This window comes from Lutjanus erythropterus, chromosome 17 (assembly GCF_056507025.1).
Source record: "Lutjanus erythropterus isolate fLutEry1 chromosome 17, fLutEry1.hap2, whole genome shotgun sequence".
NCBI classification, from domain to species: Eukaryota; Metazoa; Chordata; class Actinopteri; order Lutjaniformes; family Lutjanidae; genus Lutjanus; species Lutjanus erythropterus.
The window spans coordinates 697,109-757,581 of NC_139333.1; the positions used below are offsets into that span (position 1 = coordinate 697,109).

Below are 60,473 nucleotides of genomic sequence, written 5' to 3' on the forward strand. Positions count from 1 at the left end.
TCACGTCCCATTATATCTTGGTTATGTTTTATGCCTCTTGTTTGGTCTTTTAAGTCTCGTTACATCTTTCACATTCATTCCTTCAGCTATGTGACTTGTTAAAAATGTGTGTTTTATTGGAGCTGTAATTAACCCTTCTTAAGCCACACCCCTTTTTTGCTCTGTGCTCCAATGACAGTTGACCAAGCTTGGTTTCCTGTGGAAGGTTGGTCAACTTCCTCCTTTACTGTCTCCTGTACTTAGATATGCTGTGTGCTCGGTTGAAGACGGTTAAAAGACGCTGATGTCTGCGTCCGCACGGTGCGGCACCGCGGCGCAGCAACCGCACACTCCAGCCACGAGGTCACCGGGTGTTCATGGACAATCTGTGATCGCAACTCTGGCGAAGCTTCAACAGAGACAGCAGAGACGGTGGGATGTGGATGAATTAGGGAGGATGGAAATTTGACACCAACACTGTGAGCCACTGTTAGTAGAGTAGTAGTAGTAGTAGTAGTAAGCAGTGCAGTAACAGTACTGTAGTAGTGTCCCATGATGTCCACACTGCTGACAGAGGGGTCAAAATATGTTGAACACATCCATCAGTCAGTGGACAAACAGACAGACAGGTGTGTGGGCAGATGGACAGACAGACAGGTGAGCGTACCTGGAGGACTGTTCTCGTCCACGGGGACGCTATGGCAGAGGGCCAGCGTCTTCCCTTCCCCCTTCCCCCCTCCGAGCTCCATGGGGCCACAGGGGGTCTTCTGCTCCTTGGTACCCAGGGCAGGGGGGCTCTCCTCTGGGGACGGGCCCAGCGAGGGGCCGCCCTCCACCTCCAGCGCCTGGAGCTTCAGCAGGGAACTCTGCAGGCAGAAGCAGAACATGCCAGACACGCCGATCCAGAGATTAGTCTGGTCCCAGAAGGAAGCCGTATGAAGATTAGTAATCCAGAGGACAGTCCAGCTACTGGGACATGAAGGACAGTGAGCTGAGCCAGATATTAGCCAGATCCCAGCGTCTGAAACACCACATGTGGAGGAGTGGCACAGATCGTATCAGCAGCTGGACTGCTGTTCAGGACTACGGACCAAAAGATAAGGCAATTAACCCCCTATCCATGAATTAGTCGGGTATCATCCAGTGAACTGAAGCAGCTCTTCCAGAGATTAGTCCATTACACTCCACATGCAAGTGAAGGTTCCAGAAATACAAACGTTCCTTGTTCCTCCTGTGGCTTTTTTCTTTATCTGTCCTCACTCCAGCAATTAATCAGTCCAGTTACTGTAGGAATGTTCCCCTCTCCTTCTGTTTTCAGAATGTGGCAGTCCAGGAATTAGCCCGCTCCGGAGTGCCTGAGCTGAGAGGATTTTGAATTTTCATCCTCTCGTTCTGCACGTTCACTGATGATGATGAAGATGATGATGCTGGTGCTGCGCCGGTATCCTCCCTCCCTCCTTCCCTCGCTGGATTACTCATCCTCAGGCTCGTACAGGAGGGAGGGGGAGGGAGGGAGGAGGAGAGGGAGGGAGACATATGAGAAACATGAGGACGCCTCTCTCTCTCTCTTTCTGATCGTGAGGTTTTTCCCGCATCAGTGGGGGATGGGCTTGTTGTTGACATCACTCTGTGTGTGTGTGTGTGTGTGTGTGTGTGTGTGTGTGTGTGTGTGTGTGTTTCAGTCTCATTCATAAAAAAGCGATGAAGAGGAGGAGGAGGAGGTGTAGACCTGCTTCTCCTCGAGCATCCACCAGCAGTTTAACCCCATAACATCCCCTTTAATTTCACCTTAAAGAAGATTTAAAGGGACAGTACACCCCCAGTCTGGAGAAACAGCAGGAGAACAGGTGTGGGAGGCGAAGGGTCAGCAACAGACACCTAAATACATCTACATCACTTTAAGTGTTTGCTATATTTAGAATATTTTCAGCGCAGACTTTTCTGACCTGACACCACCATCATATAAGACAAATATCACTCTACAAACCAACCAAACTCCATTCATAAAATCACTGTTTTTACTTCACAGAACACAGGAGCTGCCTGTTGTAATTTACATAAACATTAACATGCATTAAAAGATAAAACTACAAATTTGTTGACCGATGACCACTAACATTAGCGTTCAGCCGCTTCCTAGCTAACATCAGCATTCGATGTCACATGATATGTCACAAAAGCTGTAAATTAATTCTGAAATATCAATGCACACCTTGGACATATTTATTTAAGCCTGGCAGTAAAACACACTGGATGTAATTAAGCTAATGTAGGCTAATGTTAGCCTTAGCTGCCCTGTTGTCTCTGGTTCAGTCAGTAATGTAATAATTGAATAATGTGTTTAAAATTAGTGGGTTTTTTTATTTAATTCATTAAATAAATGAAAAAATAAATAAATAATTTAGTGATCTATTTGACCGAGCCACTGTTTTTCTGCTGTATATATTAAATGTATGTAAATAAGGATTTATCAAATGAGTTCACATCAACAACAACAACAAACATCATGCTACACCTAATATGTGTTAAAAATGATTTTCTGTGTCTGAAACAAAAGTTAATTTGGAAAATTTTATCTATTTTAATATGTTGCAACTGTTCTCTGATTGTGTTGCAACTGTCCCCAGGGGTGTGGCCTGACCTCTAGTTTTCAAATGAGCATTGCAGACAATTTGTCAAATGCGATCATCTTTAAAAGGTGGTTGATGAGCAGACAGGTGTAAGTTTAAGATGTAAAGATTTGGTTGGCTGAGTCAAAATAGTGTCTGTGTATCTGAGAGAAATGCAGTGTTGCAACCGTCCCTATTCTCCCCTACAACTCTTCTCTCAGTTCTGTCAGCAAAAATACAACAACTTTCCGTAAAAAAATGAAATAAAAAAGATAAAAATGAACTTTTCAAACGTGCTGCAGATAAAATTTAAGATCTTATCAGAACTTACAGGCCAATGTGTCAGTCTGACACAAACTTCACTGAAAACTTGAGTGGAGTTTGGTTTGAATTTCATGCTGCAGAGGAAAAAACACAACACCTGCAGCTGCTGCGGCGGTAAGAACCTGCAGGAGCGTCGACAGTCAGTCACATACAGAAGAAAAAACTTTTCATTATCAGGTTTATTGCTCAGTGAGTGTACAGACAACTGTTTGGCAGCGATCTGATTAAACGCTCGGATATTTGCCTATACTTCTTTGATACGATTAATACACAGATTTTACGATGATTTTTTCAAAATTCGGCATATTAACAATATTTCAACCCCAACATTAAAAAGATAAATAAACAAGTGACTTTTTACAGCTTCTTTCATTGTAGGTGCGTGGCGACCAAAGTCATCGGAAAATATATCATTACTAAAGTTTAATGTAAATTGTATGTAAGCCGAATTTCTCACAATAAGCTCTAGATTTAGAAAAGATTTGTTAGTCTTGTTGACGATGTTTGAAAGTTTTCTGAAAAACAAAACAACCTTAAAATGTCAGGATTTATTTGCTTTAACAGCATTTATTTGTTATTTAAAATCTATATATATTAAATAGAGATATTGTTTTGGAGCTGAATTATTGTCAAAAGGATAAATTTACATGCATACTATCGATATATTTATTTTTTTTAATTTATATTTATTTTTTAAAGAAATATAATTATTAAAAAAAAAAAAGGTCAAGTTTTTAGTCAAAGTAACACTGAAGTGCAGCTGCATCAGATCAGGTTACACAGTGACACCTGGCGGTCAGTCTTCAGAACTACATGTCCATTTGAAAAGAGAGTTTCACTTCCTGGTTGACCCTCGTGAAACGTGTGTGTGACGTTAAGAGTGAATATTACACAGACGGACACACACAGCAGTAGTTAGTCTAATGTTTAGGTGACTGATGTCCTTTTCTGTTTTATTTTTTATTTTTTGTCATGTTTATTTTTGCCGTTTTCCCCCTTAAATAATTAATTAATATATTTTTTATATTTTGAATTCAGTGTTAACTCCTCAACTACCTCACATCTGTTGGTCAGACTTTACTAAAGAACTTTAAACACCAGTATAAGAAATATTTGAGCGGAAACACCACCTGCTCTGCGTGTGTGTGTGTGTGTGTGTGTGTGTGTGCACTCTGTGGGGTGGCTGTGTGAGGAGGGAGGAGCTCCTGACGTAACAGCTATTCTGCATAAAAATCCCACAATCCCTCTCAGTTGGCACCCGGTCGGACAGAACCGGGCTCCAGGACCAGAATCTGGGTCAGAGGATCGGGTCTAAGTGCTTCTGGTTTATTTGTAGCAGCAGCCAGATGCTGGAGAAATCTGAAAGTTGAGTGTGGTGTCTCCGACCTGACACCGTGACTCTGAATGCATCACGGCTGACGGCCTTTAAGTAGAAAGCTGCGCCTTGTTTGTGTTGTGTTACAGTCTGTAACACATCTGATAACGTGGGAATGATACAGAGAAGATTAGCATGGCCCCTGGCGCAAGGATGACACGCACAATCGTGAAGCGTTCTCACTTTTCATTAAAATCATGACTTTCATCATAAAGAACATGATTTTCATGTTCTCACCGTTGATTTCTGTGATATTGGTGTTTTGGTAAAACGGCGCCCCCGCCCGCGCATCCGCGCAGTTCAGGCGGAGAGTGGTACTGCAGTCCGAAAAACAAAACATAAAATTCACAAAATATTATAAATTCAGCGTAAGTTCTGTTAGAAAAACACTGGCTCAGAGCTCTAAAGTGTCCGGAGGTCAAAATTATGATTAAAAAAGTGGAAATTTTGAGTTGAAAAGTCAAAATTATTAGAAAAAAGTAGAAATTATTAGTCAAGAGGTGATAATTATAAGACAAAAAGTAGAAATTATGACCTAATAAGTCATAATTATGAGATAAGAGTCAAAGTACTGACTTTTTATCTCATAATTAGGCCTATGATTGGTGGAAATGTGCTGCCACAGTTTGCACTGTTTAAATTAAATTATCCAGCAGTATAGAAAATAGTTACATTCAGCGTCACTTCAACTCAAGTGCAAATACCTCTAACATGTTAATTAATTGATGACAGGGTTCACTCTGCATTATGAGTACTTTTACTGTCAGTATCTTATGCATACTGTTGCTAATACTTCTGTTCTTTTCAGTGAAATTTATTACCAAAAGGACAAAAGTCAAAACCCAGAGACTCTTCATTTACTAATCGATGAATCGATTTATCACAGTTGGTTATGAAATTATCAGACGACACATATTGTTTTACATATTGTTTCTCTTGACTGCATTAATGAAACTTTAAGATTTAACAACTTCTGCACCCAAACAACCATACCTCTGTTCACCTGAGCTGTCAAACTATGAAATGAGAAGCAAAACTCTGTTTTTTGTTTTATTTATTTTATTTTTTTTATTTTCAACAGATTAAACTGCTTTGGCAAACTTTTAGCATTTTGTTTGTAACAGTCATACCCATAAAGCTTTTAGTGAAACTGAGAGACAGAGCGAGAGTCAGAAAGTTTCCTCAGCTACCATAGCAGCCACTGTCATAATAATAATAATAATAATAATAATAATAATAATAATAACAATAATAATAATCTACAAAAAGCTGAGACATCATAAAGCATTATATTCCCAGTATATACAAATAAATCAGTGACACTCTAACTTTATCACACAAACTCATAACCACAAAATATCACTAAGAATCAATATGAACATGAATATTTCTTCTTCTGGTCCAAACACATCTTTTTTAACATCAGTTTTTGCTCTGATTATTATTTTTATATTTCCACTGTTCGCAGCTCAACATTAAAATCAGCTCGGCGTACAGATAAAATATTGATATCTGCCTGTTAAAGTCTCACTCTTAAAACAGAAGAGAATAGATACCTAAACTGTTGCACTGCTCCTTTAAAAGCCCAGCTGCTGTACTCTGCTGCCCTCTGGTGGTGAAAACTGAGCTGGACAGTATTTTCATGCAGAACTCACATAGAAGTTTACAAAATTATCACCACAGATTCAGGCTGCTAACACGAAGGCTTCGCACCAAAGTGACACAACTATCCGCTGCTTTTACAAAAGGCCACAAAATATAAATATTATCTGAAATAAACAGATGAAACTCTTTGTTTGTGGAAGAAACAGAAACCTCAAAGACTGCACATCTGCTTCAGCTCTACATTTCTAACTAGAGATGATCTTGGAGTGCGGAGGTTTTCTTTCTTGTTCCGTCTGTTTATCGAGGGCAGATATTCAGATTGTCATGAGAACCAATACTTCGGTACCGAGTGACATGACAGTTTATATTTTTTCAATGTACTTGCCCTACTTGGGCTGAACCATTTTGAAAAAAATGTCTATGTGAATGATATTGCAATGGTGATAAGATCATTATCAGATTGTGACAGAATCAGTTTTCACCATTTTCTGACATTTTATGGACCAGACAGCTAATCTTTTTGTGGAAAACCTATTGCCAGATCGATCAATAATTGAAAAATATGTGTGAAAAAATTTCATTTGCTCCTACAATTTCATTGTAAATAACACTAAAAAGCACTGTGACATGCATCACAGTTTTTAGAAAGACTGCTGTGAAATCAGACATGCTAGTCTGCAACAATCCCCAAAAAATCCCACAGAATCCTGGAGGGACTGTTTCTGTTTTTACCGTGATGTCAAACTGCATATCGAGAATTTCTATTTTCATGACATCCATAGCATGTACTTGCTTTAACAACGTGCATCCTGTACTCGTCAACTTTTAACATCATGGAAACCTCCTTTAATCTCACTCCGAGGTTCTCCAGGAAGAGTCCCGATAATCTGGCTGAACGTTCTTTTTGTTTTATCTCTGTTCAGCGTCATTTTCATTTGACACGGAAGCTGTTTTGGAGGCTGTTACGAATAGGGACTCAACCTTCATCATCTTTAACAAAGAAATATGTTGAGCAAGTGTTTGAAAGTTCAAGGTCGTTTAAGTTAGAAACCGTAGGCAGAACACTGACTAGGCTGACATGCACAAAATACTCGTTTGCCCTTATTGTAAAAATTCCACAAATATTCCCATTTACATGCAGCCGTGCATACTTCGATTAACATAATGACGCACGTCCTACAACTTATATATCAAGTTCAAAAGCCTGTTGATACATCTTTCATGATGTTTAAAAGTAGTTGTGTTCTACTCCCAACCAGCTGCTGTACACCTGTCCAAAGACTGCTCCTAAAACACTAAACAATATAGACAAATCCCACGTGTCTTAATCTGAAAACGCTACATTCACAATGTGGCCTTGTTAAAACAGCCAGATGAAATTTACTGTTTACATAACCTGTATCAAATTGCGAATATTCTCATGTTTGGAAAACTGCATGTTAACATATTTTTACTGAGGTCAGTTCAGTAGCTGTCGTGGAGCTTTCAGCATCACGTGATCTTCATCAGCAGAGGGACTTTGCAGCACTTAAAAGACGTCTCATCCGTGTTGGTTGTAAAGTTCAGGCAGACTGTTGGAAACTGTCTCAAGTCAAGTAGAATCTCCATCTATGGAGGAAGACCGTGTGATACGACTGAAAACTCAGAAAAGCTACTAAATGGATCCTTTTGGTGACATAGTGTTTCTGTAACCTGTCACAGCTTCACATTAGAGTTTGAGATCTGTGCCCAAACCCAACAGGGCCCGACAGGTTCGGTTCGAGTCAGGCCTTATTTCTCACATATTTCACAGGCTTACATCGGATTCCATGCATGTATCGTCCCTGACACTGAAAACTCCTCTTGTTTGGTGCACAGAGGGAAGCTTGTTAAGAAAAAGGTCGGGTTGTAATCGGGACCGGGCTGAATATGCTAAAGATGGTCGGGTTCGGGTTGGTTTCCAACAGAATTTTGTTGGGATCAGACCTCGCTGGGCTCAACTTTTCAGGCACGATTAAAGCGCTACTGCAGGTTTCTCATCCTCACTCATCCACATTTTTTGTTTCTTCTCCGGCACGAAAAGACTTTCTTATTCTACATCTTGCGCGCAAAGCTCAGACTGGCTCGACAGTTGTAAATGAGAACAACACCAGAACCAGATATGGGTGGTGATTCGGAGGTCATGGAACCAGTTATTAAAAAGCAAGTTGACCACGAGCCTTGAGACACAAAATGAGACCAATCTTGAAACTTGCTCCACTTTGAAACACCTTCAGCCAAGTTGTACATGTGTCTGTGAGGGTGGAGTGTTTGTGCATATGTGAAAAACATGAAGGAAGTTTTGGAAATATGTACAAAACATCTGTGTTCATGCTATGATCCAAAGAGTCACAACATAAAGAATGACAGAAAGGAAAGTTTAAAAGTAGAAATGTTTGTATCATCCAGCTGCTACACCCAAACGACTTTCTGTCTTTGGATTTTAAAAGTTCCGTAAATGAAATGAGAAGTGAAGGCATCATGGTGACCTCGAGTTTGTCTGTTCAGTCTTGAGTTCGTTCGTCCATCTGTGGTTTGTGGCATCTATTTGTCACTCAGACCACATCTTCATCCCGCAACCATCACTCATCCACCCAAACCCAGGTTCTTCAGGTTGGAAAAGAACCTCCAGAACCTCCTCCAGACCACAAAACACAAACACCAGACTTCACAGGACAGGCAGTAGTATTAGCAGAAGTATGACCTCCTTCTAAGGGGTCAAAGGTCAAGTGTCAGCCAGCGATCAAGGACACTTGACAGGAGTAGAGGCTTCCCAGTGGGTGCAGAATGACATGGTGTCTATGATGTCATTAGGAGGTATCTGAAGGGACGATTCAAAGCCTTTTTAGAAGCAGAAAAAACTATCTGATTCCACTTCATGATTATTTTCAGCCGTGTTTGGTCAGTTATTGCCAGAGCTGGATTAACCTACCAGGGGCCAAAGGGGGCCAAAAATGAGCTGTGGGCCCCAAAGAGACCCCAGGGCTCAAGACTAACAATGTCCCACTGTCCTGTGGATGATAGAAAATGTGTAATTAGTGCTTAGGGTTGTCATGATACCAGAATTTGAAACTTCAACTAATGCTGGTATAAAAGAACAATACTCGACACCTCTTAAAAAAAAGTCCTTTGCATACATTTTTAAATCAACCAGCTAACAGGATGCACACACTGTTTGTACAGGAAAAGTCACTTAGCACTGTTTGGTTTTGCTAATTAAATGTTTGCAGCTTGATAACTCGTCTGGATGACTTGGGGAGACTGATACTGTAAAACGGTTGGTTACATTCATGATAGTTAAAATTGTTGAGTTAGTCTAGAGCCCTGGACTCCATCCATAAATTGCACCATGTTAGTGTAATATCAATGACTTTTTTAAGGTTAAAAACTACATTTTGACAGAGAACCCAAAATTAAGATAGGGCCTCACTTTGATTTGTTTAATGACCCAGCCTCGTCTCTTCCTTGGGGAAGCACTTTGTGATGAGATATGCTCTGACCCCCTTAAGATTTAGCAGCTCCAGCCTCTGGTGGCTTCGCTGATCATCACTAAGTAGCATCCAAGCTATTTTAAGTGTTGCAGCAATATATGGGACTAAAAAGCAAGGCCTATCCTGTGCAAAGGACGGCTGATGGGGGAAGATACCCAAACTTCAGCTGCAGCCAAACAAGGAATCAGGGTTGTTCACTCCCAGGCATTGTAAAAATGTCTTTTCTGCATTGTTGGCACAATTTTCTTAATAGATTAATCATGTTCCAGAGTTCTGGCAGACCTGGGAGGACTTTCTGCCTCCATGACAATAAAGACCATAAATGTGTCACTGTAGGATTGAATTCCTGCTCTTAAACAACTGATAAGCATTTGTCTTGCAGAAATTTCTGGGACATAAACCAAGACCCACACTGAGTGACCGACTGGCAGTGGATGGATATACCCAAAGTTCAACTGCAGCAAGACAAGGAATCAGGGTTGTTCCAGGTTTAAAGACTCCTCGGGATTGTGTTGATTGTGTTCCAGAGTTCTGACAGCTATCTAAAATCTTGAGAAGCTGAGATGACTCTCAGGATGTAAAAGTCAGAATATGTGTGTATGCCTTTGAACCAGGCATTTCATGGACCAACTTCCTGTTCTCGTAGACTTGATAAAAAGTGGCCCTAGTCCTGGAGAAATAGGAAAGCTCTTGAAGTGGACAGGTGATTCGTCTCATCCTTGAATCAACTCATCTTCCAGCTCTGAGGTGTTTTGACAGGTTGCTCCGGTAACATGGAACAGACCGTACCGGTTTGACCAGTGAAAGGCTTCCAGTATTTTTCAATCTGCTGTCTCGTGCATCACTCAGTACTCAAATCATTTGGTGACACAATGTGGCAACAAAAAATTGAGGGTCCAAATCAACCCAGGCAAAGTCACAGTAAGGTGCTCCGTGTACAAACGTCCTCCAAATGACACGTGAATTTCCTCTTTGTTCAGCCTGGTGAGAAGATGTCCTCTTCTCAGATTTGGACCTCACCGTCAGCCGTAGGATGTCAGGCTTTGGTTTTGGATGTGAGCTGGACTAAAAGTCATAATCCCATCCGGAGTTGTCGTCCGGTGGTGGCTCATCTGTGTCTTCAGGGAAATTGTCGAAGTTACTAGTGTCGGTTGGAGAGGAAACCTGGACAGAACAACAGGACATTACAGTGGCTTTATTGGTCAGGGGCCTAAAATTAGTTTGATATCTCTGAGGACAAAATTTTGAAGTTTATGTCAACTCACATCAGGCGTGATGGGCGGAGTCAGAGTTCCTTTCCTCAGACCCTCCCAGTTAAAACCTTCAAACCACCTAAACACAAAGAGAGAAATTAGTTTAATCTTGTATTTAGATACACACTGATCTGAAAACTGCAAGACAGATGAGAACTGATACAGCTGGAAGTTAACGGTTGATTATTACCGACTTAAAGTTATGACAGAGGTAAGTTGCCAACCCTTTTAACACAAACCCTGTTTCCACTGCAGGAACTTTCCCCAGGAACTAAGGTCTTTTGGAGGAATAAGCTTGAACCAGTTACGTACAAGATTCCTGGAACTTATTCTAGCAACCCAGCCTGCATGTCCACCAGTGATGAGTGGAACCATTGTGATCAAGAACAGAGGGTGTTGCAAGATACCCACCATCCTGTAGAATATGACACGCCCACTTTTATTCTCAATGAAAACCTGCCATTGTTTGGTCGTAGCTGGAAACCAAATTGTCTGGTTCCAACCTAATTTATTTTTGACCCAGATTCTCTGAATGGTTCAAAATTAGGTGCATAAACCGGAACAGAACTGGTTCCATGTTGGTGGAAAAGCCCCGTCAGTGTCTACTCTCCAAAAAGTCCCTGCTTGGGCGATAGTATTTTCCAAAAAGTACAGGAACTCTGGTGGTGAGGCTTGCAGTGCTTAACATTTCTGATTGTTTGAGTACTTTTTTTGAGCAATTAATTTTAGCCACCATTTTAAAAATCTGCAGCTGCAAACCAATTTGTTTTTTTGTTCATGGTGCTTCGACACATCAACATGGAGTTACAGAAGAAAGCAAACAATAGATGGACCAATGACCTTCCAGCCCAGGACTTATTGAGCATTTCTGCTGAGAATGAAATCCATTGATGGTGTCATTGTTGTTATATAGTTGTGTGTAAAAAATTATATGTGAAAACAGCTTTAAAAAAAAATCCTAATCTTTTTTGGGTCTTTAGACTGTGGTGGAAACAGACAACAAGACTAAGGAACATTTAGTTAGTTCCTGGTACTTTGAGTGGAAATGCAGCTATACTGTATTGTAATTTTGGTTTTGAAACAACCAGTAAGATGTCAGCTTCCTTTGAACTCTCTTACTTGTGCTTCTGGATGTCTTTGACTCCATTTTTCAGGTTTCCCAGCCTCTCTGAGGGATTATCTCTGTTGACAGGACAGTTGACAGTTGACAGTTATTTCAAGGTCAAAGATTTAGTCTGGAGATGAAAATAAATGCTTCGGACTCTGCAGTTGATCTGAGTTGCTCAGATCGGGTGCCACCTACCTGCAGAGCTTCTTGATGAGGTTGGCGGCATTCTTGGTGATCTTCTTGGGGAACTCGATCATGTCGATGCCTCTCAGGATGATATTGTAGGTTTTCATCGGATCTGGACCTGAAAACGGAGGACTGGAGACACACAGATACACTGAAGAACACTCAACAACAGCAGTTTGACTCTTCTGAACTCCACTGTCCCTTCTCTGTTTGGGTCCTCACCTGCCCGTCAGCAGCTCGTACATCAGGATGCCCAGAGACCAGTAGTCTGCTGAGACGTCATGACCCTTGTTGAGGATGATCTCTGGAGCAACGTACTCTGGCGTTCCACAGAACGTCCACGTTTTCTTACAGACACCAATCTTCTTGGCAAAACCAAAGTCCACCTGCAAAAGACAAAATTGCATCTCCACATTCACTTAATTTTCCTGTTGGATCATGTGAAACTCTCACTGGACCCACACTATCTCAAAAATGTTATGTTATGTTAAGTTTTTGTTCCACTCAGAAGATGGAAGCTACTTAGCCTAGCCTGCTAAAATTAGCACTTATTCCCACTAGATCAGGGTCTGTCAACCTTTTTGTAACTGAGGGCCCACTTCTGATTTCTAAGGACCACCTCTTTAAATAAATGAGAACAAAAGAGTAGTATTAGGTAAAAACTTTTTCAAAACCTGAGAGTCAAAAGTCAAACTAAAAAATCTATGGCTGTACGTTGCCTGTAAATTCATTAAGAAAATCTTATTTGGAACTTCCATGCAAACAAAAACTTCCTCAAAGAAAAACCTCGAGTTAAAAACTTTGGTTAAAGACACAAAACCGTAAAACTGATGTTCTTTCAAAATAGAAGCTTTAAGGTTCTAAATGAGAACAATTACATGACTTTTACATTCTTTCAGGTTAACAGACACAAGAAGAAGAGCCCCAGCAGTGGAAATGGGATTACCAAATTTCTGTCAGTGGGTGCATCATCATATCACCCAACCTACAGCCCACTAGTTGGTACCCATGCACTTAGGGGCCACGGTCCGCTGGTTGAGAATGGCTGCACTCGATGTTAGTTTCCACACACTGGATGTGTAATATGTTGTATTTTTACGAGTAAATACAGACGTACCAGCTTGGCGTATCCCCGGCTGTCCAGTATGAGGTTTTCAGGCTTTAGGTCTCTGTATATGATGCCTTTGGCGTGAAGGTAGGCGAAGGCTTCGACTACACAGGCTGTGTAGAACCTGGTGGTTGAATCTTCAAATGAACCCCTGAAACACAAAGAGTTAAAAAAAAAAAAAACTATTATTACTATTACTATTACATCCATTAAAACAAGTTTCAGAACTGATTCTGAGTGACAAAAAAACAGCTTATAAACAGAAAAAACACTAAAAACAAATGAAGCTGTGTGAATGACGTGGTTACCTGTCTCTCAGTATCGTCCACAGCTCTCCTCCCAGACACGCCTCCATCAGCATGTACAGATATTTACTGTCTTTAAAAGTCCGGTACAACCTGAACACACACAGACACAGACTGTAACAGCTATTTTCTCAATTAATCAATTACTTGTTTGGTCCATAAAATGTCAGAAAATGGTGAGAATTGATCCTGTCACAATCTGGTCAGTTGAAAAATAGGTCCAAATGTGAAAACAGGTGGAGCGCTCCGATATGAAGGCTCCTTGACCCTGACCAAAATATTAAAGTGTTATTAAAAGATAAAGAACCAAAAGAGTCGTTCTTGTGTTGGTTAAAAATGAACAAATCACCTCCTGATGATGATGATGATGCTGACCTGACGATGAAGTCGGAGTGCGCCTCGGTCATGATGTGCTTCTCCGAGCGGATGTGTTCCTGTTGTCTCGTGTCGACAATGTGACGCTTCTTCAGGATCTTCATGGCGAACGTCTTTGCCTCCTCGTTCTTTAGCTGCACCTGAAGACAAAACAAACATCCACTCATTTCTACGTGTTCAGGAAATGTTCTGGTCTGCTGTTCAGACTCAAACCAGCAGCAACACGTGCTGTGTGTGTGTCACAGCCAGATAAAGCCTCATTTTCTGGCTTATTTTCCTCCCTGATGAAATAAACAAGATGTAAAATGTTATTTAAAGAGCTTTAGAGGAGCGGGTACATGGATTTTATTACCTTTGGGTAGAGTCTGGCCAGCTGTTTCCTCCTGCCTCCACTGTTTATGCTAAGCTAAGCTAACCAGCTGTTGGTTGCAGCTTCATATTTATTGTAGGCTGCACACAGAAGAGTCACTCTGAACAGTTTCAGAAACAACAATGTAAAGAAAATGTAAAGTTGTTAAAAACAAAGAGGAGGCTGCTTTTACCTTCATATGATGGAAAACGCCTGAGTCATAAGAGTTAAGTTCAGGGTCAGACCGGCAGTCTGGAGGTCAGAGGTCAGGTTTTTCCTCGGAGCAGAGTTAGACGATGACTAAAGGACTAAAAATACCTCCAGAGGCATGATGGGAGTCCCTGAGCGGGGATTCCTTCCTGTTTTTGGGCAAACCCTCTGCAGGGCTTCCCCTTTGACCTTCAGTACCCTCAAACCCCGCCTCCTGTGGTGGAAAAAACCCAAACCCCCGCCCCAGGGGCTGCAATGCACCACCTGATACATCCCACCCCTCCTTTGCTTTTTCCATCCTCCTCACACCTTGTGTACACTGAGCGGATTAATACGATCTAATAAATCAAATAAAATTCAATCAGCTGCAGCAGAGGCAAAGGAAGCTCTGGTGATTATCATCAGAGAAACTCATTAAGTCTGAGAGAAACTCGTTAAGTCTGAGAGAAACTCGTTAAGACAAAATAAACTCATTAAAGCCCAGAAATTTAATATCTGAGGAGCTCGTTACGGTTGAAAAATGATGACTTTACTGCAGCAGGAGAAACAACTCTGCTTCACCGAGGTTCTACGGGTTATTTTGGTTCCTTACAGAACCACAGAGGATCTCTCTGGATCACATGATGACTGGTTTCCAGTTACCAACACTGATACTTTACTGGAAAGTTACTGCAAACAGCTGAGCACACACACACACACACACACACACACACACACACACACACACCTGTGCAGAATTGGAGACAGTAAATCAGATTCCTGAACCATAAAAATGTGGCAACAACATGAATTTGTTTCAGAACCTCAAACTGGACTCAAAACTGTGTGAAACTGGTCTCAAACTAATCTGAAACTGGTCTCGGCCAAACCTGGAGCTGATCTGAAAACTGAAAAAATGATTCTCATTTGGTCTCAAATGATCAAATTAGCCATTTAAAAAGAAGCAGTAGGAGAGTTTTATTCAGATACAAAAGCCACAGAACAAAATGGAATTATAAAAATATAGAAGTTCCATGTAGTAACTTCAACTGTCCTGAAACTGGTTTGAAACTAACCTGAAACGTCCTGCTCAGATGCCCACAGTCAGTCTCTTCTGTATCACCACATTAAGATACAAATCTTATTTCCTGCACCTTATTTGTTGCTCATCAGTGAATACAGATCAATCTGTTCATCTAATCTTATTTCCTGTAATCTGATATTGGGTAATGTAATCAGATCGTACCAGCTCTACGCGGCCAAAGCCGCCGACTCCCAGCGTGTCGATGATGTTGAAGTCTGTCAGCTTCAGACTGGAGAAGAAAGCGTTCTCTGCCTCGTACCTGGAACGTACAGAACACAGGGATGCCTTCACTGAACACAGGGAAGTTTCAACATTCTCCAGACATTTTGAAAGATGAACCACTTTGCTTAGACCTTCCTCAATTAAAAAAGAAAGAGCTAAATAAAAAGAGCTGACCACCCCGCCTAAGGTCTTACTGTACCTGCAGAATTTGACCACGTGGAAGAACGGGAACTTCTTGGAGGTCTGGATGGAGAAGGAGGTGATGGGGAAGGAGGAGGAGGAGGAGGAGGAGGAGGAGGGAGGAGCAGGGAGGCTGGTGATCCGCTCTCTCTGCTGCCTCGCTGGGATGGGAAGCAACTCTCTCATCTCAAAAACTTATTTAATCCACCAGTATGAGACCAGACCGATTTCTTTTCGGAACCGCGTAGCTTCGTTTACTCAACTTAATCTCACACTTAATAACATACAACAACTTCAGGAATATAATTTTGTTAAGTGGAATTCTCCTAATGCCTTTCCATCAAAACCCAAAGTGCAAACGAACTTATCGACATCACACCCAAACTTGTTTTCGGTCCTCACGAGAAAGTTCGACACAGCATCCGTAAGAGAACCTTCTCAAAGGACGAGCTCCACTTCCTGTTCACATGGTGAGGGCCGGCCCGATGGCGACAGAGGACATACGAGGTTCTTGTCTGGTGCGACCAGCAGCGTGGTGAGGTGGCCAGATCCTCCAGCTCTGTGTGCAGTAAGGTTACGAACAAGGACGGCCCTGAGCTGAGTGGAACGCTGTCAGAATCCAGAACAGACCTCTGAGGACCGCATTTCCAAAACTAAAAAATATCAGAACTTCTTTTGAGTCTTGGACAATCTTCAGCGTTTAATATCTAGACTGCTGAGGAGGTTCACGGGTGTCTCACTTGGAAAACGTCCAACTGAGCACGCTCAGATCAAAATTATGACTGAGGAAAGCCTCTGAGAGGTCCGTCCTTTTTGTCAAAACAGCATCCACGTCCACTGTGGCTGAGTCCTGCAGGGTGTAATGACAACCTGAGAGGACGACCCACATGGCACGACGCTGCCGCTGCTGGTATTTTTAGCACTTGGAAACATTGCTCGGAGGTTCACCAAGTAAACGTAGCTCAGTCATTAAACAGACTGACAGGACGCTGCAGGACAGACTGTCCCGACCTCAAAACCAGAGGACACAAAGAAGGACTCGCAACCTTTACCAGGGTTTTAAGGAGCCCTTCCCTCAGTTTTCCTGTGAACACGATCCATTCTCAAGTCGTCAAGATGTAAAGCCGAGGAACATCTGTGGTGTCATCGTGATCTTTACTGGAACAATCTTGTGTCCCATAAAGGGATGTCAAATTTAAAACAGTGACATTAAGACCGAAGCTCAAATACATCCACATATCATATCCAGTCCAAGATCCAAATCAAACCCTAATAAAAACCAGTGGAAAATGTCGAGGGTCAACCCTGCCTCCTGGAATATTACATTTATATTCTGATCATTCATGTTCCAAAGCTTTAAGTTTATCTCAAGAACAAAAGTAAATTATCTCAACAAGTTGAGTTGAGTTTTCGGAACTTAAGAATTTGAATTGGGCTCAACTTCTACTGTAGTTTGTTGCCTTGAAATTTTGGGTTTTCGCAACTTTTTCATTTTTACAATTTAAGGTGCAAAACAACAAGTGTTTATAAAGATGCCTGTCGGGTTAAATTTTTAAATAAACTTCTCTCCAGTTTTAGTTTTCTTGTTGGCACTCTGTGTGTGTCTGTATATGTGTGTGTGCGGACTGGACTATTTCCTGGAAACTACCTCTGGATTCAGGTTTCTGCAGAAACCGTAGCTGCTGTCAGTCCTTAGGTTGGTCTGGACAAACCAACACATAAACACTCCAAAAATAGTTTGTTAAAGTGAGAAAGAGATTAACTGTCAGAGCTCAGTGCAGGAGTCAAACTCCTGCTGAAGTGTCCTGGAGCAAAACACTGAGGAGGCGTCAGCCACACGTCAACATGGTAAATCTAAATTTAACTGAAAACATGGAAACCAGTCCCTATGAGCTGCACGTGTTTGAAATCATTCCAGTGTAAAAGGACCTGATGGGCAACATCAGAAGTGAGAAGTACAAAATGATTTAAAGAGTTCATGAAGACTTCGACATGTTTTTTGAGCTGTAAAAGAAATGATGTGACTGTAATGAGAGGAAACACGTCAGCGCGAAATAATTAGATTAAAAAAACAGTCGAACAAACAGAGGGCAGCAGAAGGTGTGAAGGACAAACACACTCTCAGATTTTACACACTCCACTGTTTGCTGTACACTGTTACCATAGCAACGCTCCTGATTGACAGCAGGACACCTGGTGTGTGTGTGTGTGTGTGTGTGTGTGGTACACTGGGAGCCCACTTCACTTGTGGGGTTACATTCTTAGAAAGGGTTATAGCTAAAATCATCTGTGAAAAGTTTGACTCAGAACCCCCAATGAGAGGTTCTAAAGCTTGAGCCCTCCCGTAAAGAACCCAGCCTTCTAACAAGATCTAGAACTGACCCAGGGGCTACTGAGAACCTGTTTTTATTCCAGGGGTTTCATCTGGAAACCATAACCGGGTTCAACTCTGAACCCTTTTATATCCTTTTAGGGTTTTATCTGACAACAAAAGAAAAGTAAAAGGTCCTTGAAAATCTCTGTAAGACTAACAGTTCCATTAAGAACCCTTGATGGACCCCATTTTCAAAAAGACCATCATGAAGAACCTTCTTTGAATACTTATTTGAATGCAGAGCTATGTTCAGGTTAGGGAACGCATTATCTCAGTGACAGGTGTGTGTGTGTGTGTGTGTGTGTGTGTGTGTGTGTGTGTGTGCGTGCTGTATTGAATCTACACCATAAAAGGAGATGACTTCATCCTGTCACATGATCAACAGTCATCTGATACAAGACACTACATAAAGTGGAGTGTGCATACGTGTGTGTGTGTGTTTTACTATGTTTGTGGGGTCACCCAGTACCCTACTATATTTGTGGGGACCTAAATGTTGGACCCCACAGGTTTAAAGGGCTGTTTGAGGTTTAAAATTCAGTTTTACTGTCAGGGCTAGAATTATTTTTCAGTAACGTTTAGGGTGAGGTTTTACGGTTAGTGTTGCACTCCTTGAAACAAAGGGGCTTCAACATTTTAGACATCACCTGACATTTGTGTGTGTGTGTGTGTGTGTGTGTGTGTGTGTGTGTGTGTGTGTGACCTGGTTGTGACTCTCACTGCAGCAGCAGCAGGTATTATTAGCTGTTCTTACATAAGCAGCACACAGACTCCAGTTCCTGATGTAAACATTCACACACGGAGAAAAAAAAAACCTGCTGCTGAAAACACTCAGACACCATGACGGAGGATTAAAGGGTAAGTCTGGTGTTTTTCAACATGGACTCTAATGCCCGAGAACAAAGGAACACATAGAGAGGTGAGCAAACTCCTGCACACTGTCTAACTCGCAATATAACATTTATTTGTGACGTTTCGGTACGTGACCTTCTGTCTGATGTCCACCACACAGTGGAAGACTTTGAAAAAAAGCCTCTCACATAGACACACAAAGTTTATAAACATTTCTCCTGCTCCTTCAAATTTTTGTTTGGTGTAGAATTATTCAGAGACAAAAACAAATTTCCACCTAGAACCATCACAAAATAATTACAGCCTGTGAGAAAAGGCTGGAAACGAGTACAAAAACAACACCCTAAAAAGTTGCTGTTTGTAATAAGTCAGGGTTCTTTGCTTCAACATTTGAGATCTGAAACACTAAAGTCAGTAGTGAAGAGAGCGAGAGAGTGAAGGTGATTTCTCCCTGAAAGGATCAAAGAACCTGTAAATGTTCAGATCATGTACGTGTCACATCAGCGATTTACGTGATCAGTAAACCTACTTTGCTTTTGCTTCAGCGTCCTCGTATCCTTTACTTGAAACATCGTCCAGTCCACCAATCAGATGCTTGAATGAGCTGAGGCGGAGGAAAGAGACAGCAGCCAATCAGCACACAGACCGTAAGAACATGTTGTATGCAGCAGAGTGAGCGTGCAGTGAGCGTGCAGTGAGCGTGCAGTGAGCGGCGATGACCAGCAGAGGGCAGCAGACAGCTTTGAATAAACCCTGCAGCACCTTCACTCACTGCACCTGACACACACACACACACACACTAACCTTTAAACAATGTATTCAGTCTTAAAGGCACATTTCACTCAAATCACACAAACATATGTTCACATTCAGATGGTGGCTTTATGTAAAACCTGTGAACCACAACAACATTCAGTTCGATAAAACACAACATTTTCAAATAAACTTCAGGGAGACAAACAGACTGCCAAAAGTACAAATACCACAGTGCAGAAATACTCAGTATTTGACTGTGTTGATGACTTAAAAAGGAGGAGCTCATTTTAAATATTTTATATTCTGTTGTGAAGGTTGTGAATTTACCCTCATTTCTTAATTGATGATCATTTATATTAATAATCTGAAAATAACCAAAGTTATTAAATAAATGTAGTGGAGTAGAAAGTACAATATTTCTCTCTGAGATGTGGCTGAAGTGGAGTTGAAGTAGGAAGTTGCATAAAAAGGAAAAAACTACAGTACAAGTAACTCCAAACTGCACTTAAGTAAATGTATAAAGTTACACTCCACTACTGTAAAAAGTGTAAACAGATATTATATATTATTATTTCAACATACAACTTTTTTCTTTTTACTCTACTTCATTTAAAATGTTGATTATGCATTGCTGTATCAATACTACTAACACCAAAGTCACACACTAACAGCTGGAGGCAGCAGCAGACCAACAACTCCTGTGTTCACTGAGATAAAATCACGGATTTTGTCAGTGGAGTCTGGTTGGTTTGTAGAGAGTGATATGTGGCTTACATAAAAGTGGTTTCCTGTCAGAAAAGTCTGTCTGCATTCATAATTACTGTAATGTGTGTACGTGTATGTGTTGTGTGCATGTGGTTGACTTACTCTCGGTCGATGACCAGGCAGGTGACGGCCTCAGCAGCGATGACGTTGGCTGTTCTGACGTCCTCCCTGTGGACGAGACAGAGCAACACCATGACATACAGAGAAACAATCCATTTATTGTGCTGCATGAGCCTGACAGCACATCATCTGCTGCTTCTAGTCCACGATGAAGGCAGCAGAGCAGCAGGAAGGAAGGAGGAAAACAACGACGTACTTTGAAAATAGAAGTTTCAAAATAAAAGTCGAAACAAAAATGTCTAAACATGAATTCACAAATTCACTGCAGTAAACAAACTGACTCAGAACTTCTACTTTGACACAAGTATCTGTACTTCTACTGCAGTAAAGACTGTATTTTTGCTATGTCTGTATACATTGCAGAATATGTTGTCACTCTGCAGGTGTGAGACACACTCTGGTCCTGACAAACACTGAAATAGAAGACAAACACACACACAGCGTCCATCAAACCTTTAATAAAACACCTCTCTGCTGCTGACCTCATTTCCTGTCAAACCGCTGCTGTTCACTGAGATTTGGTGTTATTAAGAGCTGAGGCACACCAACTGTGACCTTTGACCCTTAATAACTACAGGACACACACACACACACACACACACACACACACACACATGTTCTTTCAGTCCAACAGGTAAATATCTCAACACCAGGACAAAATTTCTTCATGGATTAAACTTTAGTTCAGTTTAATGGTTTTATCATTAGAAGTTAAGTGATTAAGGGTTTCAGTGAACAAGTCTAACAGGAAATATTTAAGTCCAGCATTCAAGTTTAAACGTTTAAGTTTCATGTTTAGAAGTAAAAGGTTTGGGTTTAGAAGTCACAAGTTCAGGTTTGAAGTTAAGGGTTCAGGTCTCGGGGTCACAGGTCACATGATCTCACCCCTGTAGCGCTCTCTCTCCAAACCAGTCTCCCCTGGCGAGCTCTCTGAGGTGTACCGGCTCCTGATTGGCTGAATCTTCCTGGGTGACGTTCACCTGTGATTGACAGTTATCAGCAGATGATCTGGATGAGTCAGCAGATCAATAATGGACGAAGAAGCCAAACAAACGGTTGCGTTACCTTTCCCTTGCTGATGATGAAGAAGGTGTCTCCTCTGGCTCCCTGTCTGATGATGTACTCTCCATCTTCATAATGAGTCTGATTGGAAGATTTACAGTGAGGCTCCACCCCAGAATGTCAAGCTCTGGAGGTTTAGTTTACGTGTTTCCTTTTTGTTTTTTGGACGTTCTTGCCTTTCCTGGTGTGTTCTGGTGTTTTTGTGTCCTGTCTTTGCTCTTTTCCAGGCATTTTTTGATTGCAGATTGTTTTCACCTGACCCTGATTATCCTCCCTGTATATTTAGTCTAGTGTCTTTCCCTCCTTAGATGCCACTTCATACTGTCACATAGTCAAATATTTCATGGCAAAAGTTGGAATACAAAAAGTCTTACAGAAGGGTCAGGCACAGGTCCAAATCAGGTAGTGGTCCAAAGGCAAACAAACCCAAAGGGCGAGCAAATTCCAAAGTCCACAAGTTAAGAAAAAAGTCCAAAACCCACAAAGAAACATGGAGGAAAAACACCAAGACACATGAGCAAAGGCAAGAACTTCAAAGAGGAAACAAGCAAACTAAAACCCAAAACCACGACCCAGAAGAAGACAAATATGCACACTTTGTTTTTTTATTATGTAGTTTGTTCTGATCTTGTTAGGCGTCAGTATGACCCCATAAATTCACAGTGTAGGAGTGTTGTGATTTAAAAAGCTCTGTCTCACCTCCTCCATGACATCAGACAGTTTACTGAGAGTTTCCTCTGGAAGACCCTGGAAGGTGGGAACACTGCAGAGAGAGAGAGAGAGATTCTTTGTTTGTTCCATTCATTACTTTACTCTGTCAATGTTTTAGCAGGTTTACAAACACACATGTTGGGTTCTACTTTCGTTTGACTCACACATGAGTATTTTATTCTGAAAATCTAAATGTTTTAGGGTTTTTTTCCTAAGAGATTTTAAGGGTTGGTCTGGAGATTTAAGTTGACATTGAGGAGGGTTTTGTAGTACTTCATGAGTTGTGGCTGCTATTGAGAAGGTTCTAGAGATCCTTGTTTCGTAGGTTCTGGTGGCTATTGATGAGGCTCTGCAGTACTTTAGAAGGTTTGATGGCTCAGGAGATCTTTTAAGAAGTTTTTGTCGTCTAAAGTTCCTTTGGGAGATTCTTGAGCTCATTTAGTAGGTTGTATTGGTCACTGATAAGGTTCTACAACATTTTCAGAGTTTTGATGGCTGCCAGTAAGGTTCTAAAGGTCCTTTTGAAACTTCTGGGGTCCATTAAGGGGGTTCTAGTGGTTGTCTAGTAGGTTTCAATGGTGATTGATGAGGTTCTAGGGTACTGTAGGAGTTTTGATGGCTTTAGATGAGGTTCTAGGGGTTCTTTTTTGGGATAATTTTTGTAACCAATGAGATTTAAGTTATCTTTGCAGATCTAGTGGCCATTGAGAAGGTTCTACAGTGACCAAAAACGTTTGATGTCCAAAACAGGCCTCAGGGGTCCTGTAAGAGGTTTTTGTCATCGATGAGGTTCTCATGGTCATTGAAAAGGTTCTAGAGTTCCTTTGGGGGGTATGCATGTTGGAGAGGTTTTGGGGGTTCTGTAGGAGGTTCTTGGGATTCTTTTGTAAATGAGAAGATTCAAGGGATCTGTTGGAGGTTTCTAGTGGTAACTGAGGAGGTTCTGCAGTCAGTTAGAAGGTTTGAAGTCCAAAACAGGTCCAAGGGGTTCTTTAAGGGGCATCATTGAGATGGTTCTAGAGGTGCTTCTACAGACTCTAGGAGTCATGTAGTTGGTTTAAGTGGAAGTTCTATAATACTGTCCAGGTTTTGATGAGTGTTGATGTTCTAGAGGTCCTTTAAGAAGTTCTAGAGCTCATCAAGGAGGTTCTATGGGTTGTTCCTTAGGTTCTAGGACACTGTAGGACTTTTGGAGGTTGTTCAAGAGGTTCTGGGGGTTCTCTAGGAGGTTTTTGGCCATTTATAAAGTTCTAGAGGTCCTTTAGGAGGTTCTTGGGATTCTTTTTGTAAGTGATGAGCTTGAAAGGGTCGTGCAGCAGGTTTTCATGGCCACTAAGGAGGTTCTATAGGACGTTTAGAGTTTTGATGGCTGTCGATGTTCTAGAGGTCCTTTAGAAAGTTCTAGGGTTTTCAGACATTAACATAATAACATTTAGATGTTTTGATGCACGCAGTGATGTCATGATTTGAGCCTCTAACAGTTCTGATTGGCTGGTGAACGACATCACCTCTTGAGGAAGTCCATGTACTCGGCGTGTTTGATGAGTCCAGTTCTCATCATGATGGTCTGGAAACACTGACGGTCGATCGCCCACAGCTTCACATGGCTCACAGCTGCAACACACACGTTGTACACACGATTATAAATATATTTAGTTATTATTGTTATTAATGTTATGAGAACATTTTCCCCGTCGGTCCTGTCAGAGCTGCAGATTAATAATCATGAACATGATCTCTGGTCGCAGCTGCTGAAGGACGATAAGAGGATCTGGATGTCATTATTAAATAACACAGCTGTGTGTACATGCATATATGAATACTTTATAGATGATGTGTGTCTATAGACCTACGTGTGTGTGTGTGTGTGTGTGTGTGTGTGTGTGTGTGTGTGTGTGTGTGTGTGTGTGTGTGTGTGAGCACTTGTTGTTTCTCTGTCTCTGATCTGCATGTGAGGCAGAGATCAGATGAAAACATACATCGTGATCCTGCTGTGTGTGTGTGTGTCTGTGTCTGTGTGTGTGTGTGCTTACAGTATGCAGGTGTTGTCATGGCAACCGTACACTTACATCTATATATGTGTATGCGTGTGCGTGCGTGTGCGTGTGTGTGTGTAAAATGTTAAATCAGTGGCCACTGCATCCATCCAGCAGCAGGTCAAACATTCACATGTTCAAACGGTTTAAGAATAAAAGAGCGATTATTTTTTTATGATTGTGTCGTGAACGTGACGACCTGAGTCAGGAGAGCTACGAACAACACCGAGGCTGAAAATAGAACAACGTCCAATCTTCACTCCTTCATACATCACTGACAGGAACAAGAACGATGCAGAACTCACAGAGTAAATACTGATTCAATAACTCATCCGGTTCTCTGTTCCACACTTTTGACACAAAGTTAACAAACTTAAACACATCAGAACTAAACAGATGTTCCAGTTTTTGTTCCACCCAACAGCAAAATGTTTCAGGGTTCAGTCCAGTCATTTCAGGGAACAAGTTCTCAGGAGAACCCCCCCTCTGTGTTCTATATAAAACAAATGGAATATAAGAAGGTTCTCAGTATAACCCAAGTGAGTTCAAGATAAAAATCCTTAGGTTATAAGTGGGTTCTTGATTGAAGCCCTTCAATGTGTTTTTGATAAAAATGCTTAGAATATAACAAGGTTCTCTGTAGAACCCCCTTGTCGAATTCTAGATAAAATCCTTGGGATATAAAAGGGTTCTTGATAGAAACCTTTCAATGTGTTCTAGATAAAACCCTCAGAATATTAAAAAACTCTAGGTGAAACCCCCTTGGTGAGTTCTAGATAAAACAAACAGAATATAAAAAGATTCTCTAGAGAACCCCTTGGTGAGTTCTAGATAAAAATCCTTAGAATATGAAAGGGTTCTCTGTAGAACCCCCTAAATGAGTTGTTGCTACCCTTAAACTACTGAAACAGTGCTAAACAGAACCTCCAGAGAGGGTTCTGGGTGGAACCATTACACCACAGAAGGGTTCTTTGTTGGGATTCTGGGTGAAACCTTTCACAGGTGGTTCTACATATAATCTGTTGAATTCTAGGTAGAACCCTCTGAAATGGTTCCAAGAGGAGAAAAGGCTCTAACAGAGGGTTCTCCTCTGAGGACAAGCCCTAGAACCCTTTATGGTTCTAATGAGGACAACAGAGTAGTGCTGCAGCAGTAGAACTGAGGTGTCTGTTTGGTCATTACTTTTTATTTCTTGTTTCCACTGCTTTATGACCTGCTGTCTGTTGCTACGGAGATGCCAAGTGTCTCTGTAACCACGGAAACAACAGGAGACACTCCACAGCAGCGAATATTACGGACTGAGCAGATCTGAACGTGCTGGTGTGTGTTCCAGGTGAGCGCTCGTCACGGCTGGATGATTATTTTTCATGTAGTGGATCATGACTCACTGAACATCAGCAACACATTTCAAAAAAGTTTTGACTGTCAACGAAAACATAAAACTGCAGGAATGTAAAGATTTCACCATCTACAATCCATAATAACAGGACTTCAACTAACGATTATTTCCACTGTTGATTAATCTCTTGGTCATTTCCTCAATTAATTGATTAATTAATCCCGTCACAATCTTGTCAGTTGAAAAGTAGGTGAAACCTGTGGAGCGCACAGACGTACTGCAATAGATTTGAGTTTTAAAAGCTTTCTAGTTTCTTCTTCAGATAAACTTTGTCTTTTAGTTTTAGAAATCACTTGAATTTTTTAACTACATTTTTTTTGGGTGTTTGTAAAACTCAAAGATTGAAGTTTATCTAAAGAAGAAAAGTAAATTATCTCAACAAAAGATTACTAGATTAGATTAGAGTTTGAGCTCAGCTTTTTGACAGTGTACTTTTTATTTGTTTTATTTTGTGATTTTTAAACTTTCTTTAAAAATTTCGGTCGAGCGAATCTCCTGCGTTACTCAACTGTTATTACTCAGATAAATTCAGAGACCAATGTTCTCTGTGTCCTGCTGTTTAATTGGTGTTTTGTTTTAAAAGTGCAGCCGTTCTCCTTTTAAAATCACATCTAGGCATCTTAAATCTGCATAATGTGGGTAAAAAAAAGTTTGCTTTTATGAGCCCAAACCAAACCTTTAAGGAATTTAACACCATTTAAGAAGCCTCCTAATTATATGTCAGTTTGATCTTGTCAGATCTTGTCAGAGAAACATCACTTAGAGTTTTCTGTTTTTGTATAAACTGATTTGAATTATTCAGACGAAGCTGACATCGACCGCTCTGAGTTACAGTGTAAAAGCAGCGAATGCACATCTCCAACTCCAGCTGGAGCTCGTGTGTTAATGTGAAGATAACGAGCAAAAAGCTTCAGCAAACGGAAACGAATCCCCTCGAACCCAACGCTGTTGCCAAGAGACACTGTTGCCAAAACTTTGCTCATTGGCTGGACCGGATGGTGTTGCCTGGCAACCGCTGCTTAGTGAACACTCTACCAGGAAGCACTGACAAAAAGTTGGAGGTCCACATACACACACAGAGAGACACACAGACACACACACTGCTGTCAGAGTTGTGGCTGATCTTTTATTGGTTCAGACTGCTGCCTCCCACTCTTCTCGTCTCCTCCAGCCATCAGGACACCAAACAGTTAATGTTCAGCGCTGCCGCAGAGTTTTTTTTTCTGGAGGAAATCTCAGCAGAGGAAGAACTTCCAGCTGTTCATTTCGAGCTGCTCTGTGGAACATTTCTGTCTAAAAACACTGATGTCTGTGTGATTAGGAACCTCCCCTTTAACCTTTAAAACCTCTGGAAACCCAAATCCACAACAGTAATTTAGGTTCTTCTGTACAAAAAAATAAACATGTGAAACATATTTTACAGTAGACTAACACCAGTAACAAGCTGTGCATCTGTACTGAAATAGTATGTTTCCATTAGACCCTTATTAGACTTTATTAAAGGATAATTATCACGTAAGACAGACATAACAAGACGAAAACACTGACAAAGACATAACAAGACCAAAAAGACATGAGATGAAAACGCTGTAACAGGATGAAAAACAATGTAAAAGATGTAACAAGACAAAAAAGACGCAACAAGAGGAAAAACTAACAAGATGAAAAAAGACACAACACTCAAAACTCTGTAAAAAGATGTAACAAAATAAAATAACAATAAAATGGAGAATTGGCTCAACAGGAGAAAAGCTGAGGTTCAGTTGTCTTTGCTCAGAAACAGTCAGTAGAAAAGGACTTTACTTTTATACTTTGAGGACATTTCAGAGCCTGAACTTTTTCACTTTTACTGCAGGAAACAGGTTGAATCAGTATTTTCTGAATAAGAGAAGAGTGTGTAGACTTTTCACCTCTGGTTAAAACACACAACAACACAAACAAACTAACAAAACCTGTTAACAGACTTCATACACTTCACTGATAAACCACAGAATAACAGAGAGACATGAGGCTTCATGATCAAAGACAGAGGCTGTGTTCCAAACCGCAGACTTACCTACTACTCATACTAACTCTTTGAGTATGCAGTGTGTCTACACTGGCAGTATGCGATTTTTTGAGTATGCGAGAAGCAGTATGGAGTACGGATAGTATGGGTATGGAAGTATGTAGTAGTAAGTATGCGGTTTTGAACACAGCCAGTTTTTATATCACGTCGACACCTCTGTCCATATTCACACTCTCTGCTGTGATCACTTTTCTTTCATCAGCTGGAGCCTTTATCTCTGTCAGGAGTGAACAACGTTCACGTTCATTAATTGCAAACTGATTTCTTCAGTTCAACGTTCACCAAAAATATGAGCTCGTTCACTGAACGCTGCTCTTTTACTGCGTTAAAGCACAACACTGGCACATCCACCCTCCACAGATAAATTCATGGTCATTTTGCAGCCCCTCGTGTATCTGCCAGGTGTGACAAGTTAAACTATTTATTTTCCTTAAATCCAGTTCATCCAATAATTCATTCAAGATTAGAAGAACATTTTAAAGGAATCATCAGAATATTAATTTAAAACTTTTAAATTATCAACAGGATGTGAAGAAATAACAGTTCAATGTGTTACAGAGAAATTTAGTGAAGGGAGAAAAAAAGCAGTGGGTTCTTACTGAAACAAGAAACTGCTGCTTTTAACTGAAAAATAAAAATCAGCATTAAATTATGAAGCGTTACGAGACCTGACTGAGGACAGGATTGTGAGGACTGGGTGGAGATACGCGTTTCCTCACATGTTGCAAGAAGACCACATGCCTTGATAGGACATGTACACACACACACACACACACACACACACACACACACAGAGCGTACTCACTCCTGACAGTAGCTGTCCTGGTGCAGTTGTAGAGGATGGCCAGTTCTCCGAACACTTTTCCTGGTCCCATCGTGCACAACTTCATCCCCTCTTTGGTCACCTCCACCTTCCCCTCTGGAACACAGACACAAAGACAGAGAGGAGATGCTTTATTTTGAAAGATTTAAACAGAAAATCAAGAAGCACAGTTTAGAGTCACATACATGAAGCACCAGACAGGAAACAGAAAGCTAGTTTTCATTGGCCAAAGCAAACACTAATTTCTTTGAACAGCCAGCAGTGACCATCAGCAGAATGACCACTGAACAAAGTACAGTAAATATTTAAGGATCCAAGCAGCGTCAATCACTGCTGTTATTTTTGTTCTGATTATTCTGTCTTTCTTTCTTATTATGAATTTTTTCCACTATAAGCAAAACAGGAAAACTCCCCAAAATTGGCAAGTCAGATTTAATGTCAGGCTGTAATTTGCACTGTACACACATCATTCAGAATTTTATTTTTTATTTTTTATTTTTTATTTTAAGTTTAGGTATTGGAGTGGGAGGCAGTAAGAGAAGATAGTGAAGATAATGAAGTCATCAATCAATACTTTGGACCCAGACACACCCCCGTGTTATATTGGAAGCAACAACACGCGGCAGAACCGGTCTGACAAAAGCTTCACCTCACCTGACTCACCTGAGACAAACCAGGAAACAGTTTGTTCTTCTTCACTTAAAGTAGACTAACACACAGAAAAACAGCTGATCAGATTCACCTTCAGACCAAACTAACCACTTCCTGTGAGTGAGTTCAGCTACAGGAGAGAAAAGAGTGAAACTACAACACTGCTGCTTCCGACACTCCACACACTGAAGGTGAGTTTAACTGAAAACTGAACTCAAGTCAGTCGAGGAGGGAGGGCAGCCGAGACTCACTGTACTTTCTGAGAGACTGAATCTGTAGAGTTTGTTTTCCTGAAACATGACTAGAAGTTATAAAAGAGTTCATGTTCACATAAAGACAGAGCTGGTCGGCCCTATATACACACTGCACAAGTTGCATAGGGCCCTGTGAGGTACACAACACCTGGTCAAAGTGGGTGGCAACTCTGGGAACAGATACAGGTCTGTAGTTCAAGGTGACTGAACTTTGTGTCTGTTGTGTCTTCAGATTCACTCAGAGACAAAATGTCTTCCAGATCAGAGGAGGATCTCTGCAGTCCAATCTGTCAGGACGTCTTCAGAGATCCTGTCCTTCTGTCCTGCAGCCACAGCTTCTGTACAGACTGTCTGCAGAGCTGCTGGACAGAAACAAACATGAGTGTCCACTTTGTAAGAAAATGTCTTCAAATACAAGACCACCTTTAAACCTAGAACCTGTATTACTTAAACTATTAACAAAACATCATCTGTGCAGCTAACATTAGCATTTGGTCTGTGCAGCTAACATTAGCATTTAGTCTGTGCAGCTAACATTAGCATTTGGTCTGTGCGGCTAACATTAAAACCTGCTTCATATTTAATTAACAGTTCTGATTGGCCCGTCAAGATCCAGGACAGGTGGAAATCTGTCTGACAGGAAGTAGAACCAGACGGGTCTTGACTCACATTATGAAGTGATCACGGGAAATGCAATACATTTGTCAGTTAGCTTAGCTTCACTGCTATCATTCAAAAGTTATCAAGATCACCGCTGAGTCCAGCTGCCTTTGATGTAAGCAGATAACTGACTGTTTAACTCCAAGTTTCACAGTTTCTCTTCTAAAGGCAGCCATGTTGCATGATATTTTACAGTTCAGTCTATCTGAGGGGGGGTGTTCCATTTAGAAAGTGATATCACAGCATACCCTCTGTTTACAGTATATGTAGAAGAGAGAGGTTTGACAGTAGGACAAACACCACATCATGTATTACGTCGAAACGGGGCCCTGCTGTTTCCCAGCAGTGTCCTGTACACCTAATTTTAAATTTTCAGTAAGAGGAAATGCCTGCGTTCTCTGAAGGGTGTGTCAGGAGGACGAATAATCAGATGCTCTTATTTCAGTCTTTATTTCTTGATGTGGTTTGTTGGTAGAACAGAAGTTTTTCAGATGTCTTTCTTTTGTGATTGCAAACTGTTTTAAAGTTGTGGGAAACTAAACAGACTCTTTATCGACTGATTGAACTCTGAGGATTTTTCTTTAACAGACTGGCATCAGATCAGTGCTTCACATTGGCCGATGCACAAAGTTCAGGTATCAGAACGGGAGTAAGAGAAGATAGTGAAGATAAAAAAAAGTACTTTGGACTGAAACACACCTCCGTGTTACATGTGAAGCAACAGCATTCAGTGGATGAGGTCTAACAAAGACCTCGGTCACCTGAAGCACCTGAGTTCACCTTCAGACCAAACTAACCACTTCCTGTGAGTGAGTTCAGCTACAGGAGAGAAAAGAGTGAAACTACAACACTGCTGCTTCAACCTGCCGACACTCCACACACTGAAGGTGAGTTTAACTGAAAACTGAACTCAAGTCAGTCGAGGAGGGAGGGCAGCCGAGACTCACTGTACTTTCTGAGACTGAATCTGTAGAGTTTGTTTTCCTGAAACATGATAAGAAGTTATAAAGGCGTTCATGCTTGCTCAGGTGTTCATGAAGCTCAAGTTCAGGAGGTTCATGTTTGTGAAGTTTCATGTTTTGTGATCAACTTTTTATTGAATTTGACACATGAAGACAGAGTCGGACGGCTAAACAGTTTGCATGGCTCTCTTCTTAGTTATGAGAAGTTTCCGTAGGACAGGAAAGGGTTTTCATTCCTACAAACTGCTTAACCCTAACTAAGTATAATTAACCATAGCCTTACAAAGAAAGACAGAAACGCAATCACAACACAACTTATGAGTTTATAGTGAATAAGCTCATGTGTTGGGTTTTTTGAAGAGATAAATATGTTTGATGAAATATTGTTCCAGTCAACTTCAGAGGCTCAACAGTCGTGGAAATATCAGCCAGGTTTCTGTAGTAAAGTGTCATTATACCAAACTGGAGAACAGTCACAGAGCGTGACGTGACAGACCATAACCACACTAACCACATACTATACTGAACATCAGACCTATGATTGGTCCAGACGTTCTACATGCTGATCAAGATTCAAGGCCTGGTTTTACTGGTTCCTGTTGTACTTGATGCCAAAGTGTAGCTGCTTACTTGTCACACCAGGTTGTCAGCAGCTTTATCTCGACTGCCCAGTAATATAATTTAAAATCAGGTGCTCAGGTACCATTCCAGATGAATTTAGAGGTCAAGGAAAGTAACTGCCCAAAGTATTTCGCTGGTGCAGGCATAAGGTTCACAGAAAAAAGAAAGTTTGACCAAGAACATTCATTTTTATTATGGAATTTCTGCCTCAAAATGACATTTTTAGACTAGACCATCTCTGGATAACAGATAAAATTTCCAGTTTGTGTTTATTGTAATTTGTGTTTGATATGTCACACAATTTAATCATATTTAAACGTCAAGGGTTTTGCTTAGACGTTAAGAGATTTATCCAAATTAATTTTGTAACCAGAAAATAAACTGAACTGTGTAAAGACTTGTAGTATTTCAGGTAAGGACTTTGAAATATTGGTGAAATAGAGGAACGTGTCATCAGTGTAAAGAGATACTTTATGTTGTGTACCTTGTATATTGACAGAGGAAAAGGGGATTTAATCTAATTGCTTAATTAATGTTAATATTAATGGTTCCAGTGACAGTGCAGCAGCACAGACGGTGTCATGAGGCACTTTTTATTTCTGAGAATAGATACAGGTCTGTAGTTGGAGGTCAGCCGTGACTGACTGGACTTTGTGTCTGCTGTGTTTTCAGCTTCACTCAGAGACAAAATGTCTTCCAGATCAGAGGAGGATCTCTGCTGTCCAATCTGTCAGGACATTTTCAGAGACCCTGTGATTCTGTCCTGCAGCCACAGCTTCTGTAAAGACTGTCTGAAGAGCTGGTGGAGACAGAAAAAAACTCGCGAGTGTCCAGTTTGTAAGAGAAAATCCTCAAAAGAGTCACTTCCTAACCGGGCTTTAAAGAACCTGTGTGAGTCCTTCTTACAGCAGAGAGACCAGAGATGTCCAGAGTCTCTCTGCAGTCTGCACTCGGAGAAACTCAAACTCTTCTGTCTGGACCATCAGCAGCCAGTGTGTCTCGTCTGCAGAGATTCAGAAAGACACACCGACCACAGATTCAGACCCATCGATGAAGCTGCACAGGAGCACAAAGAGGAGCTCCAGAAATCTCTGAAGCTCTTGAAGAGGAAGTTGAAGGTTTTTGAACAAGTTAAACTGAAGTTTGATCAAACAGCAGAACATGTGAAGGTCCAGGCCCGACGCTCAGAGACGCAGATTAAGGATCAGTTTAAGAAGCTTCACCAGTTTCTAGAAGAGGAAGAGGAGGCCAGGCTGGCTGCACTGAGGGAGGAAGAGGAGCAGAAGAGTCAGATGATGAAGGAGAAGATGGAGGCTCTGAGCAGAGACATAGCAGCTCTTTCACACACAGTCAGAGACACAGAGGACGAGCTGAGAGCTGAAGACGTCTCATTCCTGCACAAATACAAGGCTGCAGTGGAAAGAGTCCAGCAGCGCCTCCTGCTGGAGGCTCCACAGCTGCACTCAGGAGCTCTGATAGACCAGGCCAAACATCTGGGCAACCTGACCTTCAACATCTGGAACAAGATGAAGGACATGGTCTCCTACACTCCTGTCATTCTGGACCCAAACACTGCAAACCCAGAACTGATCCTGTCTGAAGATCTGACCAGTGTGATACTGGGAGAGGAACAGCAGGTTCCTGATAATCCAGAGAGGTTTAAATATCCCTGGGCTGTTCTGGGCTCTGAGGGCTTTGACTCAGGGACTCACAGCTGGGACGTCGAGGTCGGAGACAGTCCTTACTGGATACTGGGTGTATTCTCTGAGTCCGTCCAGAGGAAGAGAGTCATACGGTCTGGATTCTGGAGAGTAGAGTTGTTTCAAGGTAAATATTCAGCGCAGTCACCATCAGATCCAGACACTGATCTCAGAGTCCAGAAGAAGCTCCAGAGGATCAGAGTGAATCTGGACTTGAACAGAGGAACGCTGTCGTTCTCTGATCCTGATACTAACACACACATACACACCTTCACACACACTTTCACTGACAGGATGTTTCCATACTTTATGACTGTGGATAACCTGCAGATTTTACCAGTGAAGGTGTGTGTGACAGTGGAACAGAGCAGTTAGAGAGAAACAGGACGATTATATTCATGATGTTGATCCTCCTGCTGCGTCTTTATTACAAACATATGAGAATCAGAGTCAGAAACCAGACTCAGAAAGATCTTGACTGTCATTATACTCAGGTTTCCTGGAACTACTGTTTACAATTCGTGCAAATTGCGTCCTGGTCACAGTCTTTGTTGTTGTGTTTCTGAAAATGCGTGTGTCTGCGTTTCAAGGTCCTTGATGTGTGAAAGTGTGTGTTTGGTCTTGGTCACGGTTCTTGGGGTCTGCTGTGTGTCGGGGCAGGGAGGGGTGTGATGGAGGCCACAACTCTGGGAAACAAGCTCCTCCACACACAAGCCTCATCCTCTGCTCTTGTCCCTCGTCCCTCGTTCTGTCCACCCTCTAAACAGAGCAGCCGGTCGGCTCAGTAGGCGTGTCTGGGATGTCGATGATGATCGTCACAGATTTAGGCGTAGTTCTCACTCTGATCACATCCATCTTGTTTATGAGAGACCTGAAGTTGGCGGGAGAAGGCTCAGAAACGCTGATCACATGACCCGGCTCGCTTCCCCGTCTCTGTTTCCTCTCCCTCCAGAGGGTGATTCTGATGCTCTCTGGGATCCATTAGATCTCCAGGGGGGATGAAAGAACCTCAACTCTGTGTGGTGGTTCCCGATCTAAAGTAGCTGGGGTTGATCGTATGTCTTAAAGGCTGCTGTTCTAATTAAAATGTAAAATATATTTTAAAGTATTGTATATGTACTTTTTTTGGTTGTACTTCATTTTAAGGTACAATAATAAAACAAAATAAGACACTTTCTTAAAGATTTTAACTTTAACTTTATTTTAATTTCCAGTCCAGATGATAAACTTTCCAAACAAAGTTAATGTTTGTAAAAAATGTTTACAGTATGTAAAATGTTTTACAATATTTAAAATATGTGTAAATGTTGTATTTGATGTAATGAAGTTGACATGATTCTGTCTGTAAAACTTTTTAAATTCAGTTTCAATCTGCTCTAAATCAGTCAGTCAGAGGAGTCGTTCTATTTAAGGTGGATTTATCATGTTTAAGGTGGACGTCTCATGTCATATTAATGAACAGTTAGCGGATCAATAAATCAATAAACTGTCAGGTGAAACAACATGCGGAGGACAGTTCAGTGGAATTGTGTTGACCTTCAAAATAAAAGGGAAAAAAAGAGATTTGATTGATTGTTTTTGATTTTTCAGAGAACAACTGTCTGATTTCAGCGGGATTGTTTCTAACAGTCACGTTAAATAAAAGTCATCTGTCATCTGTTCAAATCATAAAGCAAAGAAACACATTAACAACAGAACAATAATTCAACCAATCAGCAGCAGAGTAACAATCAGACACACGCTGATCATTAGCATGAGAGGATAAAGTTCAGACCAGGAGACCAATAATATGTCATCACAGATGTTCAGTGGCCATTTTATTAGGTACAGCTGGAAAACGTAATACAGCTGATCTGCTAATAATTAACAAAACATTAGCAGTTGGTTTTTACTGAAACTTTAATGGAATACAGTTACACTTTCTTTTGTATCTGAGTTACATGATGCCATTACAGGTAATCCATTACTGCCTAACCTTCGTCTGTGAGTCATCACATTAAGACCTGCCCCGTATTTAATAAACTGCTGTGATTGGCCCGCCCAGATCCAAAACTGACACACGTGTTTGAGACATACAATAATCATCACAAAGACAGAAGAATAAAAAACGTTTAAAGAAACAATCGGCTGTATTGAAACAAAGATGTTAAAGAGCCTCATTAATTCACATAAATGTCCTGAACAACTGGTGAGAAAATGATTCAGATTCATCAGTTCTCCTGACTAATGACAGCACACAGCTTTTGATATGCAAAATCTCTAAACACACACACACACACACACACACACACACAGGCCACCTGTCGTTCCCCCTGCCTTTAATGTGTGTGTGTGTTTGTGTGTGTTTGTGTGTGTGTTGAGTTTAATCCAACACTCAAATAAAACAGCATCTGAGAGATTTATTTTGTTTCCAATGTGTTGCAGCAGTAGAACAAAATACATTTGTTCCTATTACACACACACACACACACTCACACACACACACACACACACGCACGCACGCACGCACGCACGCACGCACACGCACACGCACACACACACACACACACACACACACACACACACACTCACACACAAACACACACACAGCAGCAGTAGCAGAGGAGACGCTGATGAATCAGATTTTTGAATAAAAGCAGACGTGAATCAGCCTGTAAACTGATCTGTTCACATCACACTGCAGACTGAATTTAGAAACACTTTGTTCTGATCAGCTGACGTGTTTTTGGAAGAAACATGACGCTTTTTTTTTTACTGACATGATGATGAAATATTTCTCCTGAGTCTTTCATCTGTTTTCCCACAACAGTTTGGTATTTTCACACCTGAGCGTCTGAAGCAAACGTCATGTTTTTGTGACGTCATCCTGTCAGTTTTGGTTTCACTTTGCCGTTGACCCGTCCTAAGTCCCGCCCACTTTTGAAACCGTGGTCAGCTTCTTCCTTTGCTGCTTCTTGTTCTTACATGTGTTCAGCTGGAGGATCAGTGAAAGCTACATACAGTCACATCTTCAGTTAAACTAATGTTAGCGCGTGATATTCACAACATCGTAAACTAGACGTTTTCTGAAAGCGACTTGTTGTAATTAAGAGTTCATGAGTTCCATTTTAATGCAGCATAAACTGTTAACTAGCTAGTTAAGAGTTTACATTAGCATTAGCTAACTTCAGATGTGACAGCTGATTTTGTTTTGTCGTCTGCAGCTGGAGGATCAAACATGTTCAGTGTTTACAGCTGATGTTTGTGTGTTGATCAGCTGATTGCGTGTCTGAGATGTCAGATAGCATCTGAACACACTCTGACATTTAAAACTAATATTGATGAAGACAGATTGATATGGACGTCAGGAAACTGGAAATGTCAGAGTGATCCGTGTCACAACACAAACACACACAGACGGGAGCGAGTCAAATATTTTATATTAATGTGGATTTTATGAAAAACTGAGCAGACTCAGGAGAGACTTTCTGAACTTTAATCAAAGGTTAATTTATATCTGAGGAGATTCAGTCGATCTGACACACAGACAGACAGGTGTGACCATTAAAAATGGTCCCACCCACATCTGCCGAGGCTTGGATAAAATATATGAAATATTTAAATGAGCACAAACGAGTGTTGCCTATATCAGTCCAATCAGCTGCATCCAGGGAAAGCACTGTACAAAAACATTTATTCTACTGCATCTCTGTCCACAGTGCTGAATCCAACATAAATCAATTAAAAATAATCTGTAGATTCATTGATAATGAAAGTTATTATTATCTGCAGATTGCAGTGTGTGTTACCGAGGAAGAACGCTAATGACATAACAAAGACAAGCGAAGAGTATTTTCCGTGTGAACCATGTGTCCATCTGTCCGTCCTCAGCTGCGCTTTCATTGGCAGGAAACTGGCAGCAGGATATAAAAGCAGACGTTCGTTCTGATATGATGGAAACATGCAGGTGGAACACGAGAACATGTGAACACACTGAATGAATTACAGCAGTTCTCTCTGTCAGAGGAGGAACCACACGTCAAACTACAGGAAACGTGTTCAGAGACGAGGTGGACGGAGAGCGACGAGAGAGCGTGGGCGTCCGACCACCACAGAGAGAGAGAGAGGAGCTGCTAATGAAACAGAGTGGAGTGTGTGTGTGTGTGTGTGTGTGTGTGTGTGTGTGTGTGTGTGTGTGTGTGTGTGTGTGTGTCGACTGTTTCCACACAAACTCCTCTGTGTTACTCTTCAGTGAAGGACTGCACCTCTCTTCTGTGTGGTTCTGTGTGGTTCTGTGTTGTTCTGTGTTGTTCTGTGTGGTTCTGTGTTGTTCTGTGTGGTTCTGTGTGGTTCTGTGTGGTTCTATATGGTTCTGTGTGGTTCTGTGTGGTTCTGTGTGGTTCTGTGTTGTTCTGTGTGGTTCTATATGGTTCTGTGTGGTTCTGTGTGGTTCTGTGTTGTTCTGTGTTGTTCTGTGTGGTTCTGTGTTGTTCTGTGTGGTTCTGTGTGGTTCTGTGTGGTTCTATATGGTTCTGTGTGGTTCTGTGTGGTTCTGTATGGTTCTGTATGGTTCTGTGTGGTTCTGTGTTGTTCTGTATGGTTCTGTGTGGTTCTGTATGGTTCTGTGTGGTTCTGTGTTGTTCTGTGTGGTTCTGTGTTGTTCTGTGTGGTTCTGTGTGGTTCTGTGTGGTTCTGTATGGTTCTGTGTGGTTCTGTGTGGTTCTGTGTGGTTCTGTGTTGTTCTGTGTGGTTCTGTGTGGTTCTGTGTGGTTCTATATGGTTCTATATGGTTCTGTGTGGTTCTGTATGGTTCTGTGTGGTTCTGTGTGGTTCTGTATGGTTCTGTGTGGTTCTGTGTTGTTCTGTATGGTTCTGTGTGGTTCTGTATGGTTCTGTGTGGTTCTGTGTTGTTCTGTGTGGTTCTGTGTGGTTCTATATGGTTCTGTGTGGTTCTGTATGGTTCTGTGTGGTTCTGTGTGGTTCTGTGTGGTTCTGTGTTGTTCTGTGTGGTTCTGTGTGGTTCTATATGGTTCTGTGTGGTTCTGTGTGGTTCTGTGTTGTTCTGTGTGGTTCTGTGTGGTTCTGTGTTGTTCTGTGTGGTTCTGTGTTGTTCTGTGTTGTTCTGTGTGGTTCTGTGTGGTTCTGTGTGGTTCTGTGTTGTTCTGTATGGTTCTGTGTGGTTCTGTATGGTTCTGTGTGGTTCTGTGTTGTTCTGTGTGGTTCTGTGTGGTTCTGTGTTGTTCTGTGTGGTTCTGTGTGGTTCTGTGTGGTTCTGTATGGTTCTGTGTGGTTCTGTGTTGTTCTGTGTGGTTCTGTGTGGTTCTGTGTGCAGTGTTGGACAGGAACCTGCTCGTGTTTTTGGTGAACTAGATGTTTGTTTGTAGGTTTGGAGAGAAAGAGAATAAAAATGACGTTATGAAAGAACACTGATGGGAACCTCTGTTCATTTATGTTGCAGCAACATTAAACTTAAAACTTTACATTGTAGCGACGTTACTACAAAAGTACAGTTAAAATGTTATGTTGCAGTGACAATACTGCAACATTTCATTTAAAATGTCATGTTGTACATGATTGTAAAATCTGACCCCGTCTTAGCAGGAACATGTTGATGTTCTCACATGTCCTAAAAGTGGTGGAAACATTTGGACAATGACATTCTGTAATTAGACCTGCTGGAACGTTACAAGAGACGTTTCAGAAATGTAACGTGTCACAGAAATGTTGTTGTTAGTAGCATAATTTTCAGGACTGAAACAACACAGAAAAGTCAGTTTAACACGACTGAACGCAGCCTTCCTTCACTGTGACGCGTGAATCGTGATGTTTCTGATGGGAAAACGCATCATAAACAAAGCTGAAGATGAATTTGACTTACAGCATTTTTCTCCCCAGATTTCTATCAATATTGCGATAACATCGCCATCTTGAATTCTCCTGGCCACGATAATTATCAGGACTATTCAACATTTTTCAGCAGCTCTGCCTCCAAACATGTCTCCTCCCCCTCAGACAGAAGAAGGAATCAGAAAAAAAAGTGTGTGTGGAGATGATCAGATGATATAATGTGTCTCTGCAGGGTATTAAAGTGTGTGAACTGTGCGCTCTGGCTTCATTAGACCATAACAATGACAAACAGCAGAGATCAGAGTGAGACATCCTCCACTGTCTTTGTTGCTCTAAAACTGAAACACAGACACTCCAAATCAATTCATTTGCATCCACTCCACTGTTTGAGTTGTGGTTTTATAAACTCGTTAAAGCGACTGAAGAGCTTCAGTGGCTCCGACAGAGAAACACGACTTTATCACAAACGGTTTTCTCTAATGAGAATAAAACCTGATTCCTGCTCTTCTCACAGGTTACAGCTCAGACACACAAAATGTTTGATGAGATCTGAACAAAAATAAAGGTTGATCTCAGTTCACCTTCAGAATCTTTTTCTCTGTAATTTTTACATTTTATCATTTATTTGGAACATTTTCAACACCACTCACAATAAAATATCCCAACTTTTCCCTCTTCTCTCCAAAACCCATCCTTAAACCCGGAGCCTGTCAGTCTGTGCCCAGGGCATTAAATGCTGTTGTCCACGTCTCGGAGGTGTCAGGCAATTTTACAAATCATATGCTGGATCAAACTAAGGCCTTGAGGTCATTGGGAGCCCTGCACTAACTCTTCCCTCCTCTCTGTTCCTTTTGGGGAAAACAAGAGGTAGTTCCTGACAGCGTTGCTGTTAGAGATGGGAATCGAAAACCGGTTCCTGTTGAGAGTGTGGACTGGTGGCTGAAGAGGAGCCAGTTCACCTCCTGAGCACTGCTGAGGTACTGAACCCCTGACTGTATGTATGTGTGCAGCCCCCTCACTCTGACATGTCTCTCACATGCACGTCTAAACGTCCTGTGTGTGTGTGTGTGTGTGTGTGTGTGTGTGTGTGTGTGTGTGTGTATTTTGGGCCTGAGTGTGTATATACAAAATTACAACAGAGTGAAAAGAAAGTAATTTCCCCTCAAGGATTAATAAAGTATTCCTTCTTCTTCTTCTTCTTCTTCTTCTTCTTCTTCTTCTTCCCTCCATCTGTTCTCTAATACCCCACTGTGCCTCCTCCTTCCTCAGTCTGACATCTCATATCCCTGCATCCTACATTACTTCCTCCCTTCCTTCCTTCCTCCCTCCACTTCTCCTCTAATGTCTCCTTTCTCCTTCTATTTTTTCCCTCTTTCTTTTCATCTATTATAAACTGATGCCAAATTTTCCAAACCGTGAAAACATTTTAAATGCCAAATATGGTCATCCAACAAGTTGCCATGCCAACCGCATCCACCAGAGAGCCGTGTGTGTGTATGTGTCTGTGTGTGTGTGTGTGTGTTCTGTCTTTTACATAATGAGACAAAACTGCTGCATCTGTTTCTTCCTCCAAACACAGAATTAGTGAGATTTACAACACACACACACACACACACACACACACACACACACACACACACACACACACACACACACACTATCTATCAATCTCAGTTGTGGTCTGTTTTTAGGGATCACTTCCTCTTCCTGTGACAGAAGTCGTTATATTTAGCTGCCATCTGCACACACACACACTCGCACACACACACACATGCATGCACGTGCGCACACTCACACAAACACAGTGGATGCTGATCAGATCTGCTTTGTTCACTGATCTTATTCTTTGTGTTTTTTTGTTTTTTTTTTTTAGTTTACTGAGTCCGAAACACTTTCTCTTTTTTTCTCACAACTCTTTGAATCGTCTGCAGATTATTTTTAACTCTCTGTTGTTGCCACCGGCTGTCTGATGAGGAGAAACCCTCGAATCACAACTTTAACATCGTACAGAAACCAGGCAGCTGGAGGCCAGAGCCCGTATCTCTTCACTGTGTGGTAACCATGGTGATTAGACTTAGGACCTGGTTTAGGAAAACCACGGTTACAGATGAACAGTTACTGAGACGATGTTTTATGCAAAAATCCTGACTAGCTGAGCAGCTAATTCCATATTTTAAAGGAAACCTTTTGTGAGTGGAAAGTTGGCTGGTTTAATAAAAGACATCAGGCAAAATCAAGATGGCTCCCGTTTTCAGTCCAGAAATGTTATTCTGGAATCAGTTTTGTGTAGAACTGTCCAATATAAATGATCTGCCCACCACAGAGAGGCCTGGTTTATCTGCAGCTGGGTTTCTATCATTCCTCTCCTTCACCTAAACAGTTAGCTGCATATTATTGAAAGTTATCAGCCGTATTATTATCCTGAGTGTACAGACACTCTGTGACCAACAACGGATCATTTCATGACATCACAACCAAGAGGCTCTGACAGACGCAGAGAGAAAAAGGTCTGGTTGGATATACTCGCTGGAAACCTGTGTGTAACTTTGTGCACGGGTTAAACTTCAGAAAGACTTTCCGATTCTGTTTCCTCTAACCACAGTAGTGTTAGCAGAACAGAGGAGCGAGGATGGGAGGAGGAGACGGAGAGCAGGCGACCGTGGAGCAGCGCCTCAATCCAGCTCCGGCAGCCCGCTGAGCCGGTCTGAGGTGCCTCTCCTCTCGACATCTCTCTCCTCCAGTAATAATGAATTATAAAATATAACATAATTTCAAGGTGCTTGAGTGTAAAACATGACCAGTTACATATCTGCAGGACATGTACAGGTCATGTTTTGTGCTAGTTTTTGCAGGTGTTACTGAAAATAAAGTATTTACACATGAAGCTGCTTTAGAGACGTCCTGTCCTCGCCATGTATTCCCAGCTCTCACACTTTCACTCTTTCGAACCAGGAGAGAAGCATGAAGAGCTGATTTTCTGATTGGCTCATTGAATGATACGTGTATCCTGCACTGTGCTGCCGGCACAAAACAGCAAAGGTAGATTTGGACACACCTTGATTAAATTAAATCCTGTGCACCGTGTGTTTTCAACTCATGCTTTAGATCAGTATAAGATCAGGTTCTCCATCTTTTATCTCCTGAGTTAACGTTGTTGTAAATTTCCTAGAAAGAACATCTTTGAATGTCTGTACAGATGTTACCAACACCTCCAACTCATCTGTCTCCAAGCTCAGTTGTTTTTGCTCCGTTTTGTGTGTGTGTGTGTGTGTGTGTGTGTGTGTGTGTGTGTGTGTGTGTGTTTTAATGTGTTTCAGAGTATTAAAAAAACAACAACAAAGTCATTTAGATCAGCAAGATGATAAACTTAATGTTAGTTGCTATGGTAACAGGCATAAAAGTTGTCTATTGAATATTTTAAATTTCCTAACCTGAGATAATAGAGGATTCCTAAAGTTAGTAATGATTTATGAAAAATCTTATCTTAGACTCTTCTTAACTTAAGACAGGAAGTTTATTTGTTATTTATCATTAATTATTAACAGCTAAACATTTCAACTACTATCTCTCTCTCTCACACACACACACACACACACACACACACACGTAAAGCTCCACTCTCTCTCTCTCAGCAGGTCTGGAGCTCACTCGCCCACTACAGACACTGACCCACTTAGTCACTCTCTCACACACACACACACATACACACTATTATCAGTTGAACAAACAATCTGTCTGTCTGAACCTTGGCTGCCCACACCAGACTCCATTCAAAAAAGACTCATTTTAAGGTTAATCTGCTCATTACCTCACATCCCTTCTGTGTAAAATCTGATAACAGGAGCTTTTTCAGATCTTGACGACTCACTCTTAAATTCAGTGCGTAGAATAATCCTCCCAGCAGCTTTTACTTAGATATAAATGTCATCAGTTGGTTCACACTGCTTGCTTCCACCCACCGGCACGGAGGATCAGCCATCTGGAGGATTGTTGTCGAGCTGCTGTGAGTCCACAAACACTGAGACAAAAAGATGCAACACTGTCCTGAAAACATGACGGTCTGACTGAGGACACGTTTGAAGGTCCTAATGATTGACTTTTTCTAACACATCACTCAAACATGAACCCTTTTAGGAACCTCTTTTAATCCACAAAGTTGATTTTCTCTCCAGTTTCAGCCTCATTAGTGTGACAGAACACAGCAGCATGACAAAAAGGAACGTAAAGGAGAAATCTGTAATATATTTACTGTAATCATAAAATCATAAAATGACCACAATATGTCATCAGAAATAAGGAAACATGTTAAGTTAAAATACTTGCTACTCTGCCAACAACACGACAGCAGCAGTGTTTTCCTTTGAAATTTCTATTTAAAGCTGGAATGGCTGTTTTTTTTGAATGTATGTAAATATGGCAATAAATAAAAAGTATTTTAAAAAATCCTTTCAAACAATCTATTTTTAAAGATAGTCAGAATACCACCAATTTAAACTGTTAAATTTTGTATTTTATTTAGGTAACGTGGTTTCTGGTGTTCTGTTACTGTCCAGACCTGCAGGTCAGAGTCACAGCCGACAACCTGCAGGATTTAAAAAAAGAAAAACTTTATGTGAACTCGTCTCACAACCAAACAACACAAAACACAATGTGTGAAATCGCCTCAATCTGTGGCATCGGTGCTGGCGTGCCGGTTGCCACGGAAACCGGACACTCATTGATCAAAAGTTTTCATACCGACTCAAACGACAGCACGTGTTCGATATGTTTACTGCTGTCGGTTGCCACGGCTACCAGTGAGCTGAAATAACCCCGTGTGTGAGAACGTAGGCCTCAGCTCGCTGTCATCATGTGACCGTCACCGTCGGTGGATGATTTTGTCCAAAGGGACATTTAGAAATGTTTCACCCACACGTGTTGGGAGCGGTTTGTTGGACGGAGGCGTCACAAGTGTCGTACCGTCTTCACTCTGAGACGGTGTGTTTTATTTATAGGTGTGTTTGAGGTCAGCGTGTTACATAAGAAGCCCGTTTAGTATCATGATCCTCCCACAGGTTGGTGTTTGGACTGAAGCTGCTCTCAACAGAGTCAACTCAGTTTTCAATCATTTTTACACACGGACACCTACTGATCGTTAAGAGGAGCGAGTGGCAGGAAACACCTGAGTGTTTCTGCAACATCAACATCATAATCAAGAGGAAGTCGTGTGCATTCAGGAGCTTCCTGTCGGTGCTGATTAAATGATCCCAGAATTCAACAAGTAACCACACTGTCATGTTCAGTTTCTCATTTCATGAAAGTCGCTTCAGAATTAACCGTCGCTTGTTTACTATAAATGTACCGACAAAGAGACGTGTAACCGAGACACACAGGAGCGAGCAGTGCAGTATCCACGGATACTGCACTGCTCTGATATTCACTTTTACTGCAATAAACAAGTTGAATCAGTACTTTTACTTGAGTATCTGTACTCCTATTTGAGTACATGGGGGTTTTTGCCTCCTCTGTCTGTCTGTATTTCTGTTTCTAGAACTTTTATCAATCAGCTGATGTTTGACTCAGGTTTAAAATTCCGGCTCTGCAGGACGGCGGCGCTCAGAGTTGACAGTTGCCCTGTGATGACGCCGTGTTTGTGTTTCCTGCAGAGATGCAGGCAGAGGACAGAAGATGATGGTAGTCATGAGGAAGAAACGTTGACTGCAGAGAGCAGCTGTGTCTGAGAGGAGGTGAGCGTTCAGCCGCCTTCAGGCGTTCTGACACGTTACGCAACGCGCCACGAGCCTGGCACGTTCCTGCATGAAGACCAGCAGCTGAGAAAACTGCGTCCAAAAGGTCGAACTGAGCTGCAGGAAACGTCTCACAGTTTCTCTGTTTCAGCTGGAAATGTCGTAAAGCTCAGAGCGTCTGCACAACGTTGACCAGCTGCTCATTAAAAACCAGCAGGGGACGCTTCAGTTTCCAGGTCACTCACCTTCATCACCTGATTTTTAAGGTTCATGTTTTTTGAATTGTGGTTCTATGAGGTGTTTCTTTGTAGTCAGTGTGTAACCTGCAGTGATAATTCTGGGTTCCTGACTGTTTAGTGTTGATACAGGAGTCCTTGATGATTTTAAGCTTTGATAGGAGGGTTCTAGATGGTTTTCTAGCATTCATATTGGGGTTCTTTACATTTTTCAGTGTTGACATTCATGTTCTTTAGGACTTAAGCATTAATGTTTTTTTGGACAGATTTTAGCCTTCATATTAGGGTCCTTGATGATTTGAACATTTTGAACATGACGGTTCTTGATGGTTTCTGGCGTTTGATATTAGGGTTCTTTATAATTTTTAGCGATGATATCTAGGTTCTGATATTTTGTTGATATTGATACATGTTGATATCAGGGTTCTGTACTGCTGTGGACAAGGCCAGCAGCAAAATGCTTTTCAGACACTTAAAAAAAAAAAAAAAAATCAAGCGTGAAAGCGTCTCCTCACCTTCCATCACGTAGACCAGAGAGCCCACGTCACCCTCTTCGATGATGCAGGCGTCCTTCCCATAATCCACCGGATACATGCAGTCCACAATCTCCTGGATCTGAGACAGCTCCAGGTTCTTCATGAAGTCGTTATCCAAGATGGCCTCCTTTATCATCTCCTTTGACCTGAGAGGAGGAGGTGAGGAGAGACACATGAGATGCTGTAAGGTGATTGGCTGCAGGACGCTGATCACTTTGATTTATTGATATTCATTTTGAAACATCCTACTGTAACCATGTAAATGTCTGCAGTCTACAAAGAATAATTCAATTTCTTATCTTGTGTGCAAAACAACACTTTTTTTGCTTTTGCATTTTTCATGAGTTGTGAAAGATCTCGGACCTTTTCTGTGCACACAAAACATTCTCACAAATGTTCACAAATGATCAAAATCTGTGTTAGTGAGCACAAAATAATAATAATCAACAGATGGCAATAAGTTGTTCAGAATAAAGAAGATCGAAAGTTTGACACAAAATATTCACTTTAAAATGATTGTATTACTCCTCCAGACTCATCGGTCTGTTCTGTACAGCAACAGTCTGGTTTTCATAGCAATGATCCACAACGCAGAAATAACAGACCTCAAAATTCCACAACTGACCAATCAGAATCGAGTATTTAACAAAGCCATGTAATAGGCTGCTTTATTTGACGAGTCGGGAGTGAGAACTGTCTGTATAAAACAGTAAAAACTTGACATCTGTTCATGTTTCTCTCACAGATACACAGGACATCTGATAATGATGCACTGACACACACACACACACACACACACACACACACACACACACACACACACACACACACACACACAGACACACACATATCTGACTTCATATCACTCTATGAACACAGAGAGAAGTGGAAAGAGGCTTTAGTGTTTTAGCCCTCAGGTGAACCATGAAATGAATCTGTGTGTGTGTGTGTGTGTGTGTGTGTGTGTGTGTGTGTGTGTGTGTGTGTGTGTGTGGGGTTCATTAGTATATGATCACTCCTGGATGAGCACTAAACAAACTCCACCTGCTCTCAGTGCAGATTTACAGCAGGACTCAGCAGGAAAACATCCTGTAAAGTTTAAAACCTGCATCGAGTCTCTTTTTCTGTCTGCAGGATGATTTTGATGCGTTTGAGAGAATCTGAAACTTCAGTTTTCTGTCACATCTTCTGCTCAGTACCTGCAGTTTGATGAACAACTTTAACATTTACTGATGTTTTTCTCTGCTGGTTTCATCGTCCGTCTTCATTTGACGAAGTTAATGTCCATTTGAACTACAGCTGAATGTCAGACTGCAGTTTAATGTCAGAGAGACAACCTCCTCTGTCCCGCTCTTATTACAGTCCACTACAGTTCAGTGGACGCTGAGTCCACACTGATGTAAAGTGACACAATAACACAAACAGGGACAGATGGAGGCAGCTGCAGACCTGCAGCTCCTGTGGTCTGTGAGATAAAATGACTGATTTTGTCAGTGGAGTTTGGTTGGTTTGCAGACAGTGATATTTGTCTTATATGAGACATCCCTGCTTCTTCTAAAAGTTTAATCTTCACTCTTTTCTTCAGTCAGTGTTTATTTATTCTGAGAATAAATCACATATTGGATCTAAAATTAAGTTTGATTATTGTCCAGATGAATGTAAATTCTCAATTACTGTTATAATGACACATCCTGTCAGCAGCTGATGCCTCACAGATTTTATATACGAGCTGAGAAGAGACGCGTCTTCCTCCTTCAAACGTGGACAAATGAGAAGCAGCTGAGCTGCCATCGTGAACCCGACACGGTCGAGCCCCACAGACACTCTACAGACAGAGAGAGAGAGAGAGAGACGGCTCCTTCCTGTCGACTCAATAAAACACATCTGAACTGAAAAGAGACAAACAGAAAGACAGAAAGATGAAGAGAGGAAACAAAGAGTTCAACAGTCAGCGCTGGCAGCTGTCGCCTCCATCACGTTTAGCTTCAGGAGTTCAGGAGAACAGTTTCAGTTCAGACCGATAACCTAACAGAAGCCTGTAGACCAATCAGATCTTTGCTTTATTGGAAGTCGTGAAGAACTGATGCTTCATTCATTATGATCACAACACTTCAAACACAACAGAGTCTGTGAGCAGAGCTGTGACTGGACAGAATATCTGTCCTGTCCCTTTAACTCAGACTGACCTCTGAAGAAAACAGAAAACTCCTTCAGAACTCAGGAATAAGAATGACCACTTCTCTTTATTCATTAATGTACTGCTCTTGCATTAGTAACAAACAAACAAACTTGAATATGTTAAATTACTGAGAGCAGATTAGCTGATTTTACTAAATTCCTCCTTGTTTTTTTAAGAATCACTCATAGATCAGACTGATTTACTGACATTCCTGCTTTAATCACATTAAACATTATTTTCTTTCCTGATTTTGATTTTGAAGAGAGTTTCATTTATTTATATTTTTAACATTAATCTGTCAGCAGAAGTATTTACTTTGAAACACAGTGAGGATTTATTTTTTGAAAACGTTTTACTTTAACTTGAACACAAACATCTGAACTTTCTACTAAAACCAAAACAACAAAACAACACAGAACAAGACAAACAGTAAAAAGACATAACAAGACTGAAACGATGGAAAAGACATGACATGAAAACGATGTACCAACACATAAAAAGACAAAAACGACATGACATGATGAAAACAACGTAACAACACAAAAATAATGTAAGAAGATGAAATGGGCATCACATGAAAACAACACAAAATATGTAGCAAAATGAAAATAATGAAACAAGATGTAAATGATGCGACAAGATGAAAAAGATGTAAAAGACGTAACAAGACAAAAACAACGTAATACGTAACAATAAGAAAATGACGTAATGGGATGAAAACGACAAAACAACACCCAACAAGATAAAAACAATGTTACGAGATGTTGAGGACGTAACAAGTACGTAACACGATTAAAATGACGTAACAAGACGTAACACAGTAAAACGACAAAAAGGCATAATAAGCTGCAACAGACAGAGCTGAGGTTCAGTTGTCTTTGCACAGAAACAGTAGAAACGTCCTTCAGAGGACGACTTCTTACGTTTAAACTCTGAGGAGCCTGAACTTTTTCACTTTTACTGCAGTAAACGAGTTGATTCAGTACTTCTACTGATACTCGAGTATCTGTACTTCTACTGCGGTAAAGATGTCTGTCTCCTCTGGCATCTGGTGGACATTAGAGGAACTGCAGCTGAGCTCTGAGGCTGCTTCACCTGAGCTGACTCTGAAACTTTGTCACTCTGGTGACAGTTTGGCCCAAATTAAATTCACAGCTGAAATATTTGTTTTGTGTGAAGTTTTCGGAGCCGAGGCGGCTGACATTTCTCTCTGAGGCTGTACACCGCCCTGAGAAACGCTGGACTATAAGAGATAACTCTGTTGTAAGGAGGGAGAGAAGACACCTAAAGGTCTACCTGAGAATAGATGGAGAGTTTTATTTTATCCAGTGGAGGAGAAGAGCACCGAGAGGAGCTATTAGAGACAGATTTTATTTTGAAATATTTCAGCCTGGCTTCGATATCTGCATGTAAATTGAACTCAGGAGGAAACGAACTTCAATGAAAACATTGAGAACGGACAGAGGGGGGTGATGAAGGAGACCCTTCTGTTATTACTGCACAAGTCACATGGGAGGGACAACTGAAGAAAACTCAACAGAGAGAATTTACAGGCTGAAAGAGAGAAAATAAAGCAGCGAGACAAAGAAACCTGCAGGGAGAGACGAGCAAAACAGGCAGGTGCATAAAACAAGGCAAAAGAATAAACAAAAAAAGAACTAATTACAAGAATATAAGAAGAGGTAAACACAGAGACGCAGCAGCAAAAACACAGCAAGACTTTTAAAGAGGTAGAGGAAGAAAGAAAAAAGTTCAGAGGAAAGAAGACAGAAAACGAGAAAGAGATGAAGTGACAGAGATAAAGAAAAGATTGACAACTGTGTGAAACAGAGAGGAGACTCATATATTTTAGAAATCACCAAGAGCAAAAGGAGGCAGACCTTCATATCCTGTTTATATTCTGAACAGAGGAAAACCTGACGTCTACAGAAATCCTCAAAAACAACTTGTAGGAGGCTCATAGAGATGCTGCAGGTCTGAGTGAAAAAGCACCGTTCTCTCACAAAACAGTACGTTACTATCAAACAGTCCTGTTTTACTGAACTTCAGTGAAGGATGCTGTCGTAAGCGTAGCTCCTTTTCCCTACGATTTAAACATTGCTCCTGGCTATATCATGATTTCAATAATACTCAGACTAATTGTGCCGCCCTGCTACAGTAGAAAAGAAACAGAAACATGTAAGAATATTGCTAGAAGTTAAGAGGTCATAACCTAGAAAATGTAGGAAATGTCATCAGTGTAACATGACTGCTGTGTTTGGAGACGTCAACGCCACAGTAGAAAGAGTGCAACTAAAAGTTACAGCTACAGTAGAGACATTATCTGCATCAGTGTGACAAACAGCAGCACGTCACTTTCAAAATAAGAGTCCTGGTGTCTGAGCAGCAGCTGCGTGTCAGTCGAGTCTCAGCTGAGCATCAGCTCGTCTGCTGGAGACGCTCATGAAGCCTTACTGCAGACAGCAGGAGGGCCGGTGGGCGTTCACTGCCTACACACACTCTACTGTACTGCTTTCATTTGTGTTTGAAAATAACACACACACACACACACACACACACACACACACACACAGGGGCAAGCTGCAGGACGCTGACAGCCAGAAGTGGTGGGATGGTAAATGAAACCCTGTCAGCTGCCTGTGTGGAGCTGTGTGTGTGTGTGTGTGTGTGTGTGTGTGTGTGTGTGTGTGTGTGTGTGTGTGTGTGTGTGTGTGTGTGTGTGTGTGGGTGGTCCACATGGATTAAAAACCAACACAGTGGTTGTTATTGCTGGCGCGGACAGACAGAAAAACACATTATATTGTGCTGAGCTCTGGGCTCGGACACATGAAGCAGCGTTAAAGCAGAACTCCTCTGATTTAGTTCCTCACTTCCATTAAATTTAGAGACTCGTGACTAATTAAAATAACAAAAAAACATCATGATGATTAGTGTAAATGTGTAAACTAAAATTAGAAATGTTATTACTGTGGATGAAATGAAAAAGAAATATTACTTAAAGTAGAAACTATTTTTCCAAATAGGAACAAAATTATTATTTTGAGCAGAAACATCATAACTAGAAGTGAAACACTGTTGCTATAATCTACATCACTGGTTCCCAAGCTGGGGTCCGGGACCCCCTTAGTGAGGCACCAGATCTCACAAGGGGTCCTCAAGACTTTGTCTGTTCAGAGCTCTTCAAAATCAGATTTGCACATTAACTAAAATCAAAGCAATCAAGCACTTTTCCGTCTTTTCCAGCCTTCTTAATCCCAGCCACACATCTCAAACTGTTTGAAAGATAAACTCAGAAGTTCCTCCCAGCTGAGTTTTAATCGGCAGTAAAATGAGAAGAAATTGAATTGATTGATTGTTTGTGGAACCACAGGAACATCAGGAGAGGAACTTTAAACTGATAGTAGCACAGCAGTCGTCCGTCCCTGCATGTCATCAGGCTCAGCGTCCCTCCCACCCTCCGCTGTCTCACACACTCATTTTCATATTCATACGTGTATAAATAAAGATCTGTGACAGCAGCAGCTGTCGGTCCTTTTTTTCTTTCACTTTCCTCTTCGGCAGAGACGACCCGCAGCTGCTGATCACATCAGGAAACTAAGGTCCAAAACCCGGACTCCGTCCTCTCTGAGATCAAACACTTGTGTGTCCATGCAGCGGGGACAACCTGATCGCCACGTTGAAGGACATTTTGTGTGTCACCTACACATTTCAAGATTTTCCTTGCGTCATTTAGTCTGGCACATTTGATGAGACATAAATGTGGTAACAACAGTCAGGTGACCTCTGTTGTCATGGTGATCTTTGTGGTTAACATTGTGAAACAGTCGCAGTTTAGCCACTAAAACCATCTGAGTCAGGTTCAGCTAAAGACTGTGCTTTGGATTAAAATAAATATCTCATTTATGCAGTTAAAAATGCAAGTGATGAACGTGAGCTAATTATGTCACATGTTCGCTTTTTAAAAATGACAAACCATCAAAACCCAATTCACAACAGACTTTATCAATAAATCTTTGTGCATAAATGAACGTTCCTGAACATTTTTACTGCCATTTCCACATCATCTTATATTATCTTGACACATGCATGCACATGTAAAATACTTTATAATAAATGCATTTAGTCATTTCAATGTTTTTATTTCCTCTCATCAAGAAAACAAACCTAAAAGAAGTTGAGACTCAAAATTACAAGTCAGCTGTAACAAATATTTAACTTTTGAAACAAACTCAAATTCTTTAGTTAAATAAACTAAAAAAATATTCGTCTGACCTGGTTAGACGATTTACTTTTCTTCTTTAAAGAAACTTGAATCTTGAAGCTTAGAAACTAAATAAAAAGTATTTCCAAATTTATCGTTATTTGGGTGTTTGAAAACATTAAAATATTCACTTTCTCTTCAAGTGTATTGAATAATTAAGTTTTGCATAATTTCTTCACAGTCTTTCATTTATTTGATGACCAAAATAAAATCTCCTGCGACCCACCTGAGGGTCACGACCCAGTGTTTGGGAATGACTGACATATGTCTGGACATGAACCCCGACCTCCAGTCCCATGTTTCTTTGGACCATCTATCCACATGGCGTGTAAAATTACACACCAAATGAAATGATAATACTACATGAAAAGTAAAAAAGGTGTTATGATAAAGTGTGAAATGACTTAAAGGGACAGTGTGTTTTTACACACACAAACCTTGAGTAAATCAGGCGTATGACTGGAAATATAAAGAGCCTATTAAGGTAACAATAAGCAGTAGGATAAGTTACTAAAAAATAATATTGCACATAATGTGCATAATACAAATTCTGTCCATCTCTATGGAGTCAGAAATCTGAAAACCTGCACAAATACAACTAAAACTGACTACCTGGAGACAAATCACTCGAAAGAAAAGATTAAACTCCACATTCAAGATGGAAATATTCACTCCAGGAGGATATAAAGGGTTTCCTTCTCCCTCGCCGGAGCGGCACAGACTGAAGGGAGCGCTTCGTTCAGCAGGGAAACAGTAACGTCTGAAAGTTTGAATGTTCCTGGAGGCGTGCAGGAGCTCTGCTGGCAGCCTCCGCTCATCAGAGTTTCACTACAGCGAGACGGCCGAGTTCAAACACCTCCGAGAGAACGGAACCGTCTGCTGCTTCTCTAAACACGGCAGAGTTTAACCAGCAACCACAGAAGAAGAAGAAGAGACTTCCCAGACAAAATGATAACGCTGCTTCCTTCATTTAAAGAGCTTGACATAACAAAATGTTTATGTTGAGCAGGGCCGATCAATTAATCTAAATTTTATCGAAATCACAATATGGTCTACTGCAATTTTCAAATCACAGGATCTACAGTCATTTTTTTTGTTGGTAAAATTACTGTGGTGCTGCAGAGATGTGCTGGTGCACACTTCAGATGTGACAAAACATCTGTATAGGACTGAAAGTAATGATTAGTTTCATTATCAATTAATCTATCAGTCGTTGTTATGATTAATCAATTAGATGTTTGGTCCATAAAATATCAGAAAATGATAAAAAATGAATCCTGTCACAATCAATCTATTGAAAACAGGCGGAGCAGATAGACGTACATCCATCTTAACTCAGCATCAACTATCGGCGCCACGGTCTGAAACCAGGGGCTGCGACCCGCATCACGACCCGCAGTGAAGTTTACACTTTCTTTAGAGATAAGATCAAGTAAGGTTTTAGAAGAAACCACTGACACTTGGTTTTCTGCTAAAGTCAGTAAGATCTAAACTGATGGTTAATTCATTTTATAAATGACGTCCCTGGACAAACAAACCCAGAAGTGACGACCTGGACAGAAAGGTGAAGTTTGAACAGGACACACTTGGAGTGGACTTACTCTGGACTCTTGGGGTAAAAGGGCAGGGTGACGTGGCTGAGGTCACTGATGTCGCAGGCGGTGGGCTCGGCGGAGATGGCCTGACGTTTGCTGCGGTGCTGGTCTGGCTGCAGGGCGAGGTTCTGCTGCTGGGCTTGGACCTGCTGGGCGGTGGCGGGCCGGAGCACGGACCGGTACTTGTCCAGCTCGTTCTGCAGCCGCTGGATCAGCTCGTCCTTCTGATCCAGCTCCAGCTCCAGCTCGTCGATCAGGGTGTCGCGCTGACGCAGCTCCTCGATCTTCTCCTGCAGGGCATACTGCAAGTCCCGAAGGGTCCCCATTAGTTCTCTAGGAGGAGTTCTCAGGGTTCCTCTTAAGCGTTCAGGGTCCTGGTAGGGTTTCTCAAAGTACTTAACTCTTTGGAACCTCAAGGTCTTCTGTCCTCCCCTGACGTCCTTAGGGTCAGGGTTCTTCAGGGTTCCTTCAGTGGCACCTGGATTTATTCAGGAGACTTGTGATTTTTCTACGATGTGTAAAGGTGCTTCACGTTCTGTCAGGGGAACTAAAGGACCTCAACAAATCAGGGTCTTGAAGGTACCTCTTGGAGAGTCTCAGGGATCCTCAAAGATTCCTGAGGAGTCTTCTCCGGGTTGTCACAAAGGGTTCCTTGGGGTCTCGAGGTTCCATTTGGATTTTCTCTTCTTGGATTCTTCAGAGTTCTTCTAGGATCTGTAGCAATGCCCAAAAACTCTCAAAGGTACTTTCACTGCTGATAAATCATTTATTTTCTTGATTAATCAATTAGATGTTTGGTAAATGTTGATCAATGTTTCCCAACATCTTTACCTTTTTACTGTCAGAAAGCAGAAAAAACTAAAAATTCTCATTTCAGAAGCTGAAACTGATCATCAGAATAGTTGGTGATTCGTTTAGTACTTGTCAAAAAATGGATTAGTTGTTGGAGTTCAGCTTCAGTCTCCTGCTGGGTTCTTCCTCTCTACAGTTTCTCTGAAGAGTTTAATTACAGTATTAAGCCTTTGGATCCAAAAGATTTCCCTGTGAACTTCAACATGTCTGAGTGTATTTTCAGTTTTCAGGGCTCCCTTATCTGATCCATCTCCCAGGAAAGAAATATGATTTTAGATGAAAAAGAAAACAATTCAAACTGGAAAAATTCTGGAAAACAAGGAAGAAGTGACTTCTGCTTCTAAATGAAACTGCTTTAAAACAAAGGTGATGAAGTGGAACATCGGAGAACCTTTTCACCACTTCCAGGGTTTCCTCCTCCAGCAGGAAATATGATTACAGCAGATCTGTCACGTGGGAGAAACACAAACAAAATTACCAGAAGCAAAGAGAATTTTCACTCCAAAATAATAAAACCAAGATATTCCTGATTTAAACTCCTTGAAACTGGTTCGAGTGGAAAACATCAGTTTTCTGTTGCCTGGATTTTAACAAATCATCCAGGAGGATCCAGGTAAGAGGCAGAAAACAGAAAAACCCGAAATAAAACGTAGAAACATCCTCTGGTTCGAATCCCTCCGCCGGGAAAAGTAGAAAACGTGTCTTTTAAATCCGCAGAGCAGCGAAGAGAGGAAGAAAAGAAGAAAGAAGAAGAACCAGCGACAGGAACCCACAAGAAATGAATCCTTCACATCACTTCAGCTTCGGTTCCCGCGTCGGAAAAACGTCTGGAAGCTGCAAATATTCCGGTTTGAAACGAGCGGACATGAAGCCAAAACCCCGCAGAGATCAACTGAATGATCGGGAGAGCAGAGAGGATGTGGAGCTGCAGATCTGCTCCGCTTTAATCACCTTCATTACTTTAATTAGTTTAATGCGGAGCAGCAGGAGCTTTAAACGGAGGAGAGACACGGGAGAGACACGGGAGAGACACGGGAGAGGACCGACACTCTGCCGGTACGTCCAAAAGTTGGTCTGCCTCAACTCCTCCTCCTCCTCCTCCTCCTCCTCATCTCTCCACGCTGCTCTTCATCCTCATCATTATTGTGTGTTTCAGTTCATTTCCACCACTCAAACTCTTTATTTTATTTTCTTGTTGTTTCTGATGAATTTCCTTCATCCGGTTTTGATGTTCTTGATGTGATCTGACAGGTAAAGATTATGGCTGAATTGTTAGAATTGAATAAAAGTTTGACTGCCTTTGTATGGAAGATCATTCCTGACTCTAAAAGAAAGAATTTAAAAAGGCTCAAGTCAAGTCATTATGACATAAAAATGATTTTTATCATAATTATGAACAAAGAAAAACAATGACTACAGCTAAATGAAATAAAAGTCTACAACAGATAAAAATGAGTGCAGAGAGAAAATGACTTTAAAAAAACTACAAAAAGATGAAAAATGACTGTAAAGACGTGCAAAATGAATTATAAAAAAAACTATACCAAAACATGGAACATCACTACAAAGAGACACAAAAAGACTACAGAGAGGTGTGAAATTAATTTAAAAAACTACAAGATGCAAAATGAATTAAAAACTACAAAGACATGAAAAATGAAAACAAAAGACTGTAAAGAGATACAGAATGAAAACTGACTATAAGTCACCAACAAAAAAGAAAAAAGAACAATGGACAGGTGTTAAAATTCCTTGATCCGTATTTTGTCCCATATTGATCCTGGGACCTGTTGGAGGGCCTCGACCCACAGGTTTGTCACCACTTGTTTATATATTGCTCTGTGGCTCCCTCTGCTGGCTGCTCGCTGTCATCACAACCTGCTGCAGCTTCTGGACAACATTCAGACGGCGAGCAGGAACAGAACCAATGAAATCACTTACAGTCTTGAAGTTTTGACTCACTCTGTATTCATGTCTCTGTGTTTGTGTTGGACACGTCTGGTTCTCTGACAGACGGTAAAATCTGTGGATTTACTTCTGCTGCCTCATAAAGAAAGGAAACACGTTGATGTTGTCTTGAATTTATTATTTATGTACATTTAACTACAACTCAACCCTTCATGTATTTGGAGAAACAGGAAAACAACGTTTAAATGTTTATTTGGTAACTGCTGGATTTATGTGAATAAAAAGTAAAATATATATTTTACATTACATTTAGCTGTTTTATGATCATACTTTGAGACAGTATTATTCAAGTTTTGTACATCTGTGCAGGCACGTGTCATTTTTATGTTGTGTTTTAGGTTCCTGGCAGCTTTGAGCTTAATTAGACTAAATGACAAAATGAGTGGAAGAATCAGTGGAAGAAGAAAATATTCCCATGAAAAGTCACAATTATGAGATAGAAATGTCCTAATTATAAAATAAGTAATAATTTAGAAAATCATTAAGTTTTATCTCATTATTCAGATTTATCATAATGTTGACTTTATCTCAGAATTATGACTTTTAGTCTTTTTATCTGATAATATTCATGCATGTCCAGCAGGTTAAACCTAAACGTGTGAATTTCACTCATGTACCTGTATGATGTACAAACAGTCAGGTGTGTTAGCTCACCTGTGTGTTTTGGAGAACCTTCACAGCTCCATCTCTTCCACCGGCTCCGCTGACACCCCCGCTGCCCGCCGGGTACGCCGGCTGTCCGGCCAGCAGTCCAGGCTGCAGAGGCCGCGGCCCCGCAGCAGTGCAGTTTGCTCCTCAGCTCCACCGCCTCCTCCTCCTCCTTCTCCTGCAGCCTCCGCTCCATCTGCACGATCCGCTCGTCCTTCAGCCGCAGCAAAGTCCACCTCCAGCCCGCTCATCCTCCTCCAGTCCTCAGAGACACGGAGACACGGAGAGGAACCAAGATCAAAGTTTCTCCAAAAATCACAAAAATCAACCCTGAAGGAGTTAAAGGACATTTGGTCCAAGATGAGATCTGATCTGTCCACAAGAGACAAACTGAGGAACCTGTTTCAGAGATTCATCAGAGTCACACTGAGAGCAGACAGAGAGAGACTGTGTGTGTGTGTGTGTGTGTGTGTGTGTGTGTGTGTGTGTGAGAGAGAGAGAGAGAGAGAGAGAGAGAGAGAAACTGATTATTAAAAGATGCTTTTTATATGAGGATCTGCCCTCTGCTGGTTCATGTCCTACCTCTCATCATGACTAACAACCAGCTAACCTTCATCACCACCATGTTCGTTGCTTTGGATAAAAGCGTAAATTAAAGATGCAAAATGACCACAAAGACACAAAACAACCACAAAAAGATGCAAATCAACCACAACTGCAAAGAGATTCAAAACAGTCGCTCCTCTGTTGAGGCTCCAGGTCACATTAGCTAGCTAGCTAGCATAAGGCACTCCAATCTCCCCCTGAACTGTGGGCTTTCAGGTTGCATTGTGGGTAATGTAGGTGCCAGGTTCTGAGAATCAAACAGGTGATCCATCATCTCTCCAGATCTGCGATTTGGATTCTGTTCATCATGAGTCTGTGTGTGAGTGTGATGGTAAACCTGAGGAGAACTTTTTCAGGTTCCTCTCTTGAGAAATTAAAGAGGAGCCCACACAGAAAAATACAAATATTTATCTGTCAAATCATATTATATGTGAAATCACATAATCAATGAACAAAAGGAAACTTTAAATTTGGGAGAAATCAGCTGTCAGTGCTGCAAAGTACATTTTTATTCCACAAATAAAACACACCAGATCACTTCTGTGTGTGTGTTTGTGGTCATCGTTTCACCTTTGATTGAATCAAGGACTTCACTGTTTGACTGCCAACACACACACACACACACACACACACACACACACACACACACACACACACACACACACACACACACACACGCAGTAAATTTCCAGCGAGCATCAGTGAATGTTTACTGAACTTGACATAGTATAATTGGCTCTTTGTGTGTCGGATGACTGACAGCTCGACTTTTCCTCTTCCTTAAAATGAACGAATCTGTTCCCACGAAGAAGACACAGGAAGGTTTGTTTACTCGCCTTGTTTCTTCCAAATGAAGAAGATCTCAAGTTAAATTTGGAACGAAAATGAAGCTTCACCCTTCAAACAGCATCACCACCCCTGGATGTATGAGGAGAGCTGATGCTGGTTTCTTCAGGTCAGATCAGATCAGGTTAGCTGCAGATAAGACGGTGGAATCACATCAAAACAGCATTCAAACAAATAATTCATCAGTTGATGCATGTGATGCATTTTCCAGTGGTAGAGTGTCGTGTGTTAGTATTAGAAGAACACAGAGAACAGATGCAGATCCTTCTCTGTTGGTGATGCCTCAGGACTCCTGTACACTCAAAAAAATGATTCTTGGCTCTAATAAACATGAAGTAATATTTTTAAGTAAAATGTAACTGAAAAATGCTAAATTTAAAGTTTATTTACCCAGAAGAATCAAACATAATGTGAATATGCTTAGTATAAACTGAATGTAAAAAATCATGTAAACTTTATTTTAATAGATCACATAAGAAAACTGTGCTTTACACTCCAACAAAGTTTATGTAAAAGTTTGCATTAACTTAATCAAATCTGACTTCAGATATTTAATTTATACATTAAATGCAACTCTTTACATTAAACTTATGTAATAAAATTACATGGGAAATTTACATGTGATTGGTTAATTGTTTTTATGGATGTGGCAGGGACAATCTATGAACTTTTCTTTAACCTGACTAAGTATTCTTGTTTCATGAACCCATAAAACTGACTGAAAACTGAAAATAATAAGATTATAAGAAATAATAAGAATAATAAGAAATAAAATTGAAGAGTCAACACTCAACTTTCAGTTTCACACAGGATTCGTAGGGGACAGTCATGTTTCCCCAATTTTTAAAAATCAATAAATTCTAGAAAGACTTCATTTGTGCATAAATGAACATTCCTGACCAGATTTGCTGTGATTTTTGCATCACCCTTTATTATCTTGATGTCTTATTGAAAACATATACACGTTAAAACTTTTAAGTCTTGGCCCTCATTAACATGAAGCAATATATTTAAGTAAAATGTAACTGAAATATATGAAATCAAAAGTTTATTACAGAAAATAAATAAACACAGTGTGAATCTACTTGGTATAAACTGAATGTTAACCTTTATGTGACCAGATCTTTAAGGCGACTGTGTGCGTCACACTCCAGCACAGTAGGTGGCGGTAGTGTGTCTTAACGCTGGTTGCAACCCACCCGAAACCGGAAGACCGGTTGCGACCCTGCGACCTCTTCGCATGACATACGTTTACCTGAGCGAGTGGGAAAATGGCGCCGAAGTAGCCGCAGGTTCGGTAAGTTTTTCCAGCATTTCCCATTTGTTGTGTTACACTATGGCGATGTTATTTCATGAGTGTATGAATTTTAAGTTTGTTTTAATACTTTTCTAAGCTAGAGTGATTGTTTTGCTGTGTAAGAGGTCGATGAATTTAGGTTAGCATGTATCTGCTTTAGCTGCATCGTGTCCTGCTTGCAGCTGCTAGCGTTAGCACCGGTTAAGTGACTCGTATCTCGTTAACCACCAGCTAACGGCTACATACAAACTAGTCAGGGTTGTTGTGAAATAAGAGGACCTACGGTGAAGAGCACTGCTCGGGCTGCGTTAATAGCCACACCA

General features: G+C 41.1%; 3 protein-coding genes and 1 non-coding gene across 4 annotated transcripts in view; 2 read left to right on the top strand and 2 right to left on the bottom strand.

Annotated features, from left to right (window-relative positions):
- LOC146311469 (protein FAM13C-like) overlaps window positions 1-990 on the bottom strand; it is a 9,576-nt gene extending 8,586 nt beyond the window's left edge. Inside the window, exon 1 of the mRNA XM_084741098.1 lies at window positions 647-990. Coding sequence (XP_084597224.1) covers window positions 647-866 — 220 coding nt within the window. The 5' untranslated portion in view covers window positions 867-990. The remainder of the gene's footprint in view (window positions 1-646) is intronic.
- A 3,377-nt stretch (window positions 991-4,367) lies between these two features.
- On the top strand, window positions 4,368-4,475 carry LOC146311470 (U6 spliceosomal RNA). Its single transcript, XR_014772254.1, has one exon. It is a non-coding gene; the product is annotated as a U6 spliceosomal RNA (small nuclear RNA).
- A 5,874-nt stretch (window positions 4,476-10,349) lies between these two features.
- prkg1b (protein kinase cGMP-dependent 1b) lies at window positions 10,350-54,410 on the bottom strand. Its single transcript, XM_084741397.1, has 18 exons — window positions 53,940-54,410; window positions 45,878-46,044; window positions 28,709-28,822; window positions 23,909-24,014; window positions 22,389-22,452; window positions 21,693-21,770; window positions 21,513-21,607; window positions 20,610-20,675; window positions 19,516-19,590; window positions 15,521-15,617; window positions 13,737-13,876; window positions 13,365-13,454; window positions 13,066-13,207; window positions 12,171-12,334; window positions 11,958-12,080; window positions 11,774-11,836; window positions 10,667-10,733; window positions 10,350-10,565 (listed from the first exon to the last, which is right to left on the bottom strand). The coding sequence occupies exons 1-18, from the start codon at window positions 54,257-54,259 to the stop codon at window positions 10,467-10,469; spliced, it is 2,070 nt and encodes a 689-aa protein (XP_084597523.1). The 5' UTR covers window positions 54,260-54,410; the 3' UTR covers window positions 10,350-10,466.
- On the top strand, window positions 32,337-33,977 carry LOC146311472 (E3 ubiquitin-protein ligase TRIM39-like). Its single transcript, XM_084741396.1, has one exon. It carries the CDS (start codon window positions 32,564-32,566, stop codon window positions 33,947-33,949), a length of 1,386 nt encoding a protein of 461 aa, XP_084597522.1. The 5' UTR covers window positions 32,337-32,563; the 3' UTR covers window positions 33,950-33,977.
- Window positions 54,411-60,473: the final 6,063 nt, after the last annotated feature.

Bases quoted from the DNA above. Each gene is read 5' to 3' on its own strand.
- LOC146311472 (XM_084741396.1), top strand. From the start codon at position 32,564: ATGTCTTCCAGATCAGAGGAGGATCTCTGCTGTCCAATCTGTCAGGAC.
- prkg1b (XM_084741397.1), bottom strand. From the start codon at position 54,259: ATGGGGACCCTTCGGGACTTGCAGTATGCCCTGCAGGAGAAGATCGAG. The intron at 24,015-28,708 runs GTGAGTACGCTC...TGTGTGTTGCAG, and splicing joins CAGGACAGCTACTGTCAGGA to CTGTGAGCCATGTGAAGCTG. The intron at 22,453-23,908 runs GTGATGTCGTTC...CTCTCTCTGCAG, and splicing joins TACATGGACTTCCTCAAGAG to TGTTCCCACCTTCCAGGGTC.